Source organism: Artibeus jamaicensis, unplaced genomic scaffold (assembly GCF_021234435.1).
Source record: "Artibeus jamaicensis isolate MK-2021 breed Jamaican fruit bat unplaced genomic scaffold, CSHL_Jam_final contig_685, whole genome shotgun sequence".
In the NCBI taxonomy this organism is placed as follows: Eukaryota; Metazoa; Chordata; class Mammalia; order Chiroptera; family Phyllostomidae; genus Artibeus; species Artibeus jamaicensis.
The window spans coordinates 14,015,747-14,076,694 of NW_026521924.1; the positions used below are offsets into that span (position 1 = coordinate 14,015,747).

Consider the following 60,948-nt stretch of genomic DNA (forward strand, 5'->3'; position numbering starts at 1 on the left):
CCAGCAGCCTGCAATACAGACGTGTGCTCTTTTCCTGATTTACGGTACCTGGAGTTGGGACAGTGGGAGAAGGGAGCGCTGTGTGGGTGTAGGTGTATTCCCTAAAGGACTTTGATATTTTAGTGGAGGCATTAGGCCTGAATAGCATTAAATAAACATTTTGTTTCCTTTTCACAAATCTCTGGCATTGAGAGATGTCTTTCCAATTGGCGGCGGACAGAAGGGCCCAGTAGATTTTAGTATTTTGTTTTCGGGAGGGGCCCCTGTTGTATAGCAGTTTTGGGCATCCCTAAGTGGGCCAAATATTGTATTGCCCCTCCCTCGGACCTCCTCTTGTTCGGTAACAGTGCGGCTCAGTGGACTGAGTGCCGGCCTGGGAACCAAAGGGTCACTGGTTTAATTTTCAGTCTAGGGCACATGCCTGGGTTGCAGATATGGGACATGTGAGAGGCAAGCACACATTCATGCTTCTCTCCCTCTCTTTCTCCCTCCCTTTCCCTCTCATATATATATATATATATTTAAAGACTATCCAAGACATAGTAAGTTCTCAGTAAACATTAGCTGTCAGATGGGGTTCCAGGGGAAAGATGCCCAGCGTCCTCTAGAAGAGGCCAAAGAAAAGGCTTTCTCTAGTAGCAGAAAGTCCAAGAGGGAGTAATATCTGGGTTCAGTGACTTGAACCCTAGCCGAAGAGCTGGATCTTGGGGAACCAGTCACCCACAGATCTATAAGCTGGGGCAAGTTGTTGTTTGTTTCCAGGGTGGAAAGCCTTGTTGGCGGCCAGGCATGAGCACGGTCCAGGGAAGTTGGGGGACATTTCTGGCTGGCACAGCAATGAACAGGGCAGGGACTGGGACCAGGACTGGGTCTGGGTGCCCTTGCAACAGAAAGGAGAGTCTTGAACCACGAAGCTCATCCTCCCTCACATCCTGCCAGTGTCACAGGTGGCCACAGGTAACCAGGTTCTTGGTGATCAAGGACAAAGAATTGAACCGAACACACAGAGTTTATAGCATAGAGAGAGCAGATTTATTAAGCAATAGTAGACTTTGCAGAACATGAAAGCAGGCCAACTCCGGGGAGAGACTGACCTCATGGGCTGAAGAGATTCTATTCTTACAGGGTACATCCTTCCTGGCTAGTTTTGGCAAGGTTTTACTGCGCATGTGCTCTCCCATGATTTTCCCTGATTGGTCACCAGAGAATGGGGTTGCACAATGTTACCAAATGGTTCCCCGCCTTCTCCTGGGGTCCCCCTGTAGTAGGTTTGCCTTGCCCACTAGGGAATTGTAGCTCTCGATGTCAGAGACTAATAAAAAGAAAAGGAATTTTTTATTCAAAAGTCATACAGAGTTAAGAGTAATGACTTAATGTCTTCATTTAAATCCCAAAGTCCCTTAAAACATGCACAAACAGACACAGTCTTTCCTTCCCCTCTTTGCCCAGTCTGGGGTACCACATCTCAGGAAAAGAAATAGAAGTCTGGACCCCCTTACATGGATACCTTGGGTTCTGGACCCCATTACAAATTCTTCTTTGGGGGTGGGCGCTTGGCTGCACCCTCTTACACCTAGTACAGCTTCTAAAAACTTGAACCTACATCCTAATTCATTTGACATATAAACGGGAAGTATTTGTTGCCTGGCTTTAATATACACCAGATTTCTCCAAAATGCAACTACTGTGTCAACTGAGGGAAGAGTGAACTTTGTGTTGTTTATAACTTTATTAAGAGGCCTTTTTTTTTACTATTTTGAAAAATTATGTCATCACAGCAACACACAGTATTGTAATCACTCCTAAAGCAGCCCTGTACATAGAGGCAAGCATCTAACTGTAAGAGGGTGCAGCCAAGGCCTCCAAAAGAAGGATTTGTAATTGGGTCCAGAACTCAGGGTATCCAGAAAATATTAAAAATATGTGATGTCCTCACCCACACAAGTCTGAACTGGGGGATGGGACACTTAGAGCAGGGCTATTGAGAGTTGTTTGGCATAGCAACGGTTTTGTAAATAACTTCAGGCCTGGACATTTAACATATCTATAAGTTTTAACTGGTTTCATAGATATGTTAAATAGCTGTGGCTGTGTTTTGAGCCAAGGAGATGGGAGTGACATCAGCCCAAGATGTAACCGGGAGGCAACTCCCCCTGGTTACAGAGCCTGTGTAAGAGCTTGGAGATGATTGGCTCCAGACCATGCGGCCATGCCTGCCCAGACTTAGTATGGCAGCCCAGAAAAGCTGGAGAAATATGGGAATGGTAGCAGGTGTAGCTGATTGTGAGAGGAGTCAGAAATGGGACTGCAGAGGAAGATTGGTGCTAGGACTTAAACACAGTTGCCACAGCTATGACGAGAGCAACCATGTGGTTTTGGGTGTCCTTTTGCCACACAGTTTAGGAAGCCAGAAAGCAAGATGTATCAGCCATGTAGAGCTCTCTCTTAGCAGTTTGGAAGAATTCAGGAGAGACCCTGCGGGAAGGAAAGGGGTGAAAGGACTCTTGTTGGTGGGCCAGGAGAAGGTGCCATGTGGTTTTGGAATAAGAACTGGAGATCCCGGTGACACAGCTGATGGTGCTGGGGACTGAGGGAGGCCTGTCAGATGAGCACAAATTACTGGGAAGAGCAGGGGTTACCTGAGCCATGGACTTCTACTTCCTTTCCTGAGATATGGTACCCTGGACCAGACAAAGGGTGGAAGAAAAGACAGTGTGTGTTTGTGGGTGTTTTAAAGGACTATGGGATTTAAATGAAGACATTAAGTCACTACTCTTAAGTCTGTATGACTTTTGAATAAATAATTCCTTTTCTTTTCAACAATCTCTGACGTGGAGAGCTGTACAGAGGGACCCCAGGAAAAGGGGGTTCCATTCTGTAACATTGTGCAACCCCTTCCCTGGTGGCCAATCAGGGAAAATCATGGGAGACCACAAGTGCAGTAAAAGCCCGCCAAAACTAGCCAGGAAGGATCTGCTCTATAAGAATAGAATCTTTTTAGCCCATGAGGTCAATCCGTACTTGGAGTTGCCTGCTCCCAGGTTCTCTGCTATAAACTCTGGGTGTTCGGTTCAATTCTTTGTCCCTATCACCAAGAACCTGGTTACGTGTGCCCACCTGCAACATAACTGCTTCACTTTGTTTTGCATTATACTTATACCTGAGGCCTGAAATACAGCTCATTTTTAACAGGCAATGAATTTTTACATAAAGCTATCCATATGAATCTTAGTAAATGTTAAATCCAGCTTGTTACTCTAACCTGATTTTTCTCTCAAAGCTAGAGTTTACATGTTAAAACTTTCTTTTCTAAGTATACTTTACTAGAATCAACAGGTTCCATTCCTATGCAAACCTAAGAAACAATGCAACCTTGGAATCTGGCTAAACTGACAAAGACTAGGTGGCCAACTCAAGGACACTGACCATAAAGATCCACATGGGGACCTGCAAGGACACAACCCCTCCCCCGATCTCTTTGTTCTGCTTTCCCTCTCTTCTCTCCTCATAAAAACCTCTGCCTTCACTAAAATGTTAAATTATAACCATGATGAGTATCTCTTAGCTAGTAATCAAAGTTATGCATTCTGCAACAAATCACAGTACATAATCAGCACTGTGCTTTAGTTCTGGTTGCAGCTGTAAACCACAGGTGTCCGGGAAAGGGAGGAATGCTAATGCAAACTGAGAGATAACAACTGGGAATGAAAGCAGTGAACCTGTGCGGGAGCTGCATGATTCCCCTTCCAGCCCCCTCCCCTTACTCCTGCTTGCCTCTCTCCAGAGAAACTGCAGCTCTGCACTCCCCCTAGGAATTCCTCCCTCCTGAGTTCCCGTCAACTCCCTCTACCAATCACTGGCTTGAACAGAGATGTTAAGATGGTTTTTGAGGGCAGGAGTCGCCCCCACCATCTTCTCAAGATGCCAGCACTTGAATAAATTACTTTTCTTCTCACCAATGCCTGTCTCACAAGTTTGGCTTTCATTGTGCCATGCAGCCAAACTTGGATTTGGTTTCAGTTGTCTTCCAAATTTCTTTCCCTTTATATCTCCAGTCTGGGCATGATGTTGCTTTTTTTTCCCACAATAAGTATAGGTTAACTTTATTATCTCTGAATTTCATTTAAAGTAGCAACCGGGTGATACGAAATATTTATTATGAAAAAAGAGGCCTGGGTTTGAGAACACTGTGAACACTGGGCTGGCCCACCTCCCAGCACCCACCTCCCACCTTGCTCAGATGTAGGCCCTGAAGCCCAGAGAGAGCAAGAGGCCTTCTCACTTCACCCAACTTGTCAGGGGAGAGCCCAGCCCACAACCACACAGTGAACACAGAGAGTAGTGGCTTTGCAACTGCCTCACTTTGGGACAGTACGTTTGCAGATCTGAGGGCCCAGGCCATTTGTCCTTGATATAAAGCCACCTGTTTTATGGAACATGAAAAGTTCTATGTACTGATTTGCCACTCGTGTAAATGCATGTCTGGCCCACTGAGGAACACCAAGAAGGGCAGTGTGCCTGGAACAGAAGAAGCCAGTGAGAAGCCTAGGCAATGAGGAGGAGGGGCTGATGCACAGGTCTTGCAGGCCTGTGAGATTCACACCGCCTAAGATGGGGAGCTACAGAAGGGTTGGGAGAGAGGAGGGACCTGTTCAAAGTCTATTTTTTGTTGCCTAGAATGTGAACAACAAGAAGGCAGGGGCAGCCCTGACCAGCGTGGCTCAGTTGGAAAGGTTATGGTTCGATTCCCAGTCAGGACACATACCAGGGCTGCAGTTCAGTGCCTGGTCTGGGCATGTATGAGAGGCAACCTCTTAGTGTCTCTCTCTCACATGATGTTTCTCTAAAGATATATATCTCTCTAAAGGTAAATACATAAAATCATTTTTAAAAATAAAGAGAGCAGGAACTTTGCTCATCCTGGAGAGCAGGAACCGGGCCCTTGATAACATTCAGTAAATATTTTGAACACACGAATGTGAAACTGGAAGAGACTGGTATTCAGGCTGCCTGTCACTACCAAACCCAATAAACAATGACAGGAGTTGAATCTTTATGGGCACTTTATTTAGATGGCCATCGATCGGAAAAGATGGTGGGTTCATACTCTAACAGACCATCTTATCTTTTCTTTCCAGGCCAAGCTTTTTATAGCACAGAATAAACTAGAGGTGGTGAGAGGGGTTTTGAAATTCAGGGAGGGTCACAGAACAAACTGCAATATTCCTGTCCTGCGTGGTTAGCTGTTCCCAGGGGCAGGCAATTGTTTGCCCCTCCCTGAAACACAATGGCCCGGATGCCTCCACTTGTCCCCAGGCGGTAATCTGTAACAGTGCCTCAGGGGGTCTGCTGTTTTCCCAGGAGCCAGGACAGGCCTTATCTGCAGCTTCTGAAACAAAAGCTTTAACACATACATTACTTGCTAGACTTACAACTTTTTACCTTAAACTAAAATTTTCCAGCTCTTAAGTCCCCTATAAAATGGACAAATGAAAAAATTAATGAAAAGACGGGATAGACCATGAATAAATGTGACCCTGACTCCTTCAGGATCCTCCATTCCACACTTGAGTTTAAGACCCACCCCGCCTCTCATCCTGCCCGCCGCTCCCACCCTAGCCGTTGGGCTACAGACCCGCGCTGAGACCGCCAGAGGGCGCAGGGCGGCGGATTTTGCCACACGGAGGACTTTGTGTGAGACACCATATGGGGCGGGGCCTGAGGCAGGGCGGTGCTCCCCTAGGTTGGCCCACCCGCTGGCGGAACGCCGCAGCCTGGCTGAGGGTGTGCAGCGACTACCGGAGCGGTTTGGACAGCACACAGGGCAAAGATGGCGGCCGAGAGGCAGGAGGCGCTGAGGGAGTTTGTGGCTGTGACGGGAACCGAAGAAGATCGGGCTCGCTTCTTCCTCGAGTCGGCCGGCTGGGACCTGCAGGTAATGCCGCGAGGCGGGCTGCGTCGGGCAGGCTGGGGCTGCAGGGCGCGGGCGCCTGGTGCGTCAAGCCTGTAGCGGCCGAAGCGCACAGTCATCCCGCCGGGCCGCAGCCCGACGCAGGCCTCAGGCGCTTGTGCTTGCTTTCCACGCGTTGCCAGCTCGGCTCGGTCGTGGGAACACGCGGGCCAGCCTCGGCCCCGACCTACTCTGCCTGGCTTCAGTTTCCACTCTTCCTCGCCGGTTCGCTGGGCCCACGAGACTTTGGGCACTGCAACAACCCGCGTGGAGTGCGGGAGCTGGGGGCGTGGCGGCCTCGCAGAGTCTGGGACGGAGGCCCGGCCGGAATGACCGACCCTGGAGTGGAGCGGCGCCGGGGACAAGGTGGTCGTTTATCTCCATTTTTGTAGGCCGACCGCGGGTGGCGGGAGAAGCCTGACCAAGGATTTGGCCCACGGCCCCTCCCCTCCCACCCAATTACTGGGAAATCTACTCCTGGAGTGGTGACGCACAGTTCGAGCTTCTTTATCTTTCTTAGTTACCTTATGTGTAAAATGGGGGTCCCGTGGAGGTTATCTAGTTCACTGGCACGTGTTAAATATTCAGACATACTTATTAAGACATTAAGATGAACCAGACGAGGCAGGAGGGTTTTGAAAACTGTTGCAACGCTATCACACAATAGATATTCAGTAATTGTAGAAAGGATTGCGTAGATGTTCCTGGCCGGCGTACATCTTAGAGGATGATTAATGTTTTTGAGCACCTACCATGAGCCAGATGCTGCTCTGACTGCATTACGTGTGTCTTCAGTCATTTTGCAGCTGAGATCTGGGGTTAGGTTACTTGCTCAGGCCTCACTACCTACCAGGTGAAGACATGACATTAGAACTCAGTGATGTGTGATTCCAAAGTCCAGACTCTTACCCGCCATATGCCTGACACTTTACATATGGTGATCCATTTAATGCTGGCAACACTGAGGTAAAGAGGAGCCTCAAGGTATAGATGAGGACCTGGAAGCTCAGAGGGTAAGTGATCATGGCTCCTGTCCAAGGTCACACAGGCAGTGAGTAGTGAGGTTGGGATTTGAACTGGGTCTGCCCACGTCATCATTTAAATTGCCTCCCTAAAGAGATAAATCATCACACCTCTGCAGTCACACAGTGTGAATGAAGCCTTTGTTCAGGGCAGGAATAGAAAATGCAGCTTCTGCCTGAAAGTGTTACAATTAGTAGGTCATCAGTCCTAGTCTCCTCATGCTGTTGGTGGGGAAACTGGCTCGTGTGTGACGTGACTTGCCTGGCAGGGCCAGGACTTCAGTGTAGGCACCTCTCAGTGCCAGCCTAGTGCATGTCCCGTGCCAGCCACTCTTTCTCCCAGTAGGCCTGTTAGGTCCTGCAAAAGCTCACTATTTCTAGTAGGCTGATTATGCCCCATAACAGCTCAATGCCTGCTATTAGCCTGGTGACCTTGAGGACAGGAGCCATGACTCTTTCATCTCTGTAGACCTCAATGCTCTTATTTCTTTGTGCAATGTAAGTGATTAGTAAATGCTTATCCATTGAGCCGATAAGAGAAACATACAATCACAAATAGCCAAAAGGCTGGCATATGCCTTGTGTATAGAGCTAAGACATGGCTTGCATAAACACTAATGAATTCTTTCATCCATTGTCTAGGTTTGGTGTCCCCATTGCACAAGCTAGGAGACCGGAACTCAGAAAGTAGAAGTAGCAGTCTGGGCTGGCCTCGCAGTTCATGACTCCTGGCTATCAGATAAGGGTTGAGAGTAAGGGCCTGAGCATACTGCCTAGGGTGGAACCTGGCCCTGCCCCTCACCAGCTTCGTGACCTTGGGCAGTTCTTCTTAATGTCTCAGTACTTCTATATCAACTATAAAATGAGAACGTAATAGTACTAACTACATAGGATTCTTTGAAGCTGAAATGAGTTCAGACATGTACATTTAAACTCAGTGTGGCCCATAAATAAATGCTCAATAAATGTACACTGCTTTTACTATCACAGTTTTTAGTAAAATGAGAATGGAGAATGACTTCATCCCAGCCTTCCTCCTTGCTTTTTTCCCCCCATAGTAGGCGGACCTTGTTTCACACAACATGAAGACTAACAGTTGGTCTCATTTTCTATGGCCTCCAGATACAGACCTACTTGGAAGTGTGGGCCATATCTTTGTGTCTTTGCTCATTTGTACTCACAGGAGGTATGTGTTAGATGAAGGCCTGCTTAAGGATCCCAAGTTTCTGCCTCTCTGTTTCAGATCGCCCTAGCAAGCTTTTATGAGGATGGAGGGGACGACGACATTGTGACCATTTCGCAGGCAACCCCCAGTTCAGTGTCCAGAGGCACAGCTCCCAGGTAAGAGCCAATTTCAGTTGTTGCTACGTGGATGTGTTTCCATATAACTTGATGGAGGGTTCAGGCCTTGGAATATGGGCCAGTGGGTTTGAGTGAGAAAGCTAGACTTACTGGTGAGTATAGCTCCTTGTTGAGAAAGAAAATGCTGACAGCGTTCTCAGAAGCCAGATTTGTACTAGCACCTAGAGGAATTTTGTGTGGAGCCAGCCTTCCCCCAGTCCCACCCTGTTTAACTTGACTGTTGCTTTCCCATAGAGGTAAGCACTGAGGTGGGTACTCTTACGTGAGTATAGTTTATGGTCTAATCCTGGGGAAAACCACACAGCCCACTTTTAAGGTGTTGAGTGTCTTTTATTTATGAAATGTGAGGCGTGACCTCTTCTCCATCTCTGTAGGTTTTCCATGGAAACTAAAGGATTTCCAGGGGTAATATAGAGTAGATTAGACTTTAGAAAGTTGATGTGGGTTTTTTGTTTTTGTTTTTGTTTTATTTTAACATTTTAGGATGCCCATTACCTTATAAAGAAGTCTTAGAGAAAATAAACCAGTGTAACCCATGCTTTTCCAAATTGATTATGGAGACCTATCTTATTAGGCAAACTGGTATTAATCTTTATAATCCTATTTACCTCCCTGTCCCAGCTACCTTGGCTCCAAGTTTCTTTGATCTGTAGGGTAAAATAATGCTGGTCTTGCAGGACAAGCAAGGCCTCTTACTACAAGCATCTGAGCTACAACTTCTCTCTGTGTTAGCTTGATTTGCTTCTATTCTCTGGCATATCTGTTTACCAGAAAATTTTACTTAGGTTTGAATTCAACCCTGGAATATAAATAACAGTGTTTCTTGGCCAGTGCAGTTGTGAATTGTGTTTCTGAGACTTAAACTACATTTCCTCCATATAAAGGAACATTAACCCCAGATCTCATTGCTTTTTTAACTTCTTTCCCTAACTCCCATTTCCAGAGGAAAGAGGTTACTGGCCACTCATCTTTTCATTGCTCATAGGTGCTAATCTGTGAGATGCCCTTAACGCTGCAGAATCGTGACTGATCTGAGAGATGCAAACAAATGTTTAAATATTGGTACATATATCAGGTGCATGGATTCAAGGTCATGACTAGCTGCTATAACAGTTAAGCTGTCAGTATAGTTACAACCCGTGTTTCCTCAGGATGTGTAATATTCTATAGTAAATTGTATCTGACAAAATAACCACAAACTCCCAAGTCAGTGTTGGTGTAGTTCTTTTTGTTTTCATTTTCCCACGAACTTCAGAGTCAGTGTTGTGTTCTGTTTTTGTTTTTGTTTTTTTTTCATTTACCATTGAAAATGGCTGGAAAAATGTTTCGAATCAATAATTGAAGAGATGTTGAAGAACTTCAGCAAATTCTACTAGAATCCAATGATCAGAATGATAGAATCGAATGTGAAAATGAAAGTGATTTAGAAGAATGAAGATTATGTGGACATTCATTCAGAAGATTTGGATATTGAGCAAGATGTTTCTAATGAAGAAAGTGAAGATGAATTAGGCATGAGTAAAGAGTTTTTGTGTTTTTTTTTGGAAAGGATGAAAATCAAAATGAAGGAAAAATTCAATGAGAAGACAAATTAGAAAACAGCCACAGAATATGTTGGGTCAACTTCTGTTAGATTGGCCAAATGCAAAAAATGCCAAGACGGAACTTGAAACTGCTTTATTACAAATGATATTTTAGATCTAATCTTATTATATACCAATAAGTACATCAGTTGTATCTCAAACCTGTTTTGAGGAGAAAGAGATGCTAAATGAATAGACAAAACTGAATTGAACGCAGTTTTAGGCATCTCATACATGCTGGTTTACGTTGCAGTGATCAGGTAAATCAGCAGGATTTACAGACCACAGATGGTAGTGGGGTTGAACTTTATAGATTTACAGAGTCTCTTATAGAGATTTAGGTTTATTCATAATAGTATCAGGTTTAATGAGAAACTTACATGCTTAGAAGGCCTGAAAGTGGACAGATTAGCAGCTGTCGGACATTTTCTCAGCATTTGTAGAAAATTATAAAGTATGTCATTCAGTGGGACAGAACATAACAATAGACAAAATGTTACCTGGATTAGAGGCAGGTGCGGGTTTAGACATTAGATTCCATCCAAGCCCAGTAAACACAGTATAAAAATTTTTGCTATGGTCAATTAAAAAGTATTTGACACAGGAAATCCTGAAATATATGCCAGTAAGCAACTAGAAGGTCCTTACTTGACTAGTAATAAACCAGCAGGCATAATCAAGAGACTTGTAGAACCCATTTACATATCAGGATGTAATATAGCAGAAGACTGGTTCACTGATATAAATTTCATCTTGAAAAGAAAGCAACTTTCATATGTAGGTACTATTTGTAAGAATAAACCCCAACTATCCCCTGAATTTGTGTCTTCTGAAAAACAAGTCTTAGAAATTCAACTTACTTGTTTTGGTGCAGATTGCACACTTGTATCTCATATACCTAAAAGGAAAAAATGCAATTTTAGTTTCAAATATGCATTTCTATGATGCCATAATTTAGATTCGCAAAAGCTTGATGTCATGGAATGTTACAACCAAAGTCAGGAGTTGACACTGTGGACCAAAGGATAGGTACATGTACTGTGGCCAGGAACACCAAGAGGTGGCGTATGGTTATATTCTATACAATTTTGAATATTGCAGCAATAAATCCTCCGACTGGTCATATGCTGAACAGCAATATGAAAATAAGGAGCAGAATATTTATTAGAAATTTTGTAATGCTATTAGTGTCAGAACAAATAAAAAGGTATTCAGAACTCTCTATAGGTGTGCGTAAGCCTTTATACCTGAAACGTCATCAATTTCAAATACAAATTGAAGGAAATTCTAACAAAGACAGACACAGCTCCCTTGACAAGCAGAAAAAGGAAAAAAATGTATTAGGTGCTGTAAATCCAGAATGAGCCCCTTATCACAATAGTGTTGCAAGTGCTGTGCAAAATATGCCTTGAGCACAGCGATATCGTTTGCAGTGACTGTTACAAACGTTTGCAAAGCCAACTACTGAAGAGTCTGATTAATTCACCTTAAAGACAATTTTTGGTTGTGTTTTCTAGCAATACCCATGTTTCCATTATTTGAAAAGAAAGCTTTTTAATCTTTATGTTTTTATATTTTTCTGTTTAATAATTTCCAGATTGTAATGAAAGTAAATTTTTAAAAATCATGTATTATATATGTATAATAAATGCAAACTTGCAGTGTTCTTAAATTTTTTTCGTATTTCAGCACATACTAGTAATGAATATATCTCTCAGATATACACGTACACTGTAATTTTTTTTGCTCAAACATCCACAAGGTTAATGGCACATCAGGATGTTATTTCCTATGATATGGTTATTGGATAAGGGCTCTTGCAGCTGCTGGTTTCTGGGGGGTGTCTTTCACAGCCACCCCAGGTTACTGTTAGAATGTTCGCATGTCAGAAATACAGAGCGGGCGAAGTCAAAACTTAGCCTATGATGTCACTCACGTATTCATAATTCTCTAATAGTCCCAAAGTCGTATCAAGGGAGTCATATCAAGACTATGGGCCTAGGAGTCTGACTGCCTAGGTTCGAATCCCAGTTCTGTCACTGGAGATTTGTGACCCTGGACAGGTGACTTAACATCTCAGTCTCTTGGTTTTTCTCACTTGTCAAATGTTAGTAGCATCTACCAAATAGGTTAAGTGAGCTAATACTTACAAAGCGTTTTGAACACAGTAAATATTAGCTGCTACTGTTGTCATTTTATTAGCATTAGCATCCCTTCTCACCTTCCCCATTCTTTGTGTTCCCTGTCTCACTTCACAAGTACACATATTTAAAAATAGACATAAAAATAAAAGAATCAAGGAAATGGGAGAGTTTAATGCTAAGACCAAGGGGAATAAAAGACTGAACACGTGCAGACCTAAGGGCCTTGCTTTATAATTTTGGGAAAGCCTCAGACTTGGCACTGGGGGAGAGGAAGGGCGCAGTGTGTTGCGTTGTCTTCCTCATCCAGAAGGAAAACGCAGACTAATCCCCAGAGGCCAAGCTGGTACCAGCGCCTCAGGAATTCTGTACAGGGCCTGCTTCTTCCTCACCCTGACCCGTGTGCGACCTGACTGTTGCAGGACCCTTAGGCTGCCTCTGCTCCTCCCCCTGCCCCACTGTACTGTCATCTTCTCAGGCATCTTTCTTGTCATCACTGCTGCCATGGACATCAATTAGTAAACTGCTCCTTTGCCTCTGGAACAAAGGTACTTGGTGTAGAGGCCTTGGTCCCTTTGGAGAAATCTGTGGAATGAGTGTGAGATGGTTCATGAGTTACCTGGATGTTTGGGCAAAAAATTTGCTGTATCTTTTCTGCAAAGGAAATCCTTAGCATGTAAGATTCTCAAAGGTCTGCAGGACATAAGGTTAGGTATTGCCCTGAAGTCAGTAGTAACTGCTGTCATTTAGTGAGCACTTCCCAAGTGCCAGGTACCGGGTTAAGTCCTTACGTGTGTATTTCTTTAGTCCTCACTATAACCCAACAAGGTGAGTACTCTTGTCATTCCCGTTTCACAGATGAAGACACTGAGGCTGGACATCTCCCCAAGATCTCACAGCCAATAAAACCAGGATTTAAATGCAGATCTGTTTCTGCTTCCAGTATTCAGCCAGTACCACCTCTTCTTGTGGGTATTCAGAGTCCTCCAGAGTTTGCCATGAACCTGTCATCCTGATATTAACCACTTTTTCTCATTTCTTAAATCTTTATTTTAACCAGACTGATCAGTTTGGTGTCTCATTTGTGCCTTATTTTTGGTTCTGCCTATTTTTGGGCCTCTCACCTGACTCAGCCTGTTCAGACCGCAGTGCTTCTTTCTGTCCACCTTCATGTCCACCTGCCTCGTTGAGCATGTTACCCCACCCACAGGCAGCACGCCGTGACCTTGTGTCTCCGCACTCTAGTCACAACTATACTTCAGTCACCTCCTTCAGTTCATGTCCTCCTTGAATTGCTCGGGGACATCTCTACTGTGTTGTCCTGAACTCTTCTGCTGTTTAACCTAATTTTTCCTCCCTCAGTAAATCATAAGTTCCTGGAAGCAGGAAGCCAGTATTGGAGGAACACTCACACCTGTAGCTCTGCCAGATACGCTCACCTGCGCTCTCTGCTTAGGTCAGTTGCGGTGAAAGTGGGTGCTCACCCTTCACAGGTCAGGATGCTGAGTCTTAGAGAGGTCGAGTAACTCACAGTTGCTGTTATGCCAGGTTCAAACCCAAGTCTGTCTGAATCCACAGCTACTGCCTTCCTATTCAGCACCTCCCACTCCTGTACCTACTGGGGTCAACCAAAGGCTTGCAGGCAGTTCCTGTTTTTCCTTTCAGCCAACAAAACCATACTTTTTCAATTGTCTGATTCTGTAAAACTCTACTGTCCAATATGGTAGGCACTAACTTCATGGGTCTGTTTAAATTAATTAAAATGTAATATTTGCACTTAACCACATTTCAGATGCTCGGTGGCCCCATGTAACTAATGGTTCCCATATTGGCAATTCACACCACAGAAAATGTGATCTGATAAAGAACTTTTGTGCCTCTTCAGGGCTCAAGGGTAGCCTGAGAGATAGAGTTTTCATGCTGAAAAATTAAGATTTCTCAGACATTTGGCCAATTTGTGGAGTACATAGACAAAATATTCTGAAATCGACAATGTTCCTGAGACACCCTTACCACCAAGGTTACTCTCAGAGCACTGGTTCTCGAACTTGAGCATGCCTCAGAACTACTTGGAGGGAACCTTAAAAGCAGATTGCTGGACATTCCCCCAGACTCTGTTGAAAGGTAGTCCGAGGCGGGGCCTGAGGATTTGCATTTCTCACAGTTTCACAGGTAACATGGACGTGCCAGTCCCAGGACCAACACTTTGAGAACCACTGCTCGAGAGTAGCACTTGCAACATGCTACAGCATCAGCACCCCACCTGTTCACAGACAGTCTGAGAGGTTGGTGCTGGGATTGTCTCCATTTTCACACGAGAAAGTGAAGGCTTAGAAACTTCATTAGCATGTGCAAGATCCCAGGGTGGGCGGCTAAGTTGGAATCAGACCCAGGTATGTAGACACCTGAGTCCGTGTCAGGTAGTATGCAGAGTCTAGGTGTAAGAACTTTAGGGGAAAAAATCAAACCTTAAGAACTTTAGGGGAAAGAATCAAACCCATAGCCAGGGCACGTGGTTTGCTCACGGGTACACACATGTATTTGAAGGTGTTTAACCATAGAGAGGATTTTTGTTTTTTCGAACCATGTCATACAGAGCATCGAGGAACGTCCAGGAGGTTGCTGTCAGCTAACTCAAGCAGGGAATGTGTTTGCCTCATCGGTTGGTCTTTGTCCTCCCAGGTCAAGTTGATGGAACCTCAAAGCCTGTCCTGTCCTCTACTTGTCTCCTTGAAATTAATCTTTGAGATTGAACTGGAGCTTTCTTCCTAGTAGACAGCTCTTCCTTCCCCGTGTGGCCTCACAAAGTCTGTATTACCTCCTGTCTCCATATCATAGGAAAGCTACTGTTTTCCTAAGAAAATACAGGAAATGTTTTTTAAAATATGTCTTGTGATCCTTGAAAACTAAGATTGTTCCTTGAGGACAAATCTAAACTGGAAAGGGGGGCAGTGTGAGACAGTGTCAGGTGTTAACCCCTCTCACACTGATTATTAGCGTGCCCTCTCTACCACACGCCAGACTACTCTCCCGTTTTCTAGACAGTGATGAATACTTCTTGACTAAACTACAGTAGAAGCAGGCAGAGGCCTCCTTGCCCACATTATTCGTTTCCTTTCTACGTCTTGACCACCTGTCCTTCCTCCAGTGTATTGTTCTCGGTGATCTCTGTACATGCCTGGGTCACTTTCCTGTGGTGCCCTGTTGGTGCCCTTTCCCACCAGCCCCACCCCCCTTTTCCAGTCACCTGTACACTGAATGGCAGTCTGCCGGTTCTTCAGCCCTCAGTCCACATCTTCATTCTTCTGGGAACCTTCCTTGGTGCTCCCCTTTTCCCACCCAGAGCGTGGCTCTCTGCTCCCGCGTCCCGTGTGCTTGCGTCTGCCGTAGCCCTGTGGCATAGTGTTCGGTGATGGTTTCCTGGCCAAAGTGCTGTGAGAACTCTTAGTGGTGAGAACTGTGTGTGTTCATCTTTATCCACCTGCCATCTAGGTGAGTCCCTAGCACAGGCATTCCCTCGGTATTTACAAATTAAATGATGACAATACCTATTCATTCATTAGTTTTTTAAATATTGGGTTGGCCAAAAAGTTTGTTTGGTTTTTTCTGCGAGATGGTTCTAGCACACCTTAGTTATCTTTAACTTCATTCAAAACAATTTTGTTAGATTATATTGTGACAGTTGTCATCAGCCTGCATTTTTTAAAAAACTTAGCAAAATTGGTGAATTTTTGTACAGCCATTTTAATACTGAAGGTAGAAGAAAATGCAAAAGTGGTTTGTGAGGTATCATCCTAGAGACCCTCCCTGGGTGAGGCTCCACAGTCAGGTAGTTGAAGTGATAGCGATCACATCGAGACATTAGTTAAGAACAATCAATATTATGCTGCCCAAGAGATAGCCAACATACTCACAATATCCAGATCCATGAAGTTATTGGTGAAAATGAAAAATGTGTCTTTTATTTTGTGTAAACAACTAAAGAGACTTTTTGGCCAACGCAGTAGTATAGACCTGCATCTCGTTCCCCCCTTTTCTAACTTATTCTCAGTCCTGTGTGACCCTGAAGAAATATGCCACAGTATTTTTACATAATAACTTAAGAGTTGAACTTTTTCCATGAAGATCCTCGTTCTGCCCCACCCAAAAAATGTAGCCCCAGTGTCCTGGACTCCCTGACAGCTGGTGGTGGGGATTACCTTTCTGGACTCCCCTGAGATCATTTTGCTCTTTTCTGTGTCTCCAGCGATAACAGGGTAACATCCTTCAAAGACCTCATTCATGACCAAGATGAGGATGAGGACGAGGAAGAGGGCCAGAGGTGAGTCTTTTATGGGGGAGCGCAGTCCACATAGAGGTCCTTGACAGTGTAAATCGTGGTCTGTGTGAATCATGGAAAGGACAGCTGTGTTCGGTCATCAGTACCATTGCTGCTGCGGACTGGTCACATGCGGGGCAGGGCAGCCTCCCCGCCTCTCAGAGAGAGCTTCGCAGTGAGCCCTGTCCCCCGTCACTGTTGTTGGTGTAGTCTGGGTTTGCTTTTAATTACAAACACATACGTTTATATGTTTAATTATATGTTTAGTTATAAACATATATAAAGAATATATGTTTATTGAAGAATATTATGGGGAGAAAACAAATCAATAAGAAAGAAAAATCATAATACCATAGTAACTAAGTATCACTATTATTTTTATTTATTTATTTTTTTTATTATCTATTTATCTTTAGAGGGGAAGGGGGGGAAGGAGAGAGGGAGAGAAACATCAATGTATGGTTGCCTTTTGTGCGTCCCCTGCTGGGAACTGGCCTGCAGGGAACCGGCCTGCAACCCAGGCATGTGCCCTGACTGGGAATCGAACCGCGATCATGTGGTTCGCAGGCCCGCGCTCAATCCACTGAGCTACACCAGCCAGGGCAAGTATCACTATTTTTGATATATCTTTCTAGCATTATTTTTAATTAGAGAAGCAATGTATCACATAATAAACAGAATAGAAGGCTTATAAGTATACATTGCCTTACTATATACACACACATAGTTTGCTTTTAACTTTTAGGAATGTTATAATGAAATTAGTGTTCATTGTAGAAAATACAGAATAGTATAATGAAAAAATGTAACATTCATCTACCATTTGGTAACTGCATTAATATTTTGGCATATTTCCACTCAGTGTTGGTTTTCTGTAAAATACAATTTTTTCCCTCCCCCTAATTTGTTTTATATTATATTTTACATATGATGGTCAGATCATTTTGTTTTTTTGCTTTTGTTCATTTACTGCTACATCTTATACACTTCTTCATGCCACTGAAATTTTTTATAAGTGTTTCCAATGACTATAATAATAATCCATCATATGGGATGTCCAGTGTTTAAAAATGTTTCATTTTTTTCCACTGGAAATGTCAGTGACGTGAACATCTCCGCCTGTTCATCTTTGACTACATTTCAGAGTACTTTCTTGGAATAGTTTCTAGAAATGAAAATAGCAGGTCAAGGGCATGAATATTTTCAAGGTACTTGATCACAAGTTCTTAGTTTGTACGTCAGGGTTTGGAGATCCCAAGCCTTGGAACTATAATCAAGACCTTATAGTCCATTTAGCAGAACTTCATCTCCCTGGAATGAGCAAGAATGACCTGGCTGCAGCCTCATTTCCTGGGTTTTTTTCTCCGGTGGACTCTGCCTCAGTCTGCCAGACATTCCTAAGGACCATTGTGGGAACCATACTGGGAATGCAGTTACCTCATCGTGGTCATTCTTTGGGAGGTGGGCTGAGAAGTTATACGTGTTCTATACTCTGGTTTCATCTGTATACACTTTACACTGCCTCCGAGTCTGCTTAGATGCACTCAGGGTTCAGAAATAAATGTTAATTTGGCTGTTTTACACTCCTTAAGGAGTGTAAATGTCACTTGGTGACAGGCAGTGTCATCAAGTATGCGAGGACCCAGCTCCTAAATGACCTCCTCTTCCTCCTCTCATCCTGTTACCTCTTCCAGGCATCAACCTTGGCCCCTCAGCATTTCAGACCTAACTGACACTGGTGGTGGTGGTCTTGTCTTGCATTCTCTAGGGACTGTCAGGAAAGAAAAGGCTGAGATTGATTTTTATAGATTCTTAATTCCCCACCCAGAGACGTGCTGCTGACTTAGCTGTGAATACAAGTAATAAGGACGCAGCTAGTCAGGCTGAGTGACTCACAGTTTTCAGATGCAGGTAAATCTCAAGTCATGCTTGGCCCACTGCAAAGCCCAGTGTAGGTGTGTCAAGGCTTGTTTCTGAGCATCCCCAACATTTTCCAGTGCCCTCTCAGTGCCCCAGTGTATGTCACCAAGCATAGCAAGGTGAGGTAAGGCTTGGGTGAGCTCCTGGTGCTGTATCATACCACCTTACATGTGCGCATTACTCTGTGCTTGTTCTTTTGCATACATCTGCTGATTTGAACCTCACGGCCCTGACTTAAGGAACAGGTAGGTAGGGCATGTGGTTCTTGCCTCCCATTTCAGAGACGAAGAAACTAAGATTCAGGGCAATGCACTGGCTTGCCCAGGGTCACTCAGCAGCAGAGCCAGCACTGGAGTCTTGCTGCCTGTACTAACCATGCCACTGTTAACCATTAACCCAGAGCTGCTAGTGATAGCTGCTTCTGACTGTGACCATAGTTGCTATGTCCTAGAGAGGTGCTGGCCCCCAGATGGAGAATTGCCAGCTGGGACTCTCTGGAGCTGATGTGCTGTCATGCATGCCTGGAATGCCCATCCCTGAGTTCTTCACCTGATAAACTCATCCTCAAGACTTAGCTCAGAAGACACCCTTTTTAGGAAGCCTTGACCGTCCTCCCCAGCTCAGTGTTCCCAGAGTACCCCTTAAACTGACCTCTGTTGCTGCTCACACTGCCTTGTGCCTGCCTGCCTCCTTGCACATCCCCAGCTAGACAGAAGTTCCTTAAAGATGGGCACAGTACCCTCCACCTCAGTGTGCCCAGCACCTAGCCCAAAGCCTGGCACGTTTGTGTTTTCCAAGTGTGTTTGGTGTTATGTGTGTATTTTCTGTACAGGTTTTATGCCGGAGGCTCTGAGAGAAGTGGACAACAGATCGTTGGCCCTCCCAGGAAGAAAAGTCCCAACGAGCTGGTGGATGATCTGTTTAAAGGTGCCAAGGAACATGGAGCTGTAGCTGTGGAGCGAATGACCAGGAGCCCCGGAGAGACCAGTAAACCGAGAGTGAGCATAGAGGGTCATTGTCTCTGGCCACAGGACTCAGGTTCCAGAGCAGGGGAAGGGGGCCCTCCTCACCCCAGTGGTGACTGAATTTTTGTTTTAGTTTTCCTTTGCTCACTTCCTCTTATACACAGAAAAGCAGCACAGTATCTCTCACCCTTTACATGAAATCAAGGTTTGGGGCAGTGTTTTCAAACCTTTGGTCTGGATTGGGTTCTGCACATGTTTTATGTGGCTTGTCCAACTTGACTTGGTGTTTTGCTTTATTTTGTTTTAATTGAATTAATAGCCACCTGTTTTACATAAAATCTGGATTTCTGTTTCTTTAAGAAAATCAAAAATTCTTCATTGTTCTCCTCCACACAGATTTCTGCATGGCCATGGTGAACTAGAGCTAGGAGCAGCTGTTTCCTTTCGCTAAGCAGCATCCCCCTCTTCCAGTTTTCCCCCGACCATAACCACTTAATGGCCAGGCATGTGGCTGGTCCTGCAGCTCTGCCTTTGATACCCCCAAAAGTGTCTCTAGTGGTTAACAAGTTTTCAGCGTATCATTGTATGTGAGTAACCCCACCACCATTGACCCATTCCTCGAGTATTTAAGAATTTGTCTTTTGTAGCCATTTGCAGGGGGTGGCTACCGCCTTGGGGCAGCACCAGAGGAAGAGTCTGCCTACGTGGCAGGAGAAAGAAGGCGGCATTCTGGTCAAGATGTGAGTATACATCTACCTGCCTTCGTGGGGGAAGCTTGTGAACAGTTCTGTCATTTTCAGAAGGGATCGGTCATATTTATGCATGAACTGGCAGCCTCTGAAAGGGAAGAGATAGTGCCCTTGCTGTGGTGCATGAACACAGAGGGGCTTACCTGAGAATCAAAGGTAGCTCTCATCTGGTTGGGCAGAGGAGATGGGCAAATAAAGTTTACTAGCACTGGACAGTGTGTCCAGGGTTCTCTGGTGGGATCAGCACAGCTAAAGAATTCGGTCTTCAGACCACCTGAGGCCTGAAACGCAACTTAAAATGTTTCTTATTATCTGGTTCTCCTGTCCCTGTGCATAAGGGTCTCCCCTCTAATAAGAGTAATCATGCTCTATAAACAATTTCAAGGTTGTTTTAATGTCGTATTAATGCCATAAGCTTTTTCATGTAGCCTTGTGACCAGTAGCTTCCATCATGTATTTGTTTTTAATCATTTTGGGTTTTATTCTAAAATAAAGTCAAGGAAGAAAAAAATAGAAAATCTATCCATCTGAGGGAGCAGCTGCTAATATGTTCGTTTTTAGCTTTCTAGATGCTTTTCTGTGAATATGGCAGATACTTTAAATGACTGCAAAATAATCTGAGTGGTTTAGCTTAGCTACGTGCCACGCACACTGGAGACCCTACGGGTGAGGAAGCCACAGCTTTCACTGAGTCGCCTGCTCAGAGACACTGAGCCAGCAGGTGCAAAGTGAAGGGACAGACCCAGGTCTGCTCTCATCAAAGCCCGTTCTCAGCCTGCGCCACATTACCTTCTTATTTTAGATTGATGCTTACTTGGTTGGTTGGTTGGTTGGTTGGTTGGTTGATTTCCTCGCACATGCATTTTTATTCATCTCTTCAATAATGACACAGAAAAATAGTAAAAACATGCTGACTTGCAGGTTCACAGGGGTGTGCTTGCCAGGTTCCAGACAGTGTGTGGACTGCTTACCTCCTGTTGTCACAGGTTCATGTGGTGTTGAAACTCTGGAAGAGTGGATTCAGCCTGGACAATGGTGAACTCAGAAGCTACCAAGACCCGTCTAATGCCCAGTTTCTGGAGTCCATCCGCAGAGGGTGAGCAGAAAAACTCTCCCCTGGGTTCCATGTCAGCGAGTGGGAAAGAAGAGGCTGATCCAAATGTTTGCTCTTTAAGAAGTAAGCATTTGTAAGCAGATTTAGCACAGCTGAGGTACAGATTCACAGATCTGTACCAAAAACTTTGTGTCCATTTTTCCCCTTTGGGCCTCAAGCAGAGCCAAGTGACCAGATAAATGCAGGTCTCTGCTGGGCCTTTGAGCAGATGGGAGAGATGGGGAGGCGGACAGGTAATCACTGGAGCAGCCAGCTTTCTGAGGAGGCCCAACGGTTTTCACAGTTGGAACCAAAAAGTTCATTCCCGTCCTGTGCTGTGTGGGTCCCAGCATCGCCTTTTCTCCCGCAGGGAGGTGCCAGCAGAGCTGCGGAGGTTAGCTCACGGTGGGCAGGTGAATTTGGACATGGAGGACCACCGAGATGAGGACTTCGTGAAGCCCAAAGGAGTCTTCAAAGCCTTCACTGGCGAGGGTCAGAAGCTGGGCAGGTAAGGAGCAGCACAGGTGAGAGTGTAACTGCCTGTGAGGCTCAGCACACCCTGTGTATTGCTCACTTTGTTTAAGTCTTTACAAAGTATTTCACATTCTATTTTTATGGGAGGGAGATTATGGAGAACGTGGGCTTTGACAGTCTTTGCTTTCTAGCTACATGGCCTTGGACTGTGTAGTCTCAGTTTGCTCAGCTATAAAATGGGACTAATGAGAGTCCTTACCCTCTTTGGTTATTGTTGCAAGAACATACAGCACTGCCCCACAGTGAGGAGTCGGTGTAAGCAGCAAGGCTAACACATTGCTGCTTTGACTCAGTAATTTAGGGTGTTCACGGCGTGGGTAACCTCGATGGCTTAAGGCTGAGACAGACACCCATGTTCAGGTCACCCAGACTCTCCCTACCAGAAAGCTCTGCAGCAGCCTTGGTCAGGATCCAAAGAAGCTCGAGGACGTTGCTAGTGCAGGCTGCTGGTCTACCATTATGGTAGCTCTTACTTCTGTGGCTCTTCCTGACATTCACTGTGTCATTTCCTGTGACTTTTTCTGCTTTTTTTCCTCTGCCATGACCTCCATCTTGCATTCAAACCCCTGATAGTATCTGATTAATTAATAGTCACTGTTACCTCTGATAGAATTCTGTCAAGACCCTTGACCTACCCATAGGCAGGCTGCCTTCTCTCAGGGGCCCCCTCACTTTTGGGACATGGTCATGGGGTCTCTTGACCAGTACTGTTCAGAGGGACTGAATGTACATGAGAGACACTTGGAGCACAGTATAGTCCCTATTTTACAAAGGGAAAGCTGAGACTCTTAGACTTCAAGGTTTACCCTTGGGTATGTGTGTGGTAGGTGGTGGAGCCAGGACTGGAACCCAGGCCTTCTGATTGGCATTCCTTCCTGTACTCCTGCATAACGAGATACCCTCTCTGACCTAGATCTGGCAGCTCTCGAACCAGCCTCTGTCCTTGCTCATCTCACCCTCATCTGCAGGGGTCAGGGTGTGGTCTCTCAGTAGCTGTGCTCTTTGAGCTGCTGGCTGCCCCTCTCCTAGAATCCCCTACCTTCCTGTTGGCCATTCATCCCTCAGCAGGAGCAAGGGTCACACACATCTCAGGATATTAGAGACCATTGGATGGTAATTTACCAGAGCCAACATAGTTAAGTCCATCCTGTTCTCATCATTTCACTTACCACATTGGGATCCCTGGGTTAGTCCAGGACGGCCATTCTCAGGGTGATCCACCCGTACCTTCCCTGTCGGTTATAGTAAGCTTTGGGGAGCACCAGATAATTTTTTTCTTGTATTATTAAAATGAAATGTGTTTATCTTTAGAAAAATAGAAAATTCAGGTAAAGAGTAAAAACTGTTCCTAAATCTAACTCCCAGTTATATCCAGTTAGTGTCTGGGAAGTATCCTTCTAGTTTCATACATATGGTGTATGTGCAAACATGTTGTTTATCAACTGCTATTTTGCCTAATCCATAAAGTCTGGCTCTCACTCCATGTCAGTAGGTGTATTTCTCTAATACTTTTTCTAATGCTGATATGTTTCTATCTGTGCATGTGTTATAGTCAAAGTGTTTAATGTTTAGGCAGCTCCCACTAGTATGAGCAACACTGCAATGAATATCTTTAATGAAATTTTTACATGCCCCTTAATCTTGGGCTAGAAGTGAAATTGCTGGCCAAAGGTCTTCACATTTTGAAGATGTCAAATTGACCTCCAAAAAGGTTGTATCAGTTTTTTACCCACCAGCAATTATAAGGAAAGGCTCAGAACTGAGAACATTTTGCAGTTTGCATTTGTTTGGTTTTATAGTACTTAAAGGAAATCCTTTTACTGTGGGAAGGTCCAACTATATTATGTGTGCAAGACTCCACATCTCAAAAAGTGAAAATATTTTTAAGGGAGTCTATTTTAGCCAGATGGGAATACATACTTTATTAGTGTTGAGGGTGAACCCACAAGTTGAGACAGCTCGATAATCAGGGGTGATGTTCATCAGGTAAATAAATGTTCATAGCCAGTTCCAACTGCATTTTATTTCAGTTTTGGCTTTTTTTAAAAGTTTTATACAGCCAAGCAAGATATTATTTTAACTTTTTTATCTAAACCAGATGGACAGTTTTCTTTTGTTGTTGTTTTAGTTTTTCTCATAAATTTTACTATCCTTTTTTTTTTTTTTTTGTAGAGAGTTTAGGTTTTATTTAGTTTTAGAGAGCAGAAAAGGAAAGGAGAAAGAGGGAGAGAAACATCCATTGGTTGCCTCTCACACACCCCAGCTGGGAACTTGGTGCATAACCCAGGCATGTGTCTTAATAGGAAATCAAAGCAGCAAACTTTCAGTTCGCAGGCCGGCACTCAGTTCCTGAGCCACACTAGCCAGGGCCTTACTACATCTTCCATTGTCGTCTTGTCAACTAAAATGATCAGGAGCCAACAGCTGCAGAAAGATTTCTTAGGTTTGCCTCAAAAAGTAGTCAGTCCTGGGTTTTTTTCCTCCGGTTATCTGAAAAAATACTTTGAAGTGAATGAATAAATTGTTCTCAGTTGAAAAAATTCTTTCCGTTCCATTACATTTTGTTGTTGGTGTAGCTGTTGCAGTAATTTGCATGGGAACTAATTTGAAGGTTAGGAAAAGAGTGCATGTACCTGAGTAGCAAACACAAGGAGGGCACTTGGTTGGGAGGCAGGCATTACTGTGTGGGATGAGCTTTTCCTGCTCATCGTGCTTTCTGAGGTGGTCATTTTTTTAAACGGGGTGACGGAGCCTCAGGACTTAAAGTAGTGGAAGCACAGCACCTTGGTGTCCACTTTATTCCCACTATAAAGGAAGTGAGCAGTCAGGTGGTTCAGGCTCTTGGTCTGAATGACCCCTGATTACCCTGTGACTCGTTATGTGATATTTCAGGGAGACAGTAAAGAAACTCTTCTTATAGATTTCTGGTCTGACCTGGCCATTCCTGCCCGAGTGAAGTGCCCTCACCGATGCAGATGGCCCAGCCACTGCTGGAGAGTAACGGTTCGGGAGGTAGCAGTTGTCAGGCACCAAACAGACTGGGTTCCCTTGAGCATATGCACGTGGCTGTCCTATACAGTGATGAGAGGAATCTGGAACGAATGCTCTTTGAGTGTCTTGCTCCAAATAAGAATCACAAGGTCTGGTATTGACATTTCTCCATTCCCTACCCTCCTTTACGGCAGCATAGGCTGGGAGCGCCTCTCAGATGACCTTCCATTTACAGCCCGAGAATAGACAGTATCATCTCTGAGTGATTTGGGTCCAGAGTTTAGGCCAGTATATGTGGAACAGGACCTTGAAGATAGTAATCAGCTATATGAGTGTTTTACTACAATTAGCTAAGCACTATACTAAGCATTTCACATGTGTTATACCCTTTAATCCCATTTTGATCCCCCTTCTTTCTATAAATAAGGATGCTAAGGCTTATTTTATTCCTTTCTATTGAATTTATTGGGGTTACACTAGTTAGCAAAATTATACAGGTTTCAGGTGCACAATTCTACAGCCCATCATCTATACACTATATTTTGTGTTTATCGCCCCAAGTCAAGTCTCCATCCATCACCGTTTATCCCCCCATATACTTCTCCAGCTCCCCTAACCCCACTCCCCTTGGCAGTCACCACACTGATGTCTATGTCCATGAGTTTTTCTCTTTTATTTTTTGCTCTTCCCCCCACACCCTGCAACCCCCACAGCTGTCTGCCTGCTCTCTCTCTCTCTCTCTCTCTGTGAGTCATGACATAAGTCATGACCAAGGCCACACTGCTGGTCAGTGCAGAGCTGGGTTCCCACCCATCTCTGCCCTTACCCTCCATTCTGCATTTTATCCTGGGGTGCTCTTGCATAGCCACAAAGACTTCTATTTGTGCTCTACCATATTCTGGGTATTATGTGTTGTTTTTAGCTATTATCTTAACTGTAGGAGATTTTATTTAACTCCATTTTATTGATGAGGAAACTTCGTCTTTGGGAAATGTTCCTGAAATCAAGTCTAGGTCTGCCTGACTCCCAGACCTGGCAGGAGAGTGTGGCAGATGGTAAGAGCACAGGACCTAGAGGTAAACAGCTCAGATTATATCCTGGCTTCACCTCAGACCAGCACCGGGATTTTAGGCAAATTGCTTAATCCCACTGTGCCTCTGTTTCCTCATTTCCAGATGGGTCCCTATTGTGAGGATTAAGTGAACTAATACATGTAAAGTACTCAGCACAGGGTCCAGCTTGGTAATGGGTGTTTCATAAATGTATGCTATGTTCATTGAACCTCCCTAGGCCACCTTATTTTCAGAGAGTATGAGAAATAGAAGCAGCCAGCCAAGTTCATATGTCAGGCCTTCCTTGACTTTGAAATGATGAGCATCTACTCTATGCAAGAGGCTGTGCTGGACTGAAAGCCAGAAACATCAGTTGCCTCCTTGCATGGAGGACTTCCTAGGTGTCCTGTGTTGGGCCTTGGGCATACATTATCTTACCTAATCTTCACAGCAGCAGAACAGTTCCTCGTGCTACACGTGGAGAAAATGAAGCCCTGTTGAGTGACTGGTTCGAGGCCATACCTCTTGTCTAGTTTAGTGATAGAGCTGGGACTGGATGGAGGGTTTTGTGCTGTTTCTCCAGCATCACACTGACCCTTCTGAATAACAATGGCTGCCATTGAGTAGACTGAAATTCTCTGCAAGAGGTCCACAAGTATAACATAAGGAAAGGACGTGGAGGTAGAGTAACTTTACCCTAACTGCACGATCTCTCGAGACCTTTAATGTGCTAGTGGCCTGTGATGCTGTTGGTGTAATATCTGCCATTTCCAGAACCTTCCTGGAAATATCTCACGTGATCGGGACTCCAGGGAACACACTTGGGAAAGCACTTTCAGTTGAATTTGCTGAGTGCCCTTTTTAAGTGTAAGGATCAGAGGGAGGAAGAGATGTGGAACCAGTCTAGTTAGAGGCTCTCATCTCGTGGCCTGTCGTCTCCAGAGGCCTGGGCCAGGACATCCGCTAAGAGAAGGGCCGAGAATGAGACACACGGTGGTTTACAGGAGAGAGACAAAGGCTCTGAGTGCTTGTGCAGAGTCAGGAGTTCTGGGTACATTTTGTGTTCGTCAGCCACCCTGAGTGCTTTGTTTGATTCTCCCCTTGAATCCCTTCAAAAACTGAGCAAGGCAGGTAGCCTCAACCCTTATTGAAGATTCTTGTTACTACTGTCATTGAAACTAAGGGAGTTTAAGTAACTTGCTCAGTAGCACATAGCTAAGCTGTTGGGTGAGTTCTGGCCCCATCTGCTTGGAAAATCTGAGCTCTAAACACTGCAGCTGACACCATGACTTGTCCATATTGTATGATTAATTCCTGTGGTTCCAGGCACCTAGTTGGCCTTCGGGAAATCTTGCCCCCTTCCTCATAGTTGACACATGAGTGTGAAATACACGATGTGAATGAGGTTGCAGTAGGGAATACAGGCCTGAAAATTCCATTACAGGGAAAGAGTGGACTCATTTCTTACACCTATCCCATCGGCTGTTCCCAGGCTTTGTCATTCCCGCCTCCACTGCAGACTCAGAACTCCTCTCTCCCCATTCTGCCCTCAGCCTCTCTTATTGAGGCTAAAACTTCTGGTCTGTTGCACCATCCAGCTTCGGTCCCCATCTCCCACCCTCAGCTGTCATGGATACTGCTTTCCTCCCTTCTTTAAGCCCTTGTTCAGGTGAGGATACCAAGGAAGAGGTTGAATAATTTGCCCAAGGTCACTAGAAGTGAGGGGGAGCTAGCAGTAACCCAGAGTTTGGGGTGAATTCTGCTGAGCCTGTGAGTTTCATGAGGGCAGGCAGGCATTGTCTTGTCACTCGTTCAGCAACACCAGATCCAGTGCCAGGTGTAGCAAATGCTTAGCAAAATTCTGAGACAGGACCTCCCTCCTGCTAGGGGCTCTGTTTCTCTTCTGGTCCTGACATGATCCTCTCTCCTCAGCACGGCACCCCAGGTGTTACATACCAGCTCTCCAGCCCAACAAGCAGAAAATGAAGCCAAAGCCAGCTCTTCCATCTCCATCGACGAGTCACAGCCTACCACAAACATCCAAATACGGCTTGCTGACGGTGGGAGGCTGGTGCAGAAATTTAATCACAGCCACAGGTACCTTATATTGTCTGGCCCAGCTAATGCTAGGAGGGTCCCAGAGGCTCCCACAAATGAGGGCGGGGAGTGCCGTTCTTCCTTCCAACACCAGCAGGCACTCTGTGTTTTTCACAGAAGAGGCAATGGGCTAGGAATGTATGCAAGTCTGAAGCCTTTGATCCCTACTTCCATTAAATGTTGCTAGTGACTGCTCACTTCCTTCCTGTGGGTCTCATTCCTCATCTGTAAAATTAGAGGATTGGATTCCTTAGGGATTTTTCATCCACCAAACTCTTTCTTCAAAGGAAATCTCATGCTAAAGTCCAAGTGTAGAACAGATAAAATTTGAACAGCTGTGGTTGATAGAGGGAAGAGGAGACATAGCACCAGCATCCCATTCACAGTTTTCTCCACCCCCTTCCTGCAAGGGGCCTCCAAAACTCACCAGGCTATTCAGGTCTTTTCTAGATCTCGTGTTAGAGAATTCTAGAATATCTGCTCTACTAAGTGAAATCAGGTGGCCTGGATCAAAGCAAAGTGTGCCTCCTCCATTTTAAAGATGGAGAAACTGAGTCTCGGAGTGATGAAGTGATTAATTAGCAGGGGAGCGTTGTTACCAGTAAAGAGATTTGGCAGTTCCTTTTTCTAGAACAGCAGTGTCTGGATTTCATCACTTAACGGGCCAGGTAAACCAGAACCCACATGTGGAGCTCGGTGAATGGCTTGACTGACTATCCTTGAGCGCTGGCGAGGTTCACATGTCAGATAAGTTGTGAAACAAGCCCCGGGAACACATGGGGCTTTGTTCAGACATTTCTTGTTTAATAGGAACCATTTACTGCATTTCAGTGCTTGCAGTTAAAGGAATTAATCCATCTCACTGCTCTGAGTTCTTTGGCTCGGTTTCACTTCATTCATTAACTCCAGCCTTTCAGCATAAGTGCTGCTCACTCCCCAGGGTGGACAGCCCATCCCAAATGCTTACCAGCTGGTGGGTGAGAAAACTGCTGACAGTCTCAGACTCTTATCATGGATGTCTGGGCCCTTGAGTGTGGCAATTGTGGATTGCATAAATTTTAAGGGTTGGGGGTAAAAAGAAACGCCCATTTAAGCACTCTAGGGGAAAAGGCTCTGTTTCAGATGACTGCATTCTCATGAGCACCAGGTTCAGGACGCAAGCAGTGTCTAGAGTAGGGATTCCTGGCACCTAGGGGTTGCTGACCTTCAGTAATTCTTCTCACTAATAGTTTTAGTGATTTACAAAAGAGACATATTTGCTACCCTTGTGGAATTCATGGTTTACAGGAAGAGACAGATATTAATCATGTCCCAGAATTGTTTGATTACAGACTTTATCAGTACCATGGAAGAGCAGGGTCAGGGGATGGAGACAGGAGCTTGCAGGGAAGGCTGCCCTGAGGATGCGGCATTGAAGCTGAGGCCTGAGGCTAGATAAGGATGACAGGAAAAGGATCAGACAGAAGCCTCTGGAGAGAGGGACTCAGATGTAGCAGGGAACATGGTGTGATGGAGAACCAGGGGAAGGATAATGGTATAAAATGAGGCCTTAGGACCATGGTGAGGAGATTGGTGTTTACCCTAAAGAAAACAGGAGCAACTCTGGAGGTCAGGATCACGGGAGGGGACACGGGGGTTGGGTTGCAGCCTTCCACAGGGTGGGGTTGGTGGGCTGCAGAGAAGAGCACTGCTCACCCACCTCCCCCCTGCCCCCTGCTCCACCAGGATCAGCGACATCCGACTCTTCATCGTGGATGCCCGGCCAGCCATGGCTGCCACCAGCTTTGTCCTCATGACTACCTTCCCGAACAAAGAGCTGGCTGATGAGAACCAGACCCTTAAGGAAGCCAACCTGCTCAACGCCGTCATCGTGCAGCGGTTAACATAGCCACCCAGCCCTGCCGGGCGGCCTCGCCTTCCTCCCGTGTTTCCCACAGCCAGCTGCCCTGTGGGGACCACCCCTCCAACCCGTTCTTGAACACCCAGCAGTCCAGTGCCACGTCTCCTCCGTAGCTCTGGGTTCTTAGATCTCAGTTGGACATTTGTTTTCTCCTTAGTTGCATTTCCTGGGTTTTTGTGACGATCAATGGACTTTAAAGAAAAAAATAAAAACAACCAAAAAAAATGGAAGGAATATCACCAGCATGTTATACGGAACCTCTCCTCTCCCACTGAAGTAGGCTTTGATTGTTTTAAAATCGTTTACCTCCAGGGTGTGCATAAAAATTGCTGTGGCACACAGTACCTGTCCACTCTGTGTGTGCACCTGCCCCCCCCATGATAACTAGTGGAGGATTTCCCCCTTATAAGGAAGGAAGTGGGGGACCCATGGAAAGAGGCTTTGCAGCCACTTACTCCCATAGGAACAGACTCTACCCAGGTGAGACCAGGCAGCAGTAAGAGTCCCATGAAGTGTGCAGTCAGAGCTAGATGCGCACAACCCCTTCAGACGAAAATAAATACTTCTTGGGGCTCCTGTCACTCAAACCTGGGAAATTCGATTTTCTGAGACTCTTGATACCTGCCAGCCACAGCCCTTTCCTCCCTCATCACCTGGTGATTCCAGCTGCTCACGTGCAGAAATGTGGACCTAGGGAGTAGGTGGGGTACTTTCATTGGTTATTAACAGCTCGTGCCAACCCGAATGAGTTCAGTTATGGTATCTTGGTGAGGAACAATCAAGATACCACTGAGCTATTTGTTATTGTGCAGGACAAATGCTGAGAGGGGCTGGTTCCTTTGCTATCTGCACTTTTTACTGTGTTAGTGTTTGCAGGAGGCCTGGACGGAGTGAATTTTGACAGTAAGAGTAAGGTCTGTGCCTGGCTTTGGTGTGCGGGCTCTGCCTCACAGTTGTTCTCTGCCCTGCGAAGTTCACACTTGCAGCAGTTTGGGCAGTCTTGTATAGACACTCCCCCCCCCCCCCCCCCAATAAATAAGTGTGCTTTTCTTCTGTGCAAGTTTGGGAGAGGAGGATCACGGGGGGCTTGGAAGCCTTTCCACCTCCCTGTTAAGTGAACCACAGACTTAGAATCAACACTGACTCAATCTCCTGGTTTTAAATCATAATGTGCCTCAGTCCTCTTTCCAAGCAGTCCGCCAATCACTCCACATCCTGCAACAAGCCAAGAACCACCACTGCTTATACCCAGAGTTGGGGAACTCCTTGGATTTCAACCGAGACCCATCCTGAGAAAGGGACCCAGCTTGGTGCTTCTGATCCCAAACTGGCAGGGGCCTGCCAGGGCTGCAGCATCTGCCACAAGCGTGTCCTCCAGCAGGTGGCAGCAACTGTGGAAAACAGTGCAGGTCTGGAAAAGCTGTACATTATTGTCACCTTGACCATTAAAAACCAGAATAAGGACAATGGAGTTTGATACTTTCTAATGGATTGGCTTTGAAGAAGTTGTGTAATAGCAGCCATTGTAAGTACTTAAGTGCCTCACAATGGTCATTTCCCAGTGCAAACCCTAAAACCCAGCTCGCACAGTGGTAAGGTGTGCCTGCTTCCAAAGCTCACGCTCTTAACTGCTGTGCCCCGTGTACGTGCGCTTCGGCCCCAGCCCCACCTAGCCCGTATGCACTCAGCCCCTCCACCCCGCTTCAGGGTGGCTCCTGGAGTTATTAGGACACACCAGAAGAGATCACAAAAACACCACTTAAATCTGCAAATGTAGAAAATCACAAAGGCCTGTGGGAATCCCACCACCCACAGTTCAGACCAGCTAGGTGTTGGCCCAAGGTCAGAGGACTTGTCTGCCGTGGCGTCAGGCATCACGCTGGCACTGCGTCCAGTCTGGCTAAGGATGTGTTCAGCCCTGGTTCTCTGGGTAGTCCAGAGAGAGGATTTGTCCACCCAGATAGGCTTTCACAGATTTTTCTTTGTTTTAGAAAGGGTACTCAGCAGCCACTGGTTCTGGGACTTCAGAGCATTCGTTCTCAACTGAGGCATTTTAATTGGTGGAGGCATTTTGGATTATCCCAAAAATTAGCTGGCAAGTAAGGGAACCTCCTGGAGTTAAAAGACCAGGCCAAGAGCACAGTGCAACAACCAGGACATGTCCTAATGGGAAGAGCCAAAGTTTACAATGAAAAAGGTACATTAGTTGTGATGATGCCCTTTTTCTGATAAGTTCTGTCTAAACTAGTTTCCGTTATGGGACGTAGTGTCTGCTTGGTCTTGTAGACCACACCATGCCAAACAACCTGGTAGGTACAGTTGGGGGTACATCTGGTTGCTTCTTCAGAAGATGGCCACCGGAGGAAGCAGATGTGTGCAGCAGAAGCTGAGCATAGTTTTATGGCTTCGGGCGGCACTGCCAAAGCGTCCTCCAAAGCGGCAGTGCCCTTCAGTGTGCCCACCAGCAGAACAAAGCGTACAGGTCCCCACCAGGAAGTCTTGAAAGCTGACCGAGCTAATTCCAGGAAAGCAACTGGTGCAGAAGGGCGGGTCCCCTGCTGCCGTCTGGCCCAACCGCTAGGATTTCAGAGGAACTGCCTGTCAGGACTTCCACCTTCCAGGGCCAAATAAAAGGACTTAAAATAGGTTTGTTCCTGCGTCATGGTCTATAGCTGTGGCCTCCCATTCCCTGCCCACACACACACTTCCTTCCAGGTCCACTGTTTTCTCAGGCCAGGACACAGAAGCAGAGCAGAAAACACATTGTTGACTTCTAGTGTCCAGTCTGGTCCAGGATGAGCTGTGCGACTGCATCTCCACCACACGTCCAGTCCTTCAGCAAGACCTCAAGGTCCTGCAAAAGCATCCCAAATCCAGCCACTCATCATCCCTCCCCTGCAATCTCCCAGGTCCACCTCCATCATGTCTCATACTGACAACTGCAGTGACCTCCTTGTTAGTCCCTGAAAAGCCCTACAGGACCTGGCCCCTGCCCATCACTCACACTATCCATTCGCCCTGCTTTATTTTCCTCTTTACTCCATCTGATGCATTATGTACGCCCTATGTGTTCGTTTCCTTTGTTCCTCCATGAAGGTGGGGGGTCTTGCATTCTTCACTCTGCACTCACTGAACACCTGGCACAGTGTCTTATAATACGTAGTAGATCTTCTTGGATGAACCTGTGAAATGGAGATAAGACCTGACTATCAAAAGAATAAAGGGGATGATGCTTAAAGTGCCCAGTGTAGTAGTGCTTAGGTAATTACACTCACTCCCTTCCTCCCAAAGCAGGTTCTTCTCATCCAGCCCCAGGGATGCATGCTTCTAAAGAGCACTTGGAGCTTCCAGCAAGACTTCCAGGTTTTTAAGAGCAGGTGGAGCCAAGAGCAGATATGTATGTGGGATGGGAGAGCAAGGTGTGCCGGGGATGCTACAGCACTGTCCTCACCCTGCCAGGGCTGGACTCAGGCCAATTACCTGCCATCTTGAGAATCTGAGACCCTCAATGCTAAGACCAGGTCTTTGATTCTATCAGTAACGACAGCAGCAGCCATTATTTGAGCACAACTTGGTGGTAGGCCTTTCCACCTGTAGTTCAGCAACAACCCGAAGGTACCCTGGTTAGCTCATCTAATGGAGGAAGACACTGAGGCTTAGTGTGGTGAAGGGACTTAACTGAAGTTACACACCAAGTAAAAGTCAGAGCCAAGATTTAAATCCCCAACTGCCTGAGCCCTTGGCTGTAGGAGGAGTTAGGCCAAGGGACAAGCTATAGTAGCTTCTGCCTGGTGATTTCAGTAAGGGCCACTGGGGCCTGTCTGTATAAGGGGGTGGACACAAGGAAATGAATGACTCACAAGGAAACTCACTACAAATCCTCAAATGTGCCCCTTTCTCAGAGACGGAGGATCCCATAATAAGGTGTTTATTCCCAAGTGGTCACAAGGTAAAATGCACCTTATTACATGTGTAAGTATCCGCACTCCCTCTTCCACCTTCTCTGCCATCTTCCACCACATCCTCCCCTAGCATCCACTCCACCACCATCGTCTTTACCACCATCCCCACAATGACCAGTACCTCTGTCTCCATGTCCACCACCACCACCACCTCCACAGTCTCCACCATCTTCTCTCAGGACACTCCAGTTCCTCTCACCTGCCCTCTTCCAGCTTCCTTTGCCAGATCTTAGTTTGTTTTTGTTTGTTTGTTTGTTTGTTTGTTTGGGGGTGGGGTTTTTTTTAGCACTTTATTACTTTCTATCACAACAAGATGCTCCAGACTCATTTTGTATGTTTCCTACCCAGTTTAAGAATCAGCCATTTTTCCAAGGAGCCCTGTTTTCTTTCGTTGGAGAATTGTGTGAAAAACCAAGATCTGGCCGCTAGGTAAGCTTGTTGCTCTTTGGATATCTTTCTTTTGGGCCATCTTAGCTAACAGAGCAAAGAAATACTCATATATGCCTGTATGCCAAGCCAAAATATACACACACATCCATTAATATTTCTATATGCAACCATTTGTATCTATGATAAATGAGTTCCTACCAAAGGCTTTTTAAAAAACATCTATTTCATTATTGAGATTTTCTATTTTTTCCTTTGTTTCAAGAGATTTGTGATTGACAGCCGAATACTTCCCACATTTGGTGAGAGATATAAACCTACACATTCAGGGAGCTGAATGAGCCACAGATGGGATAAAACCAAAGAAATCTAAGCTCTGTTTGAGATTTCAGAGCTCCAGGGAAGGAATCATTTCCCCGGTCATCAGGGATTCTTACACCTTAAGACACAAATGAGACTCTGTCTTCTTTAGAGACCATAAAAATAATACACATAGTAAAAATAAGTTAAATCAGTTCAGAATCATATTGATTTGACATAAATAAAAAGTCAAATCTTGTGAACTTCCTTTCAGTCCCACCTCCTAGAGTCATTATTTCCATTTTAAGGTCATTTGGTTGCTAAATGGTAATTGGAAAGGATGTGAACATTGAATATTTTTAGTTAATTAGTATCTAGGCTTAAAATAACTTTCCTGATAAGAAACTAAATCAATTTTTTGAAAAAATAATTAGGCTATACATGAACATAGTCTCCAAACTAACTTGGAAAGGAATGCTCTTCGTTACTTTTAAAAAATCAAACAAATGTTTGATTGGTGACCCCTGTGTGGCACAGCAGACGCCAGTCCTGGGGCCCAGTTCATGCTAGGCCTGGGCCACACGTCACCACTGGCAGCTGGAATGGTAGTCACACGTTTTCTTCTCCCAAAGCAGTGAAGAAGAGGTAGTGTGCCTCTTTAAAGGAAGAAAAGGAGGTTCTTGGTAAACACTCCCATGGGGAAGAATAACCAGTCTTCTATCTGTGGATTGAGATGAACACTGTCTCACAGGCAGGTCTCTGTTTTGAACTGATGCCCAATTCAGAGCCATGAGAAAGCCCCCAGATTCCAGAATGAAAGCAAGGGGAGCCACATCTGCTGGGCTTCAGGGAAGACTGAACCCAGGAACTCTCCACAGTCTGACTTTCCCTAGATGGCATTGGCAGTGGCAGGGGTGTATGTGTGTGTGTGTGGGGGGGGGGGGGGGGGGTGAAAGATAGCGTCCTGTCAATTGCTGGATTCCCACCTTTTGGGGGAGCTATTAATATGTTTTTCCATCCTTCTATAGGCACAGAACTATTTTTCATTGGACACACGGCCACACAGAATGAAGATTATTTTGCCCAGCCTCCCATGCAGCTAAATTTGGCCAAATAGGTGGCAGCCAATGATTCATGAGGAAAAGAGATGTATGCAACTTCTAGGTCATGCTCATATAGGGGATGGGATATGCTTCCACATTCCCTCTTTCCACTGTCAGGAATGCAAGTACATTGGCATCAGCTTGTACCACGTGGAGGAGGGTAGGATCCTAGGGATGGAGAGGCACAAGTAGAAGGAACACGAGTCTCTGGAGAGCCGGTGAAGCCAACCGTCCTGTCTGCCTCTGGACTGGTAAAGAGACAGCAACTTCAGTCGCCAGGTCCCTGATATTCTAGGGAATGAGACAGAGATAATGGGAAGAGTGTCAATAACTCTGCTGTCATGTTTGAAACACCTGAGGAGCACATGCAGAGAGACCCAGGGAAGGATTAGTTCGCATCTGCCTCCTTCAGGTCTAGAATCTCACAATGCTCCCTCCTGCCACAATTCTTCCCCGTGCTCCTTCTGCCCCACCCCCACCCGGCCCAACACATACAGCCGGCCAACTCCTTCAGACCTTGGCTAAACCTGGCTACCTCACGGGAACATTGCCGTACACTCCAGGCTAAATTAGGTACCACTGACATGCCTCTCAGAGCATAACACCATGGATCTCTCTTTCGCAATACTGACAGATTTGAAGCTTTACATTTCTCGTGTGGTTATTGGCTGTCTCTCCCTCACCAGAATGTAAGTTCTGTGAGGTCAGGAACTGTGTCTGTCTCCTTCACTGTTTCCCCAGCACCTAGCACAATGCATGGCAGATAGCAGGTGCTCAGTAAGAATATATGTAAGCTAGGAATGAATGTATGAATGAATGAATCCAGTGTACGTAATGACCGCTCCTCCAACAGAAAAGCAGAGCTCATTATCTTGAACCATTTATTGAACGCTAACCTGAACGCAAATCTGCGCTGACCTCTCAGAGCCACCTTTTTACAGGATGAGCGTGTACAGAAGTGTGAACCTGCTGAAAGTCTCCCAGTCAATCATCGGCAGACCCCCAAATATTCTTTCCATCTTTCAGATGCGGAAACTTGGTTAAAGAGATGCCAGCCTGGCTGAACGCTAGGAGAAAATAAGGGGGGGGAGGGAAATCTGCCATTAGACAGTGGCACCCGCTAGGCACGGTGCTTCCGGTTCCCGGGCTCCGAGATCCTGGCTGTGGGACGTGCACGTCCTGTGTGGCGCGCACGTAGGGCGGGCCGTGCGGGGGCGCGCGCGTGCGCAGGCGTCGCTCAGAGGGAGGAGGCAAAGCAGAGGAACCAGCGCCAGGTCTGGTCTTGGTCCATACCGCCCGTCGCGCCACCAGCCCGTCCAGCGTCTGCTGCCGCCGCCGCAATGGGAGTGCAGGTGGAGACCATCTCCCCAGGAGACGGTGAGTAGGCGCCTCCGACAGTGCTGGGGGCTCCGCTGCCGTGCGCATCCGCTCACCGCACCCGTCTGTCTGTCTCCTCAGGGCGCACCTTCCCGAAGCGCGGCCAGACCTGCGTGGTGCACTACACGGGTGAGTCGGCGGGCCCGCAGAGTGGGGGGGGCCCAGGTCTGGATACAGCCTGGGGGCAAAGGCCCGGGTGTGGCGGCGTCGAGGCCCGCGTGGCCCCAGGCTCAGGCCTGGGTAGTGGCAGCGCCCCCGAGGGGGCAGCCTTGGGCCTGCGGAACCCTCCACCATCTGAGCCGGCGCTTGTGAGCGCTGACCTCGGACTTGGCGTTATCTCGTCCTTCGCAAGCAACTTTGTGCTTCAGATGCTGCCCTTATGCCCACTGTACGGATGAGGAAACTGAGGCTTGGGCAGGGGAAGTCACTTGCCCAAGGTCGCGCTCAGGAATTAGTAGAGCCCCGGCCAGGGACCATCAGAAAGGATTTGCACCATTTCTGTGTCCTGGTTGACACCCAGTTCTCCCCACCCGCGCCCCGTTCTGGCCCTCCCTTCGATGGAGATAAGAAAGAAGGGCGAGGTACTTCCCAATCTGCTGTGCCGCCTCTCCCCGCCCTGGGGAAGTCGGGCTTCAGTCCCTCCACCGAGGGTGGAACCGGTAGAGAAACGTCCCAGTTCCCAAGGCATTGCTTTGACCCAGCCTGGCCATGGAGAAACTAGATCTGCGCGGTCTTCCACCTCTTTTTACTTTTGAGGCACTTCCACATCCAAGCTTCAGTGGCAGTGATGGCCCAGGATGCTAGAACGTGTCACGTAGTCCCCCCATGATTCTGGGAGTAGACTTTTCTCATCTCCGTTTTAAAGATAAGGAAACTAAGGCCCAGGTAGGGCAACAAACAAATAATGTAGGCATAGGAAATCGAAGACCCCTCCCCCCCCAGCCAGAATTCAGACATCAGAATCGATGCGTTGAGACCATTATTCCATGCCCTTACAAGGTCCTTCTGGGTTGTATTGGGGAGGGGGGTGGGGAGACTGAGCAGGCGGAGACTCCAGAGCTGTGGGTGGAGGGAGGGGGATTGGTGTAGCTGGAGTTGCTGATATGAATCATTTTCCCTCCCCCTCCTCCTTCTCCTTTCTCCCCCTTCCAGCCCTTGCTTCTGTTCCTCCTCCTACTTCCTCTGTTTCTTCTTTCTCTCGCTTCTCTCCCTCCTCCTGGGTAGTAGGCCGTGGGCAGTTCTGACTGAGCTGCTCAGGTCTACCCTTCTAAGCTTTACCCTTCTTTCCCAGACCATGGTGGGGAGCCTTCTGTTGAGGGAAATGACTTTCATTAGGAAGTGGGGGGGCAACTAAAATCCCCCTTCAGCAGCCTTTTATTTCTCTGGTCTTCCTTTACGGGTAGGAACGAGGGTAGGGGGTGGAGGGAGTGAAGGACTACAACCTTTTTAAAGGCTACCGAAGGAGGAGATAGGAAACCCGTCTCTGTAGAGAACAGTTTCGTGCCTGTAAATGAAACTGCCAAAGTGGCTTTGACATTTTAAATGACTGTCTTTGTAAGGCACAGTCAGCACCTGAACCTAGGGCACTGGTGGAGAAGAGCTCACCGGTTAGGTTGTTTTTGATCAGTAGGGCGAGAAGAGGAGCCATTGCCTTTTACAGTGCTGGGGGTGTGGGCAGTTCATTCAGTTCCCACAGCCAGCTAAGTAGAGACTGGACTCAGGTGACCAGGTGACTTCTGTGCCGCGCCTTCTGCCCTCCAACTTGTGTTTTGCCACATTCCGACAATTGGCTACTACTGTACATCAGTCCCACTCCAGAGTCTGTGCCCCTTGTCCTTGGCTTACCCATCTCCTGGCGCCAGTGGCAGGACTGGACACCAGCATGCAGGCAGAACCACATTTCCCGGTGCCTCTTGGGGAATTGTCCCAACACAGAGTGTCTGGAGCCTCTCTCTGAGAGAGCGGGTGGTTGTGGGACCCGGGACACCATCCGAGCTCCCAGTGCCTCCCCTCTGAGTCTGTGTTTCTCCCTGAGGGTGGCACCCACTCACACGTTCCCAGAACAGCAGCAGGACCCAGGCGTGCATTACGACAAAACCTTTCTTATTTCATTTTTGATAAGCCCTACAAAGACGCCTTCATGAGAAGTCCTCTCTGCTTGTGCTCCCAGAATAGGTTGTTCTCTGGCTGATGGCTTTGTTCCTGTGGGCCTTTGCCACCAGCCTTCAGGAAGAACCTGTTTAAGGCCTGTGGGGGTGTGAGAGGAATGGGTAGGTGCTTTGAGATTTCATCTGTGATAGGTAAGGCTTTTAAGCCACCGAGAAGGAGGGAATATGATTGGGGGTGGGGCAGTGAGAGTATTGGAGACATCGGAGTGTTCTGATACCGGAAGCCCACTGGTCTTTAAGAAGGGAGAAGAAATTCTCATGATAATCCTAGTTTTCATGTCTGCTTTTCCTGCCTGGCTGCACCAGTAGTTTCCTGTTACAGAGTAGTTACTCTCTTCCTCTCAGAGGTGGATGGTGGAAGTCCCCTTTGGGCGCCGCTCCACACCCCCAATCCTATCCTCAGTTTGTGTATCTCCTTTTGAGTTAGGAAGATTGCTGGGCCTTGTGACCCCAGTGATTACAGTTCTAGGAGGAAGAACCTGCATGGCCCAGGTTCGGGTCCAGTGAACACGTGCTCATCCAGTCCTCTCTGGCCAGGTGTTCACTGCTGCAGATCTGGGGGCAGTGCAGAGAACTAGCAGTAGTAAGGTGCTTGCCAAAGTCTCCCCTCAGCCGCTAGACATATGCATAGCCAGGCTGGCTTTTTCCGGAGGGACATGTTTGGTACTGCAGGTGGCTCCAGTAGTAGGCTTGATGGCATTCTCCAGGCTCCCTCTGAGCACAGCGTGAGCATGGCCTCCAAGAAAGGCCTGTGCCACCTTTTGATGGTGCCAGGAGGGAAAATGAAAACTTGACTGTCACCTGCCAAGCAGCTCCTAGTAGCATGACAGGCACCAAGGTGGGAGGGAGGAGGTGGAAAGGTAGCCTGCACCTGTGTGCCTTGAGGGTCAGGCGAGTTCTCACGGCTGCTTCCTTGCCTCCAGGAGCTTTGTCACCTTAATTGCTGCTGAGTTTGTCCTGACACAGAGCGAGGCTTACATCCCCTCTACCGGGCAGGCCACGTGCCTGCCATTGTCAGAGCAACCTCAGGTGGATTGTGAAGTCATTCTTTTTTTATCCTCTTACTAGTAGCTGACATCTCATCCTTGGATTCAGATTCGTCAGTAGCCTGGCTTCTGGCCGAGGAAAACCAAGGGTCCCTCAGCCCCATCCCCCGAGCTCTCAGGGCAGGTACAGGTCACTAGCCCGCAGCTGCCCTTTAGCCCCTGTCTTCCCTCACCTCTCTGTTTCATTCCATCCACTTCCCCGCTGGGTGTTTCTTGGCTGCTGATCTGATGTCTGGAGGAAGGCATGCCCCCAGCAGAGACTCCTCGGGGGGCTTCCCCCTGCTGTCTTCGGGCCAGGCTGCAATAGGACCCTCATTTCCTACAGCGGATGTTGAATGAGCAACAGTGAACTAAACAGACAAAGACGTGATCTGGTGGGGCTTACCCGGGTGACAAGACCAGTAGCATGAAGGTGTGCCATGAAGTGGCGAGAAGCAAGCGCTGTGGAGAGATTAGAGCAGGGTGAGGGCTTGGGGAGGGTTCTTGCCACTTTTAGTGAGGAAAGGCCTCTGACAAAATGACACTTTAGTATTTGCTGAAGGGAAGTTGGGGAGTGAGTGGCGTGGCTGTCTAGGAGAAGAATATTCCCGGCAGAGGGAAGAGCTAGTTCCGAGCCTCTGAGGCTGGAGTGTGCTCGGTGCTTGGAGTGTGCTGGAGTGTGCACAGCCAGGAGATCTGCGTGGCTGCCGTGGGCTGTGTAAGGGGGAAGTGGTAAAGAGGAGGTGATGGCGGAGCCTCATAGATTGTTACAGGAACATGACCTTTTTCTCCCAGCAAGGTGGGATCGTTGGAGGTCATGAGCTGGCTTGGGTGTCAATAGGCCACTGCCTTCTGGCTACCGTGGGGACGTTGAACTTCAGGGGGCCAGGGCAGACACAGGGCCCTGCTCGTATTCTGGGTTGTAAAGTGTGCCAGCCTGGGGAGCGCACAGAGGTGGTGCTAAGTGGATGTCGTCCCTGAGAGGACGTGGGTCCTTTGTTGGGTTCACACCTTGCCTCCACCCTTTGTGACACATTATGAGTGTTTGGGAAAACTGTCCCACTTATGTAAGCTCCCCTGTGCCATCTGTAAACGGGAGTGACAGTGCCTGGTGTGAGGAGTTGCCGGGGTAGGTGCCTTCCAGGAAGAACAGTGGCAGCAGCGTACTGTCATTGAGACTTCCTGTGTCCCGGGGCTGTGCAGTGTGTCCCCTCCGCCCTGTGTCTTTCATCCAGGTGGCCTGCCCTGTGACACCAAGCTAGGGCAGGAGAAGGGAAGAGCCCTGGCCCCAGCACTGCAGCTCCTGGAGCGGCCCATGTGTACAGGCGGTCCAGGGTCGGGGGAGGAGCGGCCGGGACCTCACTCTCCTTTTGTTTTACACATGGGGGAATAGATACCTATAAAAAAGAGATGAATCTGAGTTAGGATTCATCTTACCTACAGGATATAATGGCTAAGAAGGCTATAGCTGTTCTCTTAAATTTGAGGACCAGAGGAGGTGTTTAGTGTTCGTTGTTCCCTGTGGGTACTAGAGGGACAGTGCTGGGCTGTACCAGCTTCACTATGTGGCCAAGTTAAGAGACCAGTCCTTTATCTCCCCACGTCTTCTTAACATTATGAGATTTGAACGTTTTGAAAATAGACCTTGCTAGGGACACGTGATTTTCTTTCTTTTGGGGTAGTGATCACCAAATACAGAACCCCACAGATGAGAGCAGAAGGCTTGCTGGTCTTGAATGAGTGAATCAGAGGCCCCCTCAGGGTTCTCGTGTGTGCGCAGCTCTCATTTGTGAAATCTTCAGGCACAGACGGAAATCCAAGTAGGTTTGATTCCTGCAGATGCCCGCGTGCTCCCCACCTGGGTTCCACAGTGGCTGACATTTTGCCACATTGGCCGTTTCTGTCCGTTTACAGGATGTGCACTGATGTGTCCGTGGGGGGGTCGCTTCGTTTTGTTTCGATGAGCCATTACAGTTGCAGACAGCGTGACACTTGACCTCAGATACTTGAGCATGCTCTAAGAGTGAGAGTAATCGTATCCTGCTGGCCCCTCCTAAGAAAAATTAAAATGATTCCATAGTATCTAAAACCAAGTTCACATTGAAACTGCCCCAGTTGTCCTCAGAGTGTTTTTAATAGTTAAAAAAAAAAACCCACAGACTCCAGTTGAGGTTTACTCACTGCAGTTGGATACTGTGTGTGTAGTGTCAACCTAGAGGAGTCCACTCATCGATTTCCTTCGAATGACCCTGTTGTTCCAAAGAGAGCAGACTCAGTCTCATCGGATACCCACGTCTGCCTCCTTCCACGGCCCTGATTTTCTTACCCTGGAAACTGAGTGTCTGTATGGTTTCTGGTTAAACGTTTGAGTGGGAAGACTTCACACATGATGCTGTGTACGTCATACTCGGAACCCTGTGGGAGACATCACTATTTGTGATACTAAATGTGATCTTTCTCGTAAACGTACGTTTTCCTCTTTGCAAGGAGCAGGTGGTCTGGGGGGATCTGCGCATCCTGCCGACGGCTGGCTCCTCATCACTCTCTCCCTGCTGGTATTCACACCAGTGATTATTTGTACTCGAAGAAATCATTTCATTGGCATTTACAAAGTGGCCATTTTCAAGTTCTTTCATATCTTCTGCATTTGTTAGCTGCCATTCTGTAAGGGTACAGCTTCATTCTTTTCCTTTAATTACTAATTTCTAAAGCGAGGACTTGGTTTTATAGTCATCCCCAGTGGTAGAGAGTGACTTTCCCTCTCTGTCGGTTTGTTTTTAGTTTACTGAGAACTCACAGATTTTACTCAGGGCCTTAAAATCACTGATGCCCATTATTGTTTTTGATGCAAGGTTCCACATTTTGCCAGTAGGAGTCCCTTCACACCTTTGTGACGAGCTCCCACTTTTCCTTAGTCACTGCCTCGGTCTCACTGCTCCGGCCTTGGCGGCCGTCTCCTGTCCAAAGAGCCGCGGTTCCTTTTCTTGCGTCTCAAAGACTTGTTCTCATGAACAGCTTTATTGGACACAATTTATGTACCATAAAATTCACTGATTTACCCATTGGTCTTTTAACTTGAACGGTTTTTGTTGGTTAAAACTGATTTTTTTGTGAAGTGCTAATGGGTTCACTATATTCTCAAACCAGGGACTCATTTGTCTGCCTTGGGGTTTTCTCTAAAAATAGTGTTGTCACCTGCTATTTCCCATGGAAAAGGCCAGGGGTGTTTTGGATAACTTAGCGTGTGCTCTTCAGTTCTCCCTTTGGTGCTCCTGGTAATGTTTGCTTATTTTTATTTTTCCAGTCCTCTTTTTTTTTTAACCTGCTGCTAAGGAACTGAACTGGGCCTTTGCTTTCCTTTTCCCACCCCCTTTAACTTGAGCCAGATAAATTCTAGCAGTTCAGGAAAAAGCAGGAGGAAAGGAGGAACGCAGGCGGAATGTTCAGCTCCTGGATGCTGCTGACTCTGCTCTCGTGGCCTGTACACGTCCCCTCCCCGGGGCACAGACCTTCCTGGCCTGCGTTCCTTTCCTCATACACACCAAGCTTCCCCTCCAGGAAGGTGTCCGCCCCTTCGCTATGTGTCCCCGCACTGCTCCCATTCCCCACCACAAGGCAGGTCGTTAGCGCAGCTTAAGTGACACCCTCTCAGTGGGTCTCCTTGACCCTTTCCTAAACTGGTTCTTCTCACATGCACATGTGCACACCCCTCTCTGATTTTCTTACAAGGCACCTCTTTCCTTCTTAGCCTTCCTCGCAGTCAGCCTGTGTGTAGTTAACATCAACGCTCTCCTCCAGGAGGCCAGGCCCACACTGGTGGTGTCCCCCTGGGCCTCCCCACCTGTGCCGCTGTGGAGCAGGCACTCAGGAGCTGTTGGAGTGAGTGGTCCGTTAGGATGGTCTGGCATAGGCTGTGGCTGCAGCGTGAAAAGCCCTCGTTCCTGTAATGATTGCTATAACTTTCTATTTCCTTTACATTAGAATAAGAAAGAAAATATCTGCATCATTTTGGACTTCGCCCATTCCTTATGGATCAATAAAATTGTGACCACTTCTTCCTTTCACACACACTGCTCATAGGTCAGCACACCAAACCCTTCTCTCAGTCATTCAGTAAATGGGTGAGAAATCAAGGGGACGCCTCAGTCTTGCCCTCAAGATGCTTATCTTGTAGGAGGCACCTTCCCTGATGCTTGCCCTCACAAGAGCGGCGCATGGAGCGGCAGACACCTGGGGCTGTGAGCGCCACACAGTCTCGGGTGTGTATGGCCCAGCCAGGCAGGAAGGAAGGGTTTCAGTGTGTGCAAGGCCTTGAGTGGGGGGAAGATGCTTTTGGTTTTTCTACAAGGTACTGTTCTGGATACCAAGAATATGGGAGTCAAGAGAGTCTCTGCCATCGTAGATTTACACTGTAGTGTGGGAGACAGATGGCAACAATGATTAATAAGCAAAAATACATTGTACAGCCCTGGCTGGTATAGCTCGGTGGATTGAGCTCGGGCTGTGAACCAAAGGGTCGCCTTTTCAATTCCCAGTCAGGGCACATGCCTGGGTTGCAGGCCAGGTCCACAGTGGGGACCACGTAAGAGGCAACTACACATTGATGTTTCTCTCCCTCTCTTTCTCCCTTCCTTCCCCTCTCTCCAAAAATTAAAAAAAAAATACATTGTACCTTAGCCAGGAAGTGCTAAGGAGAGGACAGTAGAAGGTTGAGATTTTAGACAGACTGATGAAGGCCTCAACTAGAAAGTGACATTTGAACAAAGACCTGAAGGAGGTAAGGGATAATCCATGGGACTCTCTGGGTAAGAGTATTTTAAGCAGAGGGAACAGCAAGGACGACGGCCCCAGGGTGGGCATGCCTCTGGGGTGTATACAGAACAGCAGGAAACCGAGTTCTCGGTGTATAGAAGCAGGGGTGTAACCAGGTGAGGTCAGAGAGATGGCTGTGCTGGGCAGTGGCTCTTACACGGTCTTGTAGGCCATAGCAAGGGCTTGGGCTTCTAAGTGAGATGAGCTATGGGAATGTTTTGAGCAGTAGCAATAGGGTTTGACTTATGTTTTTATAAAATGTCTCTCTGGCTGCTGTGTCAAGTTTAAACTGTAAGAGAGCAAGGGCAGAGAAGCATGGAGGCCCAGGGAAGGAACTGCTAGAATAATCTGGGGCCAAGCTCCAGAACCGATGCTTTAACCATTGTACCTACAGCCTCCTGCCTCTGTGTTTTCTGGAAAACTGAAAACAAAAGAAGAGTAAAGGTCGTGTATATTTCTGCTATTTCCAGTGTGTTTCCTTCTCTGCATCTGCCGCCCCCCCATCCCCCCGCCATGAGACATAATGTGACAGTTTGGGGTTTTTTTTATTTAATGTTTTTTCCCCATTACCACTTAGTCCCCTTATACTGCCCTCCCTGGCAGTCACCACATTTTGTCCATCTCCATGAGTCCTTTTTCCTTTTTGCTCAGTTCTTCCACCCCCTAATTATCCCCCCTTCCACTAGCCATCATCTGCTCTCCATCTATGAATCTGTCTGTTTTGCTTGTTCGTTCACTTTGTTCATTAGATCCCACATATGAGTGAAATCATGTGGTATTTTTCTGAGTGGCTTGTTTCACTCAGCATAATGTTCTCCGGGCCCATTCATGCTGGGTCGCAAAGGTTAAATTTTCTTTCTCTTTTTTGCAGCTAAGCAGAATTTCGATGTGTAAATATTCCATAGTTGTTCTGTCCACTCATCTACTGACAGACACTCAGGCTGCTTCCATGTCTTGGTGATTGTAAATAACGCTGCAGTGAACATAGGGGTGCTTGTGTTCTTTCAAATTAGTGTTTTGGGTTCCTTTGCATATATTCTCAGAAGTGGGATCGCCGGGTCAAAAGGCAGGCCCATTTTTAATTTTTTGAGGTATCTCCCTACTACTTTTCACAGTGGCTGCACCCACCAACTGTGCAAAAGGGCTCCCCTTTCTCCACATCCTCGCCAGCGCATGTTTGCTGACGGCTATTCTGGCAGGTGTGAGATGGTTCCTCATCGCGGCTCATATGGCAGTCTCGTGTGTCTTGTGATGAAGTGGAAAATGGAAAGGCATGCCCCAGGAAAGACATGCTTTCTGGTTTGTGTTCTGGGATTGCCGCGTCCTGTCGGTCATGGGCCCTCCTTTGAAAACACACTTTCAGGCTAGAGGGATTTGGCAAGGGTTAGAAGCATTTCCAGATGGAAGTAGTTTTGCAGTCGGTTTGTGTGAGGGGAGAGAGAACCGAGTCTTGTCTTTGGACAGGCATTCGACCTTCGGTCACTCCGTGAGCTCTCAGAACTCCGGTCCAGGAAGGGCGCCCTGTGGGTGTGACCTCAGAGACTCGGAAACAGGACAGAGACATGGACTTTGAATGACTACCTCCTAGCTCCCTCAGTGGGTAGAATCTCTTTCCACCCATCATGGTTAGGACAAGTGGGTAGGTGATAACGTTCATCATAAAGATGACATGGTGTGTGTAAACGTGTCAAACCCGGACATAACTCATTGGCTAGATGAGCGTGTCTTTCTTTGAGGGTGGCTCTTCTGGTGGACTTTACCGTCAAGGTTCTTGGAAAATCTAGTTTTGGCTTCTGTCAAAGTAGAGCAGAGGCTGTCGCAAGGTCATTTAAATGCCAGCCTTTCTAGATTTGGGGGCTTTCTCCAAACACGCTGGTCCCGCCTGCACACAGTCGTTCAACAGCAGTATTTTTTAGAGATTCACATTTATTGAGTCTTCCAAACTCTTCACACTCATCTGTCATTTATATACATACTATTTAATTATGTTATTAATACTCAGCAAGTAAACTGAGATGAGTGGACTTGGGAATAACATCGCTGACTGACCCTTGGTAAGCATAGAACTCAGGTGGGAAAGAGGGAATGGGGATGAACTAGAGACCAGGGCGGGAAGGAGTGTTCACCGCGCTGGGGCTGTGCAGGTTCTTTTTTTTTTTTTTTTTTTTTTTTTTTAAGATTTGTTTATTTATGGGGAGAGAGGGAGAGAAACATCAGTGTGTGGTTGCCTCTCACCTCGTACTGGGACCTGGCCTGCAACCCTGTGCCCTAACTGGGAATCGAACTGGTGACCCTTTGGTTCACAGGCTGGCGCTGAATCCACTGAGCCACACCAGCCAGGGCAGGCTGTGGGTCTTATACGAGTCTCTGGTGAGGCAGTTAAGTAAAAGGTGTTTGAGAGAGTGTGTATATTAAGAAGGAAGGGAAACAGATATGTCTAAGTCAGTCTGTCTGTCTATTTATATGGAAATGTTCTGGGTGACTTCAAGTGCAAATCTGCAGAAACAATGGCAACTTTGAATTTGGTTTCCCCACCTCCATTCAACCACTGGACTTTTTGTGCTTAAGAAACTACCTATTGAGATAAATATAGAAACCTTTTCTCTGTCTCCCAGCTGTAAATGGCAAGAACTTTATTCGTTGTGAAAGTTTGGGGTTTGGGATGTTCCCCTTTGTTGTTGCCATGGTTTGAGTGTTTTGTTTTTAATCTTAAAACTTTCCATATTTGGACCCTGTAAAATGCTGCCTGTGAAAACCACCTGCAAAGATGCATCAGCAACTGAAAACCACACTGGGTCTCGAGCTGTAACTACGAGGGCTGGAACCATAACTCTACATATGCCCCCTTCGGTCATCTTCCCTTATCCCTTTGGGGGTGTGTGGTGACTTTGCCTTCCGCAAAGCAGAATACACCGGATGTGGTGCCGTTTCTGTGGGGTCAGAGGCAAAATAATAACCAAGCGGTCCTCTCCAATCTCTAAATCCTGGCCGTGGGTCTCAATCACGTCACTGCTTCTGTGACGTGGGCCAAGCCTGAGGAGCACAGTCCTGGGGCACTGAGCTCAGGAGCTGCTGGCGGGTCTGCCTCTTCTGGTTCCTGCGGAGCAAGAGCAGCCGCCAACACACGAGCAGCGGGAAGGAGCAGCGTGCCGAGTGAGAGAGGAACTCGGGACACTTCCCCACGCCCTTCGTTGTTGTTAAAGCCCACATGCTCCCTTTCCAAGGATTGGCGTCTGGTTCTTCCCCCAAGAACAGCTGAACGGTTTGGGAGGAGACCCAGACGAAAATGACATCAACTGCCTTGCAGCCAGAGAACAGTCCCTCATGCAACCGTGACTTGTTTGCTTGCTTGTTTTTTTTTAATCCTCACCTGATGATATATTTATTGATTTTGAAGAGAGCCCTGGCTGGCGTAGCTCAGTGGATTGAGTGTGGGCTTTGAACCAAAGGGTCACAGGTTCGATTCCCAGTCAGGGAGCATGCCTGGGTTTGTGGGCCAGGTGCCCAGTTGGGGCCACTCAAGAGGCAACCGCACATGGATGTTTCTCTCCGTCTCTTTCTCCCCCTTCCCTTCTCTAAAAATAAATAAAATCTTTAAAAAAAAAAGAAAGAGAGGAAGGAGTAGGGGAGAGAAACATTGACTGGTTTCCTCCTCTACATACCCTGAGTGGGGATTGAACCCCCAGCCTTTTGTCATATGGGACAATGCTCCAATCAACTGAGTCACCCGATCAGGGCCACCTGTAGTTTTTGCTCCTCTCATGGTCTTATGGTTTTAACTGGAGACCCCAAATTTTCACATTTTTCTCACTGGTCAGTAATTTGAAGGTGCTGAACGTAAAAACTGCCATTCTGGGATTGCCGCTCAGATTCTTACGACCACAGAGGGAAGAGGTCTAAATACGGAAGCGTTGTGCTTGTCCTGCTGCTTCTTAAAACTGTGCAAGTGGAGCAGATCGGAGAGTGCCCGTGAGAGCCAGCGTTGTGAGTGCCAGGAGTGGAACAGACTGCCACAGGGACGCAGGGCTCTGAGTCCCGGTCTGTGACCTCGAGACAGTTTTTGAAATAAAGAATATGGACCTATCCCAGGCAGAGTCTGGGTCATAGGTTTGTGTGTGGTCAGAAATGAAATTGGGCAGTTCTGGAAATAGGTCGTTCCGGTGATGATTTTCACTAAGAGTGGCCTTTGGGGCTTAAAGAGTGTCAGCTGTCACATCTGAACTGTAACTTCAGTCGCCTCTGCTCAGCAGAGCGTGCTTTCTCTAGGAAGTTGTGGCACCAACTTGGCAGGAGGTTCCACTGGTGAAGGGCTGGAGGTCCTGGCACAGAGCTGTCCGGAGTTAAAGTGGGAGCAGCTGTGGGGACGTGACCGCTACCCGCCTGCTCCTGCCCCAGACACAGGAAGCCCTCACCGTCTACTGACAGGTTGGGTGTAGTAGGTAAACATGCGGGATTTTAGTAAATCACCCATTTTTCCCCTTTTATGAAGAAGAACCGTTTTATAGAGGCGTAACTGCCATCCAGTAAACTGGCCATACATAAAGTGTGCAATTTCATAAGTTTGGTGTGTTTCTTTGTTACCCTTTGGAGCCTCACTTCCCATTTCCAACAATCACAGATACACTTTCTGTCAGCATAGATTAATTTGCATCTTCTAAGCCTTTATGTAAAGGGAATCATACAGTATATACTCTTTTTTAAACTTTTCACTTACAGTTGACATTCAATATTATATTAATTTCAGGTGTCAGTTGTACTCCGTCTAGTTTCTTCTACTTGGTATAATTATTTTGAGATTATTGTTATCCTCATGTAGTAATAGTCCATTCCTTTTTATTACTGAATACTTTTCTGTTGTATGGATATACTTGCTTATCCATTCACCAGTGAGCAGATGACTGGGTTGTTCCAGGTTTTGGCTGTTACAAGTAGTAAATCCGCTATGAGCATTTGTACGTGAGTCTTTCTGTGTGGACACAGGCTGTCACTTCTCGTGTATAAATATCCAGGAGTAGAATGGCTGGGTCCCATGCGAGGTGTAGGTTTCACTTAAACTACCAGGCTTTTTTCCACAGTGGTTTTTCCATCATCTAATCCCATTGTCAATCTATGAGAATTCTAGGTCCTCCATATCTTTACCAACGCACGGTATGATCAGTCTTCTTAGTTGTACTCATTTTAATCAGTAATAGTCCTGCCTCCTAGTGGTATTTGCATTTTTGTGGTGACATCTTTTCATGTGCTTACTTGCCATCTGTGTGTCTTTTTCAGTGACATAGCTGTGCACATTTTTCCCCTTTTTGAATTGTTTGTTTTCTTGTTTAGATATATTTGGGACATAAGTCCTTAAAAGATACATACTTTGTAAAGGGTTTTCTCTCAATCTGTGACTTAACTTTGGGTTCTTTAAAAGTACCTTTTAAAGCACAGATGTTTTTAATTTTGGCAAAGTTCCATTTATTCTTATGGGTTATGCTTTTTGACTTCATATATAAGAAATCTTTGCCTGAACCACAGCCATAATGATTATTTCCCCATTTTCTCCCAGAAGTTTCGAGGTTTCTTGTTTATGTTTAGATCTGTTACCTGTGTTTGAGTTGATACTGGTCCTGCTGTGAAGTGCAGATCCAACTTTTTACTGTCTGCCTGTGGGTATCCAGCTGTTCCAGCCCAGGGTAGGCACTGGAAGTTTGATTTGAATCTCACTCTCCTCGTCTACTGATTCTAACATCTGTGTCGGGTTGGTTTCAGTTGGTTGGTTAGTCTTTGCATTGTGGGTCACATTTGCCTGCCTCTCCCCATGCTTGGTAATCTTTGGATGATAGACATGAATTGTACCTTTCGGGGTACTGAGTATTTTCATTCCTGTAAATGAGCCTGAGCTTTGTATTGGGAAACACGTTATTTGGAAACAGTTTCAGAGATCTTGCCTCAGACCTTCCTGTGTATCCTATCCCCGTGCTTCATGACCTCCTGTCTGGCACGTAGGAGCAGGCACAGACCCTCCTAAAGGTTCGGGGTGGTTCTTCTCCTGGCCTTGGGTAGTTTCCTCAGACACAGGCTTGTTTATTTCTCTCTAAACACCACATAGGGACCCTCTGCAAGGCTCTGGAGATTTCTCTATAGCTCTCCTCCCTGGTACATATCGGTAGACTCGGGCTGCCTTGGGCTTCATCCCAGTTCCCTCTCCCTGGAAATTCTCAAGAATGCGAGCTGGGGCAGTTTCAGGGCTCGCTGGGTTGGTTTCCCATCCTTCTGGAATCACTGGCCCTCACTGAGATGGTCAGTGTCTTAAAAACCGTTGTTTAAGCTATTATCTGGGCTGTTTCGCTCCTTTTTTATAGGGGGAGGCATTTTTTGTTTTGTTTATTTGTTTAGGTTTGTGTTTCTGTTTTGCTTTGGGTTGTTTAGATGGGAGGGTAAATCTGATCCCTGTCCCTCCATCTCGACCAAACCTGTGACCTGTTTTGATGTCACAGCTTTTCTTTCATTTTGCGTTCAACACTGACCAGCCCAATTCCCACTGCAGAAAGTACTATTTAAGCGCTTTCATTCCTGTTTCTTCGTGGGCACTGCTTCCTGCGCTGCATCCGCTGCTCCCCCAGCTGACAGCCGACAGCCATACACAATATGAAGTGGTCTCTTCCTCCCCGTCGAGGGGAGCCTTGTCCCTAGCACCTCCTTGCCCTGCAGCCTGTGCCAGTTGTCTGACATTCTGCTCAGCTCTGGGGATATTGTTTACCTTTCAGACTTAGATACAGGAAATCCCTCCTCGGCCGAAGGGACCCCACCAGTACCAGCACCTGCACTCAGCCCCTCCCCGTGAAGGTTTCTCCTCCAAGGAAGTGGGCGAGATTGCATTAGAAAACTTCAGGGTTCAGGTTTCGCTGTGGCCTGAAGTTACTGGAGCAAGGCTCACGTCCTCTTCCCTGGGCACAGCAGCTCATCTGAAATGGGGCAGGAGAATACGATCCTTGCCAGAGCTCCTACTTAGAGCCCGTATACTCAGAAATTCTACTTGAAGCTTATGATTTCGTAAAGAGGCTTCGCCCCTCAAAGACCCAGAATAGCTTAAAAGAACTGGGGTTAGACGTTTTCCCAGGCCTACAGTCTCTTTGGTGAAGAGTATCCGGTTCTCCAGGCTGGCTCAGCAGCAGGGAGAGGCAGGGGCCACATTTGCCCTTAGTCTGGTTCACCTGTAGGCACAGTGGGATGGGGGCGCAGGACATCAGGAGGTTGCTTGGCAGTGAGTGCGAGGAGGAGTGCGCACACAGTGAGGGAGTCTGTCTCAGTACCTTGTAGTGTTTCACGGCAGTCAGATGCGATCTTGCCCAGCTTCAGGGCATGTTCAAATTTGGGAGGAAGTAGGGTAATCCTTTCAGAGGTGTACTGTGTTTTTTTAAAACTGTGAGTGGCAACCCATTAGTGTATCGTGACATAAATTTCAGGATCACAGTCAGCATGCTCTTTAACAATGAGAAGTATGCTGCATGTGGTAATTATTACAATAATGTTTCCCTGACACATTTTTATGTGTGTCCTGCGTCCTGACACAACAGGCTGGTCCGCCGTCACAGTCGGTGACAGCTCTTTGTGGTGTGGGCTCTGGAGTTCCGCTTCTGTCGCTCCTCTGGCAGCACGACAGCAGGGTGTGCTGAGTAAGCGTCACGTAAAGGCATACCTCGTATACCATTTAGGTTACTCTCAGCCACAAGTAACTGAAAACCTGACTTAGGGCAAAGCAGACTTTTAATCACCTTAGAGCTGAAGTGTTGACAGAGGTAGTTTGGGTCTGGTTCAGATCCTTGGAAGGACTGCTCTGGTGCTCCTGACCTTTTCATAGTTACAGGGTGGCTGCCATGGTTCCAGACATCACATCCTCACACAGCGGCATTCAGCAGGAAGGGAAGGCAGGAGCTTTTTTCCTGAGTGTGTTTTTCTTTTTCACCAGTGAGACATGTCTTTTCCTGCAAGGTTCCAGGAGACCACAGTTGGTCTGAGTGCCCAGACTGACCCATATGCCCCACCCACCCTCACCCTGGTATAGGAGAAAGGTTTAGATTGATTCCCGTTCACCCACTGGGCCAGGCTGTTGCTGCTCCTGGAAAGCTGATAGTTATAAAGAGCAGGGTGGGGGAGGGGTTGTTGCTGAGTCTGGATTTTCCAGAGTCTGGAGTGTGCCACAGCCTGGCTTCCAGGCGCCTCTCTGGGCAGGTTTTTCTCTGTGGGTTTTGTCCAGCTAGCGTTTGCAGACAGCCAGGGGGCAGGGACTGCCTTTCCATCCCTGATTCTTTCCCACAGGGGCTCCTCACCTAGGGACTCCCCCCTGTGGCTACTCAGGAAGCCGAAGAGCCCTGCTCAAGGTCTGCTCTATAAAGAATGCAGACCCAGAAGAGGCTATTTCTGGTCTTCAGTCTCCCTTGTAGCTCATAGTCCTCATTGGGCAAATAAAGTCTTGCTGCTACAGCCAGACACTGCGGCTCATTGGCTCTGACCTTGAGCAGGTTACTGAGCCTGGGAATTGGTTCCCTTGTTTCTGTTACAAGCAGTCTCAGGAGGGTGGATGGAAAGGTGCTGCCTGACCAGAAAAAGAATCTGAGAATCCTAGCTATTCATTGCCTACTCTCACTCTAAATGCTAAAGTTCGGTTGGGCTGGGCTCAGTGTATGAAGTAGAGCTTCATACAGGTGGACCGAAGGGGGTGTCTGCAGTGAGTAGCATGGGGAGTGGAGGCCTGTTCTCCCAGTTACTCATTGATAGAAAACTGTTAAGTCCTGCCGTTTGTCATTTCTTTCATCAGGGTGATTGTGTTCTGGCAAAGAGACAGGCTTTGTGTACACCCCAATGTGCTGGTTCCCGGGTGCCAGTTCCTAGCTCTGCACTGACTTAGCAGGGGTAGATTCCTGTCCTGCTGTCTCCCTCGGTCGTCCGCTCTCAGCCCCAGGCTTCCGGCAGTGTCACAGGCGCCTGCCCCCAGGACATCTGTCTCCCCTCCTGGTCTGTAAGGACGGTGGCTCTACTCCCTGCCCCCCTCCGTTTCCTATTTCGCCAAAGCACAGATAGTCTGGAGCCTGTGATAAAGCTCTCACTCCGACTCTGCTTCCCCCTCCCACGTAAAAGTGTTGACATTTTCAGGTCGGGGTTTTGTTGGGATTTTCCTTTCTCTCAAAAACGGAAACACAACAAAATTCTGTGTCTTACCAGGCATTCTCAGTAATGCCTAGAACCATGGTGGGTGCCACCCTTGGCCTCCAGTGGAATCAACTTTGTTAACTATGTGGCAACAGCCAGCTGACCCCTTGCAGTCTGGGGTCCTGGTTCGGGGGTTTTCAGGACCCGAGTGACAGTTGCCACAGTGGGCTGACACTGGCCTCTGGAGAAACCAGCACTGATGGTCTCTTGTGGACGAGGTGTTGCGGACGTCTGTTAACTCTTCTCTGGTCACGCACCCTCTGGCACCTCTGTTCCTGGAATTCCCTGTCTAGTGAAGGGTGCGTGGTGGTTTGTCTGGCTTCCAGGAAATGCAGTAGTAAAACGAACATGGTGTCTGGGTTTATAGTCCAGCTTTATTACTTTAGTAAGTTACTCTACTTCCGTCTGCCTCAGTTCCTTCATCTGGGAAAAGGGGACAGCGCCGTGGGGGGTTGGATAGGTTTATATGTGGAAAGTGCCGAGCTCAGTCCCTGACTGGGGGTGGAAGCACTGACCACAGTTCCACTGGAGTTGCTAGTGGTTCACTGGTGGGAGCTCTGTGTCCTTTCCAGTGCTCCTCCTCTGGGTCTGACAACTCAGTTCAGTTTCAACACCGCCCACATTTCTGTAAAAGGTGATGGGCGAATTAAGGAAGGAATTTTGTTTCTTATGGTGTGCATGACTTCCAGCCACTCTGTGTGCCTGAAGGGCCCGCAGTGAGTCCAGGAGGAAGTCCACAGAGCACTGGAAATTCACTCAAGGAGCGTGTACACACCCCTGTTCTCCGCCCAGGGCAGACTGCTGTGAGCCGGGGGAGAGCAGCCACAAACCCAGGGCAGAGGGACTACCCCAGCTCCTCAGAGACCTGCTGAGGACGGAGGGACTCCTTCCCAGACTCCACAGTGCCTTCTCGGGCCGGGGACACCCTGCCACGCCCTTCGGTGCTGGCATCTGACTTGCCTTGTGTCGTCACTGCTTGTTGCTCATGTTCCAATGCATTTTTCACAGGGATGCTTGAAGATGGAAAGAAATTTGATTCCTCCCGGGACAGAAACAAGCCCTTTAAGTTTATGCTAGGCAAGCAGGAGGTGATCCGAGGCTGGGAAGAAGGGGTTGCCCAGGTATGCTCTCGTTTGTTCTGTTTCTGAGTGTCTTTTAAACTATGTGTAATCTGTCTTTAAAACACTTTACATACGAGGAAAAATAAAATAAAATACAAGCTCTCTTCGCAGCTGCGTAGTGTTTCCTTAGGTCGGTGTGCTCTAATGTATTTGACCAGCACCCTTTGGGTGGCCGTTTGGGGCATTTCCAGTGTTTTGCTCTCGTAAACCAGCTGCAGCGACTAATCGGGGACTTGGCTCTCCTTAGCCAGTGTGGCCACAGGCAAGGCCCCAGTGATGGAGCGAGTGGGTCGGTGGCTGTGCGCGCTGTCTGTGACATACTGCAGAGTTGCCCTCCGTGGGGGTCACACTGCGAGCGGCCACCAGCGGCCTCTGAAGCTGCCTGTCCCCGCTCAGCCCCCACCAGCAGTGTATTGTTAGACTTCTCAGGGAGATGCAGTGAGTGGCAGATGTTGTCCCGGGGTGGTTTCATGTGGGTCCGTGTGATTGTGGGCCCTTCCGTCAGACCGCTTCTGAGAGGTCCCATTCAGGGAAGTCATCTTGTCTGTCTCCAGTCTGTTTCATCGCCTCTCCCTCCCCGTTGTGTAAACAGCTTCTGTTCTGCCAGGAACGGAGTTCCCAGTGGACAATAGGGGGCCCGGGGCTGCCAGACTTCAGCTGGATGCTGTCCTTCCGTGGAGCCCCACCAGCTGAAGGGATGATTACAGTGGCCTGAGACCCCGTGGCCTTTATAATTGGGCGCTGCATGTTGGTGTTAAATCTGTTTCCCTCTGACCGAAGAGAATTGGAGCTTTACCAAAGTGAAAAGAAAGATTTCTCTAGAACAGACGTTGCTCCACTTCTCCTATATAATCACTGATTTATCACCAAGTAAGTTGCTTAACTTTCAGGAACTCTAAGGCGTCCCATTCCTGGGTGTCTGGACTTCTGTCCCTGCGGGGCAGAGCGTTGGCAGTGTGGGAAGGAGAGGATCTTTGTGTACAAAGTAAAAAAAGGGTCTACTTCCCTTTGGAAGCCCTGCCAGCTACACCTTTCTGTCTCATCCTGTGCCCCACCCCCCACGTCTGTCTAGCTCTTGGTCTGCAGCCCAGCCCCCATCTCCCATGCCAGCCATTGTCCACACCGCAGCCCATCTTCTCTGGCTGTTCCAGCCCGGAACAGTAATTGTGTTGTGTGTTCCAAGAGCTGTAACTGCCACCGAGATAGTGTTATCAGCCTGCTTCACATTCCAGGCTTGGCAAGACGCCCAGTCTCCCCTGGACCCAGTGTACTTGGGGGTCAATCACAGCTCTCATTCGGGAGAGTCTGGGTGCTTCGGGACCGCCATAGGCCGTCTTTGTTTAAACACCTGAACAGAGTGTTTCTTCAGCAGCGTGCACAGGAAGGCGGGGGGTCGTTCTGTGCCCCTTTCCCCTTGTGTTGCTACTGTTCTGGTGTTGTGTTTACAGGTGTGCAGCCCTGCCTCAGGCGCCGTGTCGGCAGCTTGTCAGAGAAGTGCGTTGGGCACTGCATTCTTTCGAGTGGCTAATCCATAGTGAGATGTGCCTTTGACATGTCTCCCCTTACATTGGATGTTTGGGTTGTTAGCAGAAGATTCTGGAAGTAGAATTGCTGGGCAAAAGGATATGATAGTTGCGAATTTTATCAGATTAAGCCGAATGCTTTTTAAGTGTCCCTGCCACCTTGGTCCCACACGTCCCTGTCTCCGAAGGGAGCCGCAGGAAGCACGGCTTCGGTGAAACCCCGCTGCAGCCCGCCTCTTCCTCTCGTCCCCGTTGCTCGGGTGGGGTCTCCGGAGGCCGGAGGGTGGACATGCGGCAGAGAACCTGCTCGCTCTTCATAAAATAGATTTTTAAATTATTTGTGCACTAGATTAGAAAATGAAGAAAATACAAACATTTTTTAAAGCGAAAAATTTCCCTCCACCCTGGCCACTGTACTCTCCTCTCCCCGTGGAAGATTTATATAGGCGGTTTATATAGACGGGTACAAATTTGTAAATATTTTTCTCTTTTTCACACAAGTGGTAGGTTTTATACCATGCTACTTTGTACTCCAGAACATTATGCTGTCTGTTTTAAAAGTTTTTCTGTATTTATGAAGCATGATATATGAGTGCAGAAAAGGAGACTACCCCAGATACTACTTCCCCTCGGGGTCCTGGGTCCTGACACCCTGTTTCTTTTAAGCAAAGTTTTGTTCCAAGCACCCCTTTGTCAAGAGCATTGATGGATTAACACGTCCCCTGACTGGGAGGCCACTGAAGGACTAGGGTGGCGACACCTCCAGAGTGTTGGCCGCCTGGAGTCGGGTCAGTAAACTCTGGCAGGCAGTTTGGGGACCTGGCTGTGGTGGGGAATCCGAGAGCTTTCTATGCCGTTGGGCCCTGGAGCCGTGTGCAGGGTCACCACACCTGACTGCGGACCCCCGTGTCTTGCATAGGGGCGTCGCCCGGTGCCCAGGCAGCTGAACAGTCGCTGGAAGGTGCTATTCACACCATCCTGGACAAAGGACACCCAAGCTTCTTATGGAGACAGTTGAGTGCGTCCACCTGATTCTTTTTCACTCGTTCTTTTCACAGATGAGTGTGGGCCAGAGAGCCAAACTGACCATCTCCCCAGACTACGCCTACGGTGCCACTGGGCACCCGGGCATCATCCCACCAAACGCCACTCTGGTCTTTGACGTGGAGCTCCTAAAACTGGAATGACAGGAACGGCCTCCTCCCCGAGCTCCCTGTTCTTGGGTAAGGAACTTACTGCTGCAGGGCCTGTAACTCCCTCCGCTCCCTGCGTGTCTCGCTCAGCATTGGATGGGTGGTAGAGAGAACTGCGGGTGCCACCGCCCCACCCCGCACTCCCCCTCTGTGGGTGTGCTTGCAGTCTTGGTGATCGGTGTGCACCTTGAATGTAAAGGTTGCTCACCTGTGGGAGGGGGTGGCGTATGTTCTTGAATCTGCTCACAGGGATGGGGTAGCTGAGGGTGACTGTTTAAATGAAGCATTTTTATGTGTAGCTTATAAACTAAACCTCAGGTGGGAGCTGGAAGCACAGGCTGAATTTTTAGTGCCAGTATTTCAGTTCTTTAGCAGTAAGATTGGTGATGACTTTGCTTAGCCTCTCCCGGCTTGTGCCCCTCCCTCCCCCGTAGTCTGGTTGCTGCCTCTCAGGTGACGTAAGAGGCACTACCTGCTGGGCCCCCTGCCCTGGGGAGCAAGCCCCGGCGGTGGAGGGCCGCAGGCCAGTTACTGTCAGTGGGTTGAAAGCGAGGCCAGAGGATGTACTGAAGTGTAGAGGGTGCTCTCAGACAGTCCTGGGAAGGACTCTTAGGGACCTGAGTCAGCCTTTTGTGCAGCAGGTGAGGAAACCGAGGCCCAGAGAAAAGCGCCTGACGGATCACAGTCAGTCAGTGGTGAACTACAACCAGAATCCCTGTCATGCCTTTCTTTCCTGGACTTTTCCTTCCCATTACCTTCACTCTGGGAAACCACACTTCATATCCTAGTGACACAAAACATTTCGCGTGGGAGCTCGAGTCATAAACCACGTGAGGGCCCACCTTCCCCTCCCTCCTGCCTCTGGACCCAGAGGGCGGAGCCGGTGACCGGGAGGAGTGCTTCTGTTTGGAAGCTCCAGTAAGTGGCTGCCCGCTGGCCGTGCTGGCGCAGCCGTGTCCTGCTGTGGCCTGCTTTCAGTAGAGGGGCTTTGTTGGTTGGTAGGTATTTTCTGTGCCCGAGGTTCGAGCCCTGCACACCGGCTCATGCAGGCAGGCTCGGGTTTGATGACTCCGGCTTCTCCACTCGACGTCCCGCCAGGAGGGAACTCCCGACAGTCCCGAGAGCCTCCCTCTGCCCACAGTACACCTAGTCCACGCCCTCTCTCCTGTTCTTTGAAAGCCAAGTCCTTTGAACGTAGATGTACTTGAGGGAGCCTTGGAGTTCCCTGATTTGGGAGCAGGCTTCTGTAAATCTGGGAGGATGGGGAACAAAGGCGAGGGAGTGAAGGGCCCGAGGTACCTGGCGTAGGCCTCCCTGTGCGCCGCCAAAGAACATCTCAGAGCTTCCTGCAAGGGTCTTGAAGGAAAGCCCAAAGCAGTGACAGGTTCGGGTCAGTGCACAGAGACCGTGTTCAGCATGGGAACACCCCCCTGGGGCTCTGCACACTGAGGTCGCCTGGGAAGCCCTTCGGACTCTTCCGAGGCCTAGGCGCAGTTAGCACAGTCACCGGGCGTGGGATCCAAGTGTTAGGGTTTGTTAAAGCCTCCAGGTAATTCCTGTATGCAGCCAGTGACAGTAGGGGTGGCCTTGGTGGACTGCCCCTCCTGCTGTCCTCGGCAAGATAAACTTAACCTTGGGTTTTAAAAAGAAGACCAGCTTAAGCAGGAAGGGGTTGCCCAGCTGGCCCTCCGCAGCTGGGGCAGAAGTGGCTGGGTCCAAGGAAGACCTGCAGCTGTTGGGAAGGGACGCCGTGTGGCAGCCAGCCTGGCGGCTGTCCCCACTGCACACAGAGAGCCCCGAGTCGCCGGAACTCACGAGTTTTCTGTCCCCAGCAGATGTGCCATGGAGGGACCTGCCGCCCCCGACGCGCACACGCGAATCCGTGCGGAGCTTTCCTGATGTCCCACTACACTCTGTATAGACATCCGCCCGACTGAATGTGTCCGTCACCCAGCTTCGCTCCTCCCCTCCCCGTGTGTGTCGGCCTGAACCACCTGCCACCAACCTCACTGACTCTTTCTTTCGTTTTCCTTCTGGGGTGAAGATTCAGTTTCAGTCTTTCGGGCCTAGGTTTCCAATTGCATATTAGTCAAGTGTTAACAGCACAAGTAATGGGTTAACTTTAGACTAGGAATTGGTGTGGGGGGTGCAAGAATCTTTATTTTATTTTATTTTTTGGATGAAATTTTTATCTATTATATATTAAACATTCTTGCTGCTGCGCTGCGAAGCCATAGCAGATCCGGGCGCCACGGAGGGCCGAGTGGTCTCCAGGTTGAGAGATGTCTTTGGGTTGGATCAAGAGCTCTACCCAAAACCGGAGTGAGGTGGGGGGGCCTCGCCCCCACTGCTCCATCCCACTCTCCCCTTAAACCCTCTGCCTTTTAAAGCAGCTCGTTTTCACTGCGACATTGGACACTACAGGTATCTGTCCCGGGCCAGCAGGGACCTCTGAAGCCTTCTTCGTGGCCTGGCTTTTCCCCAGCCTGTGGTTCTTTTCTAATAGATATTCAGGACTTTTATAATGTCACAGCTATCCAGGCTCCACTTCCTAAATTTTGAGAACTTTAGTCGAAAGTTTAAATCGAAGGTGCTGTTTGTAGACACTGAAAACCCAGTGAGAGCCCAGCCACCACGACAAATCCCTGAGTGCTGTCTTAAGAAGACGATGCTGGTCATCACAGCTTCAGCATCTCCTGTTTTTTGATGCTCACCTCCCCCTGCTGATCTCAGAGTCTCCTCGCTCTTCCTCCCCCTCTCACTCCTTTGCTGTCCTGTGTAGTGATTTGGTGAGAGAAATTACTGCTGCCTACCCCCACCCTCCTCTCCTGCACTACATACGAGTTTCAAGTTTTATTATTGCAATAAAAGTGCTTTATGCTGGCTTTTCTCAGCTCGGTGTGACGGTGGTTGCTTTCAGGTGCCCCCCCCCACCTTTTGGTTCGGGGGTGGGGTTGGAGGCGTGACAGCGGGGTGCAGGACCGCAGCGGGACATCCTTCCCCACTGGTGTCTCTGGGGCGGGGGTGGGCTGGGTTTGCATCTCCACCCGTGGAGGGAGCTGCCTGAGGTCCGCTGGGGTCCTCGGGGGGCACCCCTGACCCCTCATC

The 60,948-nt window shown here is 47.8% G+C and overlaps 2 protein-coding genes across 3 annotated transcripts; both read left to right on the top strand.

The window, feature by feature from the left end:
- The first annotated feature begins 5,792 nt into the window (after nt 1-5,792).
- On the top strand, nt 5,793-31,153 carry NSFL1C (NSFL1 cofactor). The gene is made up of 9 exons (XM_037143142.2): nt 5,793-5,935; nt 8,216-8,313; nt 16,305-16,379; nt 19,129-19,294; nt 19,909-20,001; nt 20,997-21,106; nt 21,474-21,611; nt 27,613-27,777; nt 29,503-31,153. The coding sequence occupies exons 1-9, from the start codon at nt 5,831-5,833 to the stop codon at nt 29,663-29,665; spliced, it is 1,113 nt and encodes a 370-aa protein (XP_036999037.1). The 5' UTR covers nt 5,793-5,830; the 3' UTR covers nt 29,666-31,153.
- Nucleotides 31,154-36,649: 5,496 nt separating this feature from the next.
- On the top strand, nt 36,650-60,733 carry FKBP1A (FKBP prolyl isomerase 1A). 2 transcript variants are annotated; one of them, XM_037143144.2, is made up of 5 exons: nt 36,650-36,806; nt 36,888-36,935; nt 55,012-55,124; nt 57,706-57,870; nt 59,673-60,733. In XM_037143144.2, the coding sequence occupies exons 1-4, from the start codon at nt 36,770-36,772 to the stop codon at nt 57,832-57,834; spliced, it is 327 nt and encodes a 108-aa protein (XP_036999039.1). In that variant the 5' UTR covers nt 36,650-36,769; the 3' UTR covers nt 57,835-57,870; nt 59,673-60,733. The 2 variants fall into 2 exon arrangements, with proteins under 2 accessions (XP_036999039.1, XP_036999038.1); XM_037143143.2 differs by having other exon boundaries at nt 36,651-36,806; nt 59,676-60,733.
- The last annotated feature ends 215 nt before the right edge of the window (nt 60,734-60,948 follow it).

What these genes read in the sequence shown, in the direction of transcription:
- FKBP1A (XM_037143144.2), top strand. Translation starts at nt 36,770, where the DNA reads ATGGGAGTGCAGGTGGAGACCATCTCCCCAGGAGACG. An exon ending in GACCATCTCCCCAGGAGACG is followed by an intron (nt 36,807 to 36,887) that starts GTGAGTAGGCGC and finishes CTGTCTCCTCAG; the next exon opens with GGCGCACCTTCCCGAAGCGC. An exon ending in GGGAAGAAGGGGTTGCCCAG is followed by an intron (nt 55,125 to 57,705) that starts GTATGCTCTCGT and finishes TTCTTTTCACAG; the next exon opens with ATGAGTGTGGGCCAGAGAGC.
- NSFL1C (XM_037143142.2), top strand. Translation starts at nt 5,831, where the DNA reads ATGGCGGCCGAGAGGCAGGAGGCGCTGAGGGAGTTTGTGGCTGTGACG. An exon ending in TCCAGAGGCACAGCTCCCAG is followed by an intron (nt 8,314 to 16,304) that starts GTAAGAGCCAAT and finishes CTGTGTCTCCAG; the next exon opens with CGATAACAGGGTAACATCCT. An exon ending in CTGGAGTCCATCCGCAGAGG is followed by an intron (nt 21,107 to 21,473) that starts GTGAGCAGAAAA and finishes TTTCTCCCGCAG; the next exon opens with GGAGGTGCCAGCAGAGCTGC.